General features: G+C 45.3%; 1 long non-coding RNA gene across 1 annotated transcript; it reads right to left on the reverse strand.

Moving 5' to 3' along the window:
* Positions 1-15,234: 15,234 nt before the first annotated feature.
* LOC109784589 (uncharacterized) lies at positions 15,235-30,646 on the reverse strand. The gene is made up of 3 exons (XR_002237904.4): positions 29,547-30,646; positions 15,871-16,717; positions 15,235-15,542 (listed from the first exon to the last, which is right to left on the reverse strand). It is a non-coding gene; the product is annotated as an uncharacterized lncRNA (long non-coding RNA).
* Between the last annotated feature and the right edge of the window lie 41,443 nt (positions 30,647-72,089).

A 72,089-nucleotide genomic window follows, 5' to 3' on the forward strand; every position in this document is an offset into this window, starting at 1 on the left:
GCTAATTAAATGAAGCAATCTTAGCAACAAAAAACTAAGCACCTATGCATTGGGGACTTGATTGCTAAGCCATTTAATGCCCTTAGCACCTCATCTAAGCACCCTTTCATTGGAAGGGGTCACTCCTTGGCAAATGCAATAAATACTACAAAGAAAGAGATAGAAAGAAGTAAAAAAAATTACACTTATAGCCAACCTTATAGCTAACCTTGTTGTAGTATGAGTGACTAAGTGATGACTATGTATGACATGCCAACATCAGATAGCCTAACGCACCGTGTTAAATCTCCAAGGGCGCGACCGCGTGAGCGAGGCGACGGTCGTGGTAGGCGCGACCATGATACGGGCTGCTGGCAGCCCTTGGATCTGAGATCGAACGGTCGCATGCTAAGTTGCTGAAAATTTGCAGAATAACCCTCCACGATAGGATATTCACCCATAGGTCTAGAATCACGCCATGCAACCGTTCGATCTCAGATCCAAGGGCTCTCAGAAGCCCGTATCATGGGAGAATGGAAAGCCACTACCCTGTCGTTCGCACGCTGGTAGTTCGCTCCTACTCGTCCCCGCACGTCCTTTAATATTAGGCAGTTCGCTCCTAGTCGTCCCGTCTTTTCACATTACGGCAGTTCCACTAATCCTAACCCTCCTCCCAAATCCATGGCATCCCAAATCTCCATGATCAGCGGTGAGTACAAGGTTAGAACCATCACCGGCGATGAGTTCGACGTCATCTACACCCGTTCTTCCGCGACGGTGAAAGGATGCCTTGCTCTCTTCAGACGCATGTTCGAAAACTCAAATGATGAGTGGGTTTCGTATTCTTCCTGGGTCTGGCTCGTGGGCCGACGTCGTCTTGTGTTGTAATCGGGGCACGAGTCTGGGCTAGATGTTGAGTACACCACAGTCCTGGGACGAGAGAAGGATCTAAAGGAGGAAGAGAGGAAGAAGCCCGCCGTGATCCATGTTTTTGTGCATGACTTATGCTTGGTTTACCACATATGCCATGCCGACGTTGAATGCCAGGATTTTAAGAACTTCCTCAAGAGCGACCTAGTCAAATTCATTCCTGTAGACTTTACGAACGATGAAAGAGTCCTGGGTCAGATAGGCCTCGTTGTAGGCAACCCCTTCGACCTCCAGAAGAATCAGCTGCTGCCCTCCAGTGGTCAGCCTTCAATGCTGACCGTAGCAGGAGCCATGGTTCATCCTTCGTACGGTAAACTGGAGAAACCTCCGTACACGTTTCATCGTCATGCATGGCAGTGGAATGTACTAGATATAGACCACATCCACTACGCTGCAATGGATGGCTACCTTTGTTTCAATATCTACAGGGGTTGGATGAAGAGCAAGAGCCAAGCGTGCGGTTCAAGCAAAGAAGTATCGACCAAGAGGAAGAGGGACAAGGACAAAGTCGAGGACGTGGACGAGGACTCCGTGTAAGGTGGCAGTGTCGTTGCTCATGGTGGTTCTAATGCAGTGTCTACCGGATTAGTTGCATAGTTTAATTTCAGGTGTGCTTAGTTTAATTTGAGGGGTGTGTTGTGCTGAGCCCCCAGCAGAACTATGTTATGTTTCTTCTCGTTACTTTAACTCTTCAGTACGTACATACTAGTATTTCTTTAATAGAATTTAGCACCCCATTTAAACACGTACTAGATTTTTTAATAGTACTATATGCATAATTTGGCGACGAGCGCTCTCTATATGTACCACCTTTTTTTTAATTTCAAGTTTTGCTCCATGGCACAATCCATCGATACTACTACTGTACAAAAGTACACATTTTTTAAAAGGCTAGAGGGCGGGGCGGTCTAGCTTGGTCGGTTTCACGAGAGGCGAGGGCCTTTGTGATTTGACGGCTCATTACTGCTAGAAGGCGGGGCCTTGTGATTTGACTGCTCGTATAAATGTGCTGACGACCTGAGGAGAAGCAAAGAACCGTGCGGTATACTAAAGTTTTCCACCGGAGTAGTACTACGACGGAGGAGCACGAAACACGGCAGCCCAGTGCCATATGGTGATAAAAAATGATCTAATTTGCTAGTCATCTCATTGTTAGCATTGTTCTATTCATGCCTCCCAGAGAACGTGACACGTGCGGCGAAACACCCGAAGCAAAAGATGAAACATAGGAGCAAAAGAAGAAGGAAGATTATCACCCCAAATGATCTAATTTGCCGCGGAGTTGTAACTGCTTCTTCATTGCCTCCACGACCTCCATCTCCTTGCGCGTCTCCTCCGCCATCTTCTTCATTCTGTCCATGACACAGGATTTCTCGACGCGAGCCTTCATCATCTGTTCCACGGCCGCATTACGTACCTTGACAGCAGCCGGGTGCTCGATGCAGAGCTTCGCCAACTCCTCCTTCTGTTCCATGACGAGGGCCTGCAGCATCTTCATCGAGTAACTACTATTCTCATGCAGCTTCTTCCAGCCGGCGTTCTTCTCCTTCAATAGGTCGAGCTCGTGGTAGAGCTTCGCCTTGTCCTCCTGAAGTTGCAGGATTTGGCCGGTCGCCTTCTTCTCCGAGGCAATGCTCTTCTTCAGTAGCATCACCAAGCCGACGGTCAACTCCCCCTGCTTATTGAGCTCAGCGGGCATGTCGTCGAGGCTCTCCTTCAGCAGCTCCACCAAGCCGTGGATGAACTCCTTCTGCTTATTGAGGTGCTTATTGAACTGATCGGGCATGCCTTCGAGGGATAACGACTCCAGCCCGCCGACTCGGCATGTTCGCCTCCATGGCTAGGGCACTCCTGGGAGCCATCGCCTGCCCGTGAGAGATCTTTTGAGGTCTCTGCGTGGCGGCGATCCCTCTCTTTTTTCCGCAGCCTTGGTTGTCGCTCCCTTGTTACGAGTAGTTCTCGACCTAGAGCTCTGCTCACCGGCCATGGCAAGGATGGACGAAGAAGAAGCACTTATGAGGAGGAAAGGTAGAGTAATTTTCGGTTAGGTAGTTCCCCTTTTTATAACCTAAGTACTAGCACTAGTACTAATACCTGCATAGTGGGAACACGTTCAGGTTTAGTACGTACTAGTAGGTGTGAGCAGGTTTGCACTTAATTGTAGCACTAGTACTTTCGAATGTGATGGGAACAAGGTAAAGATTAATTGATGGTTTTGGTTTCGAGGCCCGAAACGGCTCCCGATGAGTTTAGTGGAACATAAATTTCAAGTAGACTACACTGCTCAAATGCGTAAATATTATGTTACTGTCAAAAATTGGCACAAAATACGAAGGAGACCAATGGAAGTACTACTAGCAACACATGATTTAACTACTCGCATGCACGCAGTGGAGTAGTAATTTCTTTCTTCCGCCCTCACGTTCACTCAATTTGCATGCGCTGTATTAATTGACCATTAATGAAGTAAACGACTTTACACGCGTCAAATTATCACATGGGGTGGATCTTGGAACAAAATTGCGTCCGCCCGTGTACCCGTGTGTACGTGCGAGGGAATGAGTGCGTGCGTGGCGTGCGTGCACATCTTCGCTTCGTGCATGTACCGTCAGTACGGCTCAGGGAGGACGAGTACATTCTTCTGGAACCAGCAGCATGTCACTGTGATCAATACACAAGGAGGTCGCGACAACGCCTCCACATGTGCCACATGGCTTCATGAACTGTAAGAGAGACGTTGTGTAGTGTGCCATTGGAATTCTAATTTACGTGTTTTGCACATACTCGAAGTACTAGTAAGGTACACGTGCATTTCACACATCAGATTTTGCAACCAAATTATGAATAAATACCACACTATAGCATGTAAGCTCTGAGTCATATATGCCTAATGTAGACCTTTGTTTAATTCTTATAGTTCATCTCATTCAAAATCAATTAGTTTTTATAAAAAAGCTAGGGCCTCTTGGATTCGTAGGATTTCCAAAACGCGGGAATAGGAAAAACATGGGATTATAGTGGAATGTCGTCTTGAATCCTACAGGATTGTACGAGTGTTTGATTGTGCATACAAAAAACGCAGAATTCTTTCAAAGAGGTTTGAGTGGATGGGATGTTTCCTATGAAATCTAGTGCAAATGAATCATATGGAAAAATTCCTATGGTTTAAAATCCTACGAATCAAACAACCAAGATAGGAAAAATTCCGAAGGATTAGAATCCTCGAAAATTCCTTTGAGAATCCTTTGAATCAAAGAAGCCCTTAATCTATTTTATGATTCATGGAATTGTGCATTGTAAAGCATAAAGTAAAAACAAATAATGGCAATTCAACTAGAAAAAAAGTTTGGGCAGTTATGATACGGAAGATTCTAGAACAAAGGAGAACCACTGTTGTTTTGAGGTTTGTGCCATATGCTTAATTTCAACCATGGATTCTGCTAGATTGTACATGTGGCAAAATCTGGTGGGGGCTAGAAGAAGGTGCAAGGGGCCGAACGGCGGGAGACTATGAAGGAGTGCACAAGTGCGAGATCGATATTTAGAGAGAGGGGGCGAGAACGTGCGCTGTTGCGCGCAGTGGCAGAGCCATGAAAAATAAATGAGCTAGGGGGCCAAGCATTGCTAATCCTTTACGAGGAGGGCCAATTCATGAACTTAAACCATTTTTACCAGCAATTGTCTAATGATCACATTCATATTAGCCTCGATATATAGTGATGTTAGGGGGGCAGGGCCCTTGCTGCCCCCTGTCTTCGCCATTGTGCACACGTCTGAGAGATGAAGCGGAAGGCATGGATGATGAGAGGGGGACGTTGGATATATAATTAATGTGGGTGTATTAGCTATATATGTAGGGGTTGTTTGGTTCTAGGCCTAGGAGTGCCACACTTTGCCACACAATGTTGCCAAACTTGCCTAAGGTTAGTTCTTCAAAATGAGAGCCACAAGTTGCCAAGCCTAAGGGAATCTTGCCACACTTGTTGTGTGTATGTGATGTGGGACCATAGTGTGGCTTGCCTAAGATGTGGTTTGAACCAAACACACACCTAAGTTGGTCAAATTTGCCTACCCTTAGGTGTGGAAAGCTTTGTCAAACTTAGGCTCAAACCAAACAACCTTGTAATCCTATATAGAGAGGTATAGATTGATCGATGTGGACGTGGGAAAGAGGGTCAGACCTCACAAGATATATAGATTGATCGGTTTGTGTGGAAAACTATGAAAGACCTAGCTATACACACACACATAGAGGAACATCGATCATTGCGCATGCATGTGTGACAGATAAAGAATGCCCGATATGATGGAGAGGGGGATGTGTGTGTGTGTGCCTTCATGGGAGACCGACCTGAAGAAAAAGATTGCATGTGTGCGATGGATAATGCCGACTGGTAGTGTGTGTGCATGCATGCACGAGAGAAAGTTAGTGGTACAATTCCATGAATCTTAAAATAGATTAGCTTTCTTATAAAAACTAGATGATTTTGAATAAAATGAACTATAAGAATTAAACGAACATCTACATCATGCATATATGACTCGAAGCTTACATGCTATAATGTGGTATTTATTCATAATTTGGTTGCCAAATCTCATGCGTGCAATGCACGTGTACCTTACTAGTCTAAATGGTGTTTGTGTGTGTGTTGTGCGTGTTGAGGTGCGAATTGTCTTTTATTTTGGTACACGTTAAGCTTGTTCTCCCGAAATTTCAAGTCGCACCTTGTTATGCCGGAATTTTAAGCTACCGTCTCTGTCTATCGTGCTGCGAAACTCCCGCCTCTTCAACCCGCGCCTTGTTACCCTAAAATAATTAAGATATATCTTTGTCTTGTTGTACTCCGACAACTCCCTCCATTTCAACCCGCGCCTTGCTATTCCAAAATTACAACGCGCGTGAAAACTCCCACCTCCTGTGAAATTCCAACACGCGAAATGCCCGTGGTACCCCTGAACCGAAAGAACCGCCTCAAATCGGTGGGGGTACTTTCGTAACTTACCCCACATTTTAGACAAGCGCGTCCCTAAGCCATGGTTCCCCACTCCCATCCCATCCGCCCACCCATTCGTACACCGAGGCCGCGAAAACCGGTGAAGCCCCACACCCTCCTCCGTCCGCCACCCAGTCGGAGCCTCTTCCCCGACGACGTCGTCCACAGCAACACCTCGACGTCCCTCATCCACCATACCGCATGAGGATCCGTCGTCGATCTCGTCGTCCCGCCGGTTCAGCCACCCCGTCCTCCACCTCCAAGGAGCTGCCCCGATGTTCCCCTCGTCTTTCGCGCCACCTCCATTCCCACACCGCCGTCTTCACCTGCACCACCGGAAGAGCATCATCATCACCGTTTCCTCGGATGAAGCTGCGGCCTAATCGGCGCCACCAAAGAGGTTGTACATTAATCGCCGCATTTTCTTCTTGATTCGATCTCACGGTGCTGCCGGCGCTCGGTCCCGAGCCGACACGGCGTGGCTCCATCCACGGTGGCGTCGCCGGCCACTTCCTCCACGGCGTCGCTCCCTCGGCGGTGACGTCCACATCAGTAGGAGTTGCTGCTACTTTAGATCTCACTCGCGCTGCTGCTCTGCTCTTGCTCTCGGTCCCCTGCCTGGTCTGCTCTTGCTATTGCTCTTGCTCGCGCTGCTGCTCTCGCTCTTGCTCTTGCTTGCGATGCTGCTCTGATTTAGCTACACTTCAGTCGACTGAATCGACTTTTGGGCCAGTCAATTTTCAGGGGGGGGGGGGCTCGCCGCAGTTAAGGAAGAACCAGCCGCAGCGGGGAGGGGGGCTTGCCGGAGAGGTGCCCCACTGTCTATCTTAGGGTTCAGGGTGGGGGCGGTGGTCGCCGGCGGTGGTGGGGCGGTGGTGTGGGGATCGCCAGAGAAAAAGCTCGGCACGGTGGACCTAGAGGGATGGTCGGGGCGGCGGCGGACCGGCGATGGGGAGTATTTTCGGGGCGGGCGGGGCGGCGCACCGCCGGCCGCGGGCGGCGGGGGCGGATGTTTGGCCGGTGGTGGCTGGCGGCTCAGGGGGGTGGAGGTTGAAGATGAACTGCAGGCCCTTGATTTCGTATCCAACGGCTGCAAAATCAACTGACCAGAGATGAAAAAGTCAGTCGACTGATGTGTAGCCTCACCTCTAGTGCGTTCAGTTTCGACGGTAAAATTCAGTTTTGACAGCAAAATTCAGTTTCGACAGTTAAGTTCAGTTTTGACAGTTAAATTCAGTTTCGACAGTTAAGTTCAGAGATGAGCGGCTGATGTATTTTACATCTAGCACTTTGTGGTTATGTATTTTACGTCATCTATTGGAGATCCTATTAGAATTCCACTCAGGTTAACGTTGTCTCTCTTGTCCTGCTTCAGCCTCGGCGTCGTACAACTCACCGGAGCTGCTCCAACAACGAAACCCTCCATCACAGCGGAGCAGTACCTCGGGCTCCATCTCTAGACGCCTAAGATCTTCTTCCCCTCCTCCGACAGCCAAGTCAGCTGGAGCATCCTCACCGGCCAACCCAATCATGCTGAGATCGACATGGCTTCGCCAAAGAGGTTGTACACTTGTTGCATCTCTTTTTTACTCTACATGTTATATATATTGTCCACTGAGCACACGTAGTAATGTGAAATACGATTATTTTATCCTACTATATGACAAGCAGTGAGGTACCAGGCAACTTAGCTATCCGTGATGGACTCTCTTGAACGCCATCATTATTTGGTGCAAATGAATGGAGCAAAGGAAAATGTAGGATTTGTTCCTTTAGTGTCTCCTTGAAAGAAAAACCGTAGGAATTCTAATTTCCATTTTTCCTCCTTTTCATATTCCTATTCATGAAGCACAAGACTAAGAGATAGTAGCATAATAGCATTATAACCGTACATTTTCTTGTGGTTTGACTTAATCTCACCATGCTTGTTTGCATCATGTGATCTTCCAATTCTTGTGAATCAAACACCCAGATTGGCAGAAATCCTGTGTTTTTAAATTCTCTGTTTTGCACGTGCATTCCTATCATATTCCTGTCTATTTCATATCCCTGCATTGTTAGAATCCTCAAATTCAAATAAGCCCTTACACAATTACTTCTGTTATAGATATGTGTCAAAGAAAACCTTGTGTGGTTTGTCTTGCTCCTGCGGCGTTGTGTTCCACCCCAGCTCAGCTGCTCCAACAACGGAAGGGTTCACCGCAGCAGGGATCCGCTCTCTAGACTGTCTTTTGCCGCCTCAGATCTTCTTCCCCGCCGCCGGCAGCCACGACAACTGCATTACCATCATCAACTGAGCAGATGACCTTGAGGACTACACGGGTACGCAAGAGAGATCGCACTCTTCCATGTCTGCTTACGTTATGCATCGCTTAATATGATGACATGCTACATTATCGTCGTGTTCACCTATTAGACTCCGAGTCAGGTCCACACTAATGTTGAAACTTGAGTTTTTAAATGGTTGTGGGGTACATATTGGGGCAGCAATCGGTACTATCTGTCTACTATTTGGTTAATCTCGGGTGTCTACTATGAGTTTCATGTTGGGTGCAAACAAACATTAAAGGAGCCATTATATGTATTTCTTTACCTAATAATAAAGCACGGATTGAGTCCCTGGGTTCACCGTCACAATACGCTTCTTCTCGTAAGTTTACGCTTTCAGTTTGAATTTAGAACATATACGTGAGGTGATACTAAATTTTGTTGGCAGGCCCGTGTGTACAAAGTTATCCTTAGTCATCTCGCTGGGCCGGATAGGTAAAAAGCGATTTGTACGCTGCGTTGCAATCGGTGGTCGTGCGGCTTGGCCGGGCTGCATTCCAGTTGGGCCTTGCCCTGTCGCGGTCGTCTGCCTGGGCCTGGGGCCACGTCTACGCTAGCGTTTTCCGGTCCGAACACGGGTGCACGGGTCAAAAAACAAGGACGACGATAACTGCCACACGTGTGGCATCTAGGGGGGTTGTGCCGCACGCCCTGTGTGGCACGGAGACAACCCCGCCCGCACAACGGCGTCCGGGTGCACCCCGCCACAGCCTGCACGTTCGGTGTGCGGCGTGATCGTCCGCACGAGCACGTCCGGGCGAGCAACCACGCGCCCCGCACGACCCATCTCGGCCGTCGCCCCTCCCCGCCTGCGAGCCACACGCCCCTCGTGACAGTAACCATGCGTCCCGCCGCGATTGCCATGGTCCGGACCCTCTTCAGTTGCCATGTTGCTGAACTGCAGTTGCCATGTTGCTGAACTTCAGTTGCCATGTCTGACAACTACAGTTGCCATGGTAGCTCAACTGCACTTGCTATCTTAGGTCAAGTGCCGGATGCCATTTTTGGGCAACTGCAGCTGTTGCCATGTATGGTCTGGTCTACTACAGTTGCCATGTTTTGAAAACTTTAGGAGTTGCCACCTACTAATACTGGACAGTTGCCATGTAGCACTACAAAAACATGGGAAAAACATGTTTCAGGTAAAAGAGAGAGTTGCCATCTGCTTACAAGCACACTAGGCCAGTTGTCATGTATCCTGCAAAAACACATGGCAACTCATAGCTTTTGGTGTGTGAGAGAGGAGACGGGCATGTGGGCGACGGTGGTATCTTTAGGAGTTGCCACCTACTAACACTAGACAGTTGCCATGTAGCTCTACAAACAGACGTGGCAATAAATAATACGTTCGGGTAAAAGAGAGTTGCCATCTGCTTACAATCACAAATAGGGCAGTTTCCATGTACCCTTCAAAAACATGGCAAATGACAGCTTGGGTGTGGGAGAATGGGAGAATGGGCAATCGTGGGAGATAGGAAACAGAAGTGGTGCACGGTATGCGGGCGCGACGGCAGTTCCACCGCGCGCCCCAACTGTCAACCGTTGACCGCGGAGAGAAAACCGACGTGCGGGCGAACTCTCTCACACGCCCCACATACGAGTTGTCCTACGTGGCACACAAAATCAGCCTTTTCGTGCTAAAAATCGTGCAAAAAGCGCTGGACGGCGATCGCGGCGGGTGGACGAGTTGGCTAACGCGTTGGTGTTTCCGAAAACAATCATCCCAGAACCCGTCGATGTCGCTGCCGCCCAACACCGGCTGTCTCGCGCGACAGATCGAGGGACGACCAGACGAGGAGGAGCAACTACGCAGAGCAAGGGACGCGCTTTCGGCGGTTCAGCTTCAGCGCCGGCAAGGGCAACGTACGCGTACACGCAGGAGCCCTCGCTGTTCCTGTCCAGAGGCCACGGGATCGACCGGCTTTGGGGCTGCTGAGAAACGACGGTGGCGGCAACCTGGTGCTACCATGTACATAATCCATCTGATCCCGTTTGAAATCACCAAAGAGGTTGGCAACAAGATCAATTGATAGCCGCCACGCAGAGCCATCCAGTCGACTCGTCATGGTAGGTGTTTGTTCATGTGTCCTCCGTGATGGCGGTGGCTTCCGCCAACACCGGCGTGATGTTTCCTCTTGCGAGCTCCACGTCCAAGCTCTGGAAGGCCCTTCCTTCTTCTACTAGAGGAAGCAACGCTAAGTGCTGGCCTGAACGGGGGAACATGAGCTACCTCAACTCCGAGTCTGCCGTATGGAACGACGACGCTGTCGGCGCAGAGCTGGAGAGTGCGGTGTTTTGGTCCGAGTGCTGTGTATGCGCGGTCGCTGAGTGGGTACTGTAAGTTCAGATTGGCCCAGTCGCCGGAAAGTGTCCTCGAGTAAATTCTACGTCCGCCGCGTTGGGGCAAGCTTGTTCAACTTAATCTCAGTCTACGGCACTGGCCCTCGCCGTCGCGACGGCGGCCGACTAATCTCCGTGAATGGTGACGGTGGCCGACGCAACTCCCATGCCCGGCCTGGAGGCGGTTTCTAGCACAGAGCGCATGATGGCCGTCGGCTTGACTCCCTCCAATCAGAGGCGATGCCGACCGCACGGCTCCCTCCGGGGCGAGTGAGATGGCCTTTGACTTGGAGCGTCCTACCGCATGACACACTCTAGCCTGAGCCAGCCGGCAGCACAGAAATCAGGCAGACGCTGCCCACGAAGCGGAGCCACAACTAACTTACAAGACTTTACAACAAAGAAGGAGATAGCCAGTGCGTTTGGACCTCGGATAGGCGAGCGAGGCATGGGTTTCAAGATCGGCCTTCGGCATGCTATACGTGTCTTCAAGAGGAAGATAATGCGGGGCACATATTAGTCTAGTGCGTTTATGCTAGGGAGGTGTGGCATACCATGTTCGACGGTTTGGGTCTGCAGGCAACCATTCCGATTGCACATGATCATCTCTTGGAGTGGTGGTTGGCGCAGCGAGCCAGATGGAGTCGTGACGCCAAGAGGGGCTTCGATACGGTCGTGATTGCAGTTATCTGGGCGCTTTGGAAGCAGCGTAATGCGAGAGTTTTTAACAGGACCAACCAGCAGCGGAATGCTCCGGACTTGGCTACTTTCATCATTGGGGAGTTGAAGGAGTGAAAGGCGGCCAGCCTAGGAGGAGGACGTTTTTCTGGTTTTGTGAGTCAGTAGGCCTACATTAGCTAGGGGGTGTGTGAGGGTGTTTGTCTAGAGTGTTTGCTTGTATTCACCCCTAGGTCTCTTGTACATTGCTTTTCTGCTCTCTTCTATAAAATTAAGGCACGCTCTTGGCGTGCTCTCGAAAAAAAAAAGAGATAGCCAGATAGGCCACTCGCTTTCCACAAATCTCGCTTTCACGTGTTCGGCTTCACAATGGTCCTGGTTCGGTGACCACTGACCACTGGCTTTCACGTGTTCGGGTGCACATGCCTGTGTGACCTCTCCTTGCTGTTGTTTTCAGTGTTGACGGCACCCCCTTGACTGCGAAGTCGCCTAGAGCTTCGCTGCCTTCTAATTGCCAATACTCCATATTGGCAGAATATTACCGAATCTGCTATGCAATGTGATTTTTTTCTAACTAGCTAATTCATGTATGTGTTACTATTGCAAGGCTACAGTCGACAGAGTCATCTGGCTCTATGGCCCCGGTGGTAGGGCTAGAGGAGACTCCATGGCACATGGTTCCATCTGGCATAGATCCGTCCACCGGCGAGGATCTCGGGCTGGGCCAACGAGACAAGCTCTGAATTGGGGCCAGTCATCATGAAATTAAGGTGAGAACTCACATCCAGTTAGTTATTATTATGACCACTAAGTACGTGTTTGACCTAAATGGTGGCTTCATTTGCTTACTGTAGTTTTTAGTGTTTAGACTGTGCATGTGAGAGTACAATATGATAGTGTTAATTTTCTTTTAGTAAAAAAACTTATTTGTATTTTAGAGTTAAGAGGAACTAAGAAGTTTTGTGTGAAATGTGATGAACTTCGACGTCGTTTCGCAGGGTCACCATTTTGTGCATAGCATAATTTTAGCAAGCCAGGAAGTGAGCCTAGCATCATTGAACTATGGATGAGCCGATTTCACTTTCAAGGAAAGAAGGCAAAATTTATTCACTACCTGGTCCCTCTGTTTGCAAATATGTCTGTTGGAAAACTTTTCAGCAACCAGGAAAAGGCATATTTCAGTTTCCAATTGATTCCATAATAATCGAGTGGTGTCATGAATGAAATATTAGCAATCAAGTAACTACAAAAGTTGAACATATGTGCTGACAGACAACACTAGAGAGTGCTTGGAAAAATACGCTAGGAGTAGAAGGGATAAATTAGATGGACAACCAAAAGGTATTCTGATCAGTGCCTGCTAAAAATAGCTTGATTTAGTAAGTTGTCTGCGACGTTAGAAAGTACGAAATAATTAGACTCTCCTTTCAATATTTGTTCTTATCGTTAGACTGAGACTCTATTAAGAAAATCGCATAATTGAAGTCAACATATTTTTGTATACTTCATATTGCGTTGGCATGTGAATTGTAGTGTAACATCTCAATGCATGTCACCACAAGAAGTTTTTGTATGCTTCTTGTACGACAATATTATTTTTCTGTATGCTTCTATTCTAAATGACACTGCTTGCTCGACTATCTATTTTTCTATTTTGGATGCAGCATCTGCGTGCATATGCAACCGATATTTTTCTCTGGATAAAGTTTCAGAATGATAACACCGATAAACTGAGCTGCTACGAAGTAATACACTCTCTCGGGATACTCAGTTTAATTTCGCTTATGTTAATTTGTCTGGAAAATGTGAAGTCTTTATTTTTCCTTTTTTTGGCGGGTGGGAAAATGTGAAGTCAATATACCAAGTTGTATACAAGTCCATGTTATGTAGAAGGCATTCATGCTATGTATAAAGACTAGAGATATATGAGACAGCATGTTTGCAAGTGATAGTAAGATATTAAACTGCAATTTTACATGGACCTCACATATTTGAATTTTTGGTCAGCTCCTTAAGTTCTTCCTTGCTTTCCTTAATTTACGCGATGGCATGTTTTCCATTTTGATTGAATCCCCCCTCCTGTTCCACTATCTGATGCTTACCTTTTCAGTGCAAATGAGTTGATCAGAACATAGGCGCTTTTCCTGGCGACCGTTTACAAGAACAACTTCACATTTTTTTCTCTCCGCTTTCCATGAGTACTAAGAATATGTATTTACCAACTTATCATAATAAACAACTTTTCTTAGTTGCAAGAATAGCATGCAGTACTCCCATGTTTACATCTTTGTGCAACACAATTTATAAGGAGTTTGTTCATGTCGTCGAGTGTGTGGGTGAAACCAAGGGGGGCGGGGGGTCTTGAGCTATCGGGAAAGATGATGATTTCTTTATTCCTCCCGTTGCAACGCACGGGCATGTTTGCTAGTTTTAACTAAAGCTATTATCTGCCTGCTATCATTGGTTTTGGGTCTATCCACAGTTTGCTACCATCACTCTGGATTTGTGCATGCACTCCTTACATAATCTCACTATGTTTTATTCCTATGCATGCCAGTTATTTACACAATGGAACTGATCATGTAGAGCAAAAGAGACGAGCCTTGCGTGGCAATAAAATTTCATGCAGACGTCGCTCCATGGTGGGCACAAAGACAGACCCCCTCCACCCATTTCGGATCGTAATCAAGAGGAAGATAACTGTTCTGAGGGGGATTCAGAAGGAGAAGACTACTCCTATTTACCCCACGAGGTCTTTGCTCTAACTTGGCATGCTGATGTTGGTAATACTAGTAAACATGCCCGTGCGTTGCAACGGGAGAAAATATCACACACGCCTAGTCCACACCCCACATTCTTCGTTTCAACATGGTGTCTCGTTTGTGTTGGTCATTGTCACAGAACATCAATTCTTTTTTCAAGCTAGCGCGGCTACCCAACTAATCAAGCAACATGATGCATGAACGGAACATTTATTCATAGTAATTCTCTTTTCACCCAAGAAACAATTTAATGTTTCATTTGCAGAAGGAACAAACAAAGAATAGTAAGTAGAGATCTCACATGGTGCTTGGCCAGCATAAAATGGGAGATGCCATGAACATAGACCTTGATGATGCCCTCCACTCACTCGATTGATCGGCATCCACCACCGTCGTCGCCCTCCGCGATAGCCCCATGTGCCAGTTCCCTTTTGCTGCCATGGCTAGCGCTAGCGACGTCCTCCCCAATGGAACTTCGTCTCGCGGCTCGTCCACCGCTTCTTCACCTCCTCCCGGATGGCGTATTTATGGGAGGGGTTAGGGAAGGTTCGGAGTTGGTTCGACTCCGAGCGAGAGTCCTAATCATGAGGGAGAGCGTATGGAAGGATTCGTTTCCTAGTATACGACTTGGACACGGATATGAGCCCGGCGAACGCGATTATGTAATTCAGTGGAAGGGTAAATCTTCCTTTTGGCACATGAGAAGGTAGTACAGCAAAGGGGTCCATGCATTCCAACGGATACAAAATCAATAAATATGTGCTTAGTATTGTTTAAAAAACACTCAGAGCTACTTTGCAAGTAGTGAAATAAGTACCCGAAAGTACGCTTTCTATGCCATATTGAAGGACCAATCTTATAATTCACAAAAATAAACATTTTCTAATTATTAGCTCATACTGAAACACATAACAAAATCTGTTAATTTTCTACATAAAACAAATGGCAATGCTGCTTGCAAGTTGAGCATCACCATCATGTGTCGGGATGTCGCTGAGGGTGAGTATCATTATGACCGTCATAATATTTCTAGGTTCATATAGAGGCAATGATAAGAGCAGTAGTATGATTAGAGAGGGGAAAGGGAAGGCTTCCATGAAAATACTCCCTCCATAAACTAATATAAGAATGTTTAGGTCACTACTTTAGTGATCTAAATGCTCTTATATTAGTTTACAGAGGGAGTACAATGTAATGCATACTCACCAAGAATCAGAATTAAAATCACTTCATTAGATCATAGTATGATGAACCATTTATGCAGAGATACATACAGAGCAACACATAGATTGAAGTTAAATCTAGCAATATAGGAATGATCAAATCTCCACTCAAACCACAATTTGGTACATTTGGCACCGGAGGAAATCCCAGATTAAACAGTGTGGTAGATAGTTGATCACGTGAATGCTAACAGAAGTATACCAAGTAACAAAGATTGTTACAGCCAAAGCTCAATGCCTCCAACCAAAGTTTAACTCCTAACAGGGAATGTCTCCAAATCAAGCTAGCTGCAGCCAAGCCTTGGAACCTGAAAAAATGGAGAGAAAAACGAAATCAGGAAATGCAAGAGAAAGAACTTCACATAGGATAAAATTATCTCATTGCTCCAGACATATAAAGTACTGCTAAGAAATTTCCTTGTCAGTTATTTTGTAGATTTTTTTATAGAATTAGCCCACCGATGAGAGCCAACTGAAACTTTGTTGAAATATAATTTGATTTAATAAACTTTTTACAATAGTTCAAATTGAATGTGTATACCTACTTAAGCATGTACTGTGTCAAATATATATCTTCAGAACCAGAGAATCGACATGCATATCATCTGCTTTTCTTAAATAAAAATGCTTCGTTACCATTCATCATCTCCACCTTCTGAATCCAACTAATCCAAGCTTGCCACCGCCGTCAATGGCACATCCAGCTCATGAAAGGATAAATAACAACAAAACGTTTATGCACCACTTGTGAGTTTGTACATAACAATGGAGTAGAAAACTATGAAAATGCACCAGAAAAAAAACAATGAAAATGTTTCATTCATCTGCTTCCTACTGAACTGTTGTCTTCTGAAAAGCTATGCTAAGTGTGCTACCTCCGAGAAAAACCACCAAAAACATTTAAAATTAGTAAAGGATAATGCTACAATGTTTTAGATTGTTGGCACATAGGTTAGAGCTATCCTCGTGACAATCTATTGCCAGATAAATCAATTACATAAGTGCAGCAATTATATAACTTATGTTGCATCACCCACAAAAATTAGTATAGCAAAAAGGAATGGATTGGAAAACTTTGTCCACAATCATCTACTGGAAAAATAAATCAGAAGGACAATGTATGTCATACACACACACACACATGGGGATCTAGAAAAAGAAAAATCGGATCATCTGTAGGTGTTATACCTTTGCAGAAGGTAAAACCTTAGAGGTACACTAAGTAAAATTCAATGTGTGTAAACTGATCTGACAGGTGGACTTTAATTCAACAAACATGGCAATCACAAATTCCGAAAAGAAGACATGCTTGATTATATGATCTAAACAATAACCTTGTTATATTACCTGACGATATAGGGATGAATGAAACTTAAAGTCCATTAATTAAGAAGTAATAGGTCACATGTTGCAGAACAGGACCAGGCTTGAATTTCCAAACATTTATCAAATGATCAAAAAGTCCACTTTGAGACGCTATCATCTGCAGCAGGGCAGTATAATCAGAAGCGAAAATAATGCAACTAAGCAATCACGTTGGAAAAAAATGTAAAACTAATAAAACATAGTACTACAGAGAACTACCAATATCACTGATAAGTACTGAAGCGAAAGAAGCACCCCCTAGATTGAATGTAGCCAGATTAACAAAGTTGATAAGTAGACTTTCATCCTACACTGACCATTTACGGTATTTCTTAGAACAAAGTAAAATAAGCTGCCACGCTTATTCTAGAAGGCTAGAAGTTCTGACATTAATTGAAAACAAAGAGGCAGATCTGCACTGCTTATTATGATGGTGCGGAAGTGCAAGTTAATCAGATAAAATATATGTATCAAAACTGTTATAGCTGTATAAGACGAAATTGTATGACACTGCCATCAGTATTTACGCTGCCCAAATATTTACTCTGACCTCGAATGACAATCATGAACAAATCTAGAACAAATTGCAAGTTGCAACAATGTGAGCACGATCTATGTTACCGTAAAGGATAGAGAAGAAAAAATAAACAAAAATGGTATGACCTTTGTATAGTAAGGAAAAGTAACCATGAAGAGATTAATCTTAATAAGACACACAATGGGTATAAGACGAGAGTTTGCTCCGTAGATTTACCATTGATCCAAAAAGTTATTAATAGGCTTAAGACACACGCATCAGGCATAGCAGAGAATGAATGGCAGAACATGGCATCATCAAGAAAATAAAATTGCATAGAATAGAAAGACCACAATTTGAGCAGGACCCTGACTCTGGTAATTAAGAACATCAAATATATTATTCTCTCTCTTTACGCTATGTAACACCCCAAATTTTTGACCTTGTTTTATTAATTAAAATTTTGCCAGGAAATTAAATTTTCTATTTTTCTGGATTTATCTTTTGATTTCAGAACCCCTCTTCTCTTTAATATTGTGGGTTTTTACCTCAAGTGGAAACTTTCCAAAAGTATTATTGGACTTGTATGCTCTCTCAATAAAACAATTCTTTATCAGTGGATTTATTTGCATAATTGTTTTTCCTGAGCTTTATTCTTTTAAAATGATTTTTCATAAATTTGGAGCCTCTATTGCACTGCAACCATTTGATTAATGCATTTAAAAATTTCACCAAAATATAGGGATGTCATGTGATGTTTCCACATCACTTTTATGAAAAAACATCTTTTGGTCATTGGAGATTTTGAGCTCTACACCAAATTTTCAAATCCGGTCTAGTAGGTATTTTTGCACTACAACCTATTTAAATATTTCCCTAAAAATTCTTCCAAGTGTTTGGAGATGTCAGTAGATGCATATAATTCAACTTCATGCAAAAACCCAGTGATGTTCTTTGAATAATTTGAGTGAATCAACCTCATTTTCATTCTGGTCCAGCTTAGCGATTTGTACTGCAACACTAGATTATCTTGCTCTAGTAACCCTGAGATTTTTCCTACTTATAGACCACCCTGCAAAACCCTTAAGTCCAGGAGAGTGGACCCATTGGAGGGTTTTAAGTGCATGCAATAAGGCCTTTTTCTTTCTGTCCAAAACTGAAGGTTTGCAAAACTTGCACTAGCAAGTTTCTGGTTTTGCCCAAATGATCTTGCCATCATCACCTACATCTAGGGAGACACTGGTCTGGAGTTTTTGGCCACTCCAAGAGTTGCCTAGATGCACTTAGCATTCTGACGAACACCTTGAGTGCATGGACAGATTTGGCATGATTATTAGTTTACATTGTGAACTTGATCCCCTGACCTAACAACCATGTCCCTTGATCTCCTTACTAGCTCTAACCTAGTCCTGTTATTTGCCAGCCTCGCTCAAGCACTCTAGGCTGCCCTGGCATTATGTCGAGCACGTCTCGTGCGTGCTCTGGGCGGGCCCAGAGCGCGTGTTTTGCACGTGCGGGCGCCCGAGCCGCCGCGTCGCACGGCCGCCTCCCTGCGCCCACTCTGGCCTCTCCCCACTCGCAGCCAGCACGCCCGCCCCCTCCCTCGCCGCAGAGCCGCCCCTGGCACCCTACAGCGCCGCCGTCAGGTCGGCCACGGCGGCTAGCGGCCGGCTACAGTGGGCTCCTGCCATGGACGGCGCCGCCCGAGCCGCAGCAGCGCGCCAGCTGCCCCCTTGTACAGCCCGAGCCTATCCTCAAGCCCGTCTGCTAGTGCTCGTCGCCGCCACGTCGCCCTGGCCACTACAGAACGGCGATTCGCCGTCGTTCTTATCCACCACCGCGGAACCAGCCTCGTTGCGCTATAAAAGGAGGCCCCCGAGCTCCTCCGAGCACTCAGGCGACCCCAGGCCACCCCCATAGCACTCCCTCAGCCAGCAATCGGCGGTTGGTAGCCGTCTTCCTCGACTCCGGCCGGTTCGGCCGCCGCCACCTTCCGGTACCATTCGTCGCAACCAGACCCTCCCCCGTCCATCCAACACCACCACCCGTTTCCCCTCGAGCTTGCGGAGCCACCCAACACCTCAAACTCGCTCGAAAACCACCGCAGCCCAGAACCCCAAAACCACCCGAAGCCTCCTCCGCCGCGAAGCTCGCCGCCGGCGACTCCTTCCACCCCCGACGACTCAACGACCACCGGGAGGACCGCCCCGGTCTGGCAGGTCCATCCCTGCCCTCGGATACCCTCGAGGAGCCGTCGTTCGCCGGTGTCGATCGCCGGAGTCCCGCCTCTGCTCGGGCAAAGGAAGAGGAGGGAGAGACGACTGGTCAAACCTGACCGGTGGGCCCCGTGGACCCACTGTTAGTGACCCACGCGCCCATCCACACTGGATAAGTGAAAGCGTAAAGTCTCGAGTACGTATCCCCTACCCCGAAAGCGTATTCTGTACCGAAGCGTTTCCCTTTTTTTGTTTTATTTTAAAAACAGAATTTGACTAAACTTTGACTGGCTATAACTTTTTAAATATAATTCCAAATGACCTGATTCTTTTTCTGTTGTTTCTCAAATTCTGTCTAGTTTATTTTAGTATTTATTTGAAAATTTTCCAAACAACTTTTTTGTACTGTTTTAAAGCTATGTGTTAATTTAAATTTTCATAAAATAGGATTTTGAAGAAGAAGGCAACTTTCAAAAAGTACACTCCCTCTTGCATACTCTTGAAGGCAAGCATTCTGAACCCTGGCATGATATTTTTGGGGTGTTGTTTGATACAGTTACAACACCGCCTAGACGTGGAGCATTCGTTATTTTATGTGACAATACGATCATACGCGTGAGTGCATAATGAGATTCGTTGCTGTTAGAAATGGATATGCTGGTGATCGTAATCATCTTCATAAGCTTTTCATGCATACCGGAAGGAAGCCGGGAAAGTCTCTGTCTTGGGTAGACACGAGCTTGTCCCTAGTTCCTCGTCGAGACGAGTGTGTCCGGTATGGCATGATGAGGTATGATGAGTGGTGATTCTGTCTGTTAGTTGAAATATATTTGTTATGCTAATCATACAGGGAATACTTGAACCTCCTGAGTCGGCCGTGGATCGAGTCTTGTTCCAGTAACCCCCATACTTGTTTCGTACTACCACTTGTCCCTGCCGTAGGTAGGGTACGGTTCAGTAAGTTGTCAACCCCTTACAAAGCACACACCGTACAGAGAGGCCATGGTGGAAGATACCGGCTGCATCCGGTAGGCATGCCACCTGGTCCGGGGGCATGGGTGTTTCCGGTTGGGACCGAGAGGGGGGCACCCCTTAGAGCGCACGATATAAATTTGATCCCATGCTAAGTCGAGGTTGTAGCCTCCCCACTTAGAGTTTTGCTTGACAGGTGTCGTGGGTGATTCCAGACACCGGTAAGTTAAGCTGGTGTGTGCGGGTCAGGTGTGTTTTCAATTAAAAGACCGTAGGCGAAATTAGTCCCGATGGACTAAATAAACCCGTTACTCGTGGGGAAAGAGTACACCCTCTGCAGAGGTTAAATCTATTCGGATAGCCACGTCCATGGGTAAGGACTACAGTCTGAGATGGGTCTAATGTCGGTCTTAGTGTTGATCTTAGTGTCGGTCATAGTGTCGGTCTTCAGAGGAGAAATGGCTAAACCAGAACATTGATTATGACCTGTGACATATGAGTATTATGATTATTATTGTGGACTAACCATTTACATTATTTGAATTATTGAGTATCCCTGGGACGGTTCTACCTCCTGGATACTCACTGCGATTATTCTCTTATAAGCCCTTTATGTGGTGTCGCATAGACGCCCGACTGTGGCATGCTTGCTATTTTCTTTATATTATAAGCCCTTTATGTGGTGTCGCTCAGACGCTCGACTGTGGCATGCTTGTTATTTCTATTATTTATAAGCCCTTTATGTGGTGTCGCATAGACGCCCGACTGTGGCATGCTTGTTATTTCTATTATTTATAAGCCCTTTATGTGGTGTCGCATAGACGCCCGACTGTGGCATGCTTGTTATTTGTTTCATCTATAAGCCCTTTATGTGGTGTCGCTCAGACGCCCGACTGAGGCATCATTTATCTTTTATCCTTCCGAGGCGTCGCTTCAGACACTCGATCGGTGCATTCTATTTCTACTCCCGTATTGCATATTCATATTTTACCCGCATGCGTGCATCATGGATTTCGTTTATTTCGTGACAGACGTTATGATCATAGAATATTTCGGAGCATGATTATCCCTTGTTATATTATACCCGTGTTCATAATGTTTGCGAGTACATTCAAAAGTACTCACTGGCATGTCCCTGGCTATTGGCTTGGCCAGATTTCTCACATGGAGAGGAGCGTTGCGATGACAGCCACGGAACCTACGCAATGATGATAGCAGCCTCACGAAGATAGGAGTTATCCTGGTCAGCTGTTCCTGTGGGAAATGGAGTCCCATAGACGCAGATGAACCACAAACCGCTTCCGCCATCAACCACTAGAAACCAAGTGTTGTACTCATAGGCCACAATGGTCTTGTACTACATATTTTGTACTTTGCTTGGAATTTCTGTATCAAGTTGGTGCCTCATCAGCTAACAGTAATCCTGGGGCTGGTGAGCACAAGGGCCATTTTCTGGAAAATTAATATCCCGAAAAACCGGTCCTGACAAACTTGGTATGAGAGCCAAGCTGACCATTGGCTAATCCTATCTTAGCCAGATCAATAAACCTAGGTTAACCAACCCACCAGACCTTCACCTAACCCCGGCCAAGCTTCTCGCGTAAGATAGCCACACAGTGACCCCGACGCTTTTGGCAGTCGGTGCCCAACCTATCAGCCTAGCCTGTCGATCACGCGCCAGTGACTGACACCTAACATGTCTCATTCGCAAGCGTGTGAAGGAAGACTCCGTCTCCTTTTTCTATAAAAAGGGCGCGCTAGCCTCAACACAGCACATCACAGCCTCTTTTCCAAACCAAGCTGCGATGCCTGGACCCATTGTTCACAATGAGACCATAGCCACCAACCTTGGAGGTTTTGTGACCGTGCTCGCAAACCTCACCCGCCGTGCCTATGCATTAGAAGAGCCCCCAGAATATGTTGTGTACCAAGGACCCATGAGCGGTGAGAGCCGTCAATTCTGGGCCACTGTACACATCTATGGTAGGGTCTATCACCAAAACGCCCCTACAGGTTCACTGGAAGGACAACTTCCTTTGAGCCACATGCCATCCAACTGGCAGCTCGAGAAGCTATAGTTCAACTCCGGCACTTGTCGCCCAGAGTTAACTGTGGCTCGTTCTACTACTACCCTAGCCGTGACGGGTATGGTAGGCCGCCCCAGGTTGCCAACGGAGATCACGAGACGGATCCTGCACTATTGCATCTGGTGCGCTATGTAGGTGCACTAGAGGAACTGTTCGATCAAATCACCCTTGATCTAATCGCAGCTCGTGGAGAACTGGTTCGCCGAGCCCCGGCGAGAGGAGAAGAGGAGCCCGACGCCGACAACCCAGTCGTGTTGTTCGGACACCCGATCGAGTCCTTGAGGTCTGCCCCAGCCATCGACCAAAATGCTTTGGTGTCCCCAGAAGTGCTTCGTCGCCTTTTGGGAACATGCTCCAACGGGATTGTGGCCAACAACCCCCGCGATGGTCATCATCGCTACCCCGACCCTGCAGCCCCTCAATCTCATCCAGCTAATCCCGACGGTGAAACCCATGGAGAAGCCTCGACGTCCACTAGACAAGCCCGCTTAGATATTAACGAAGTAGACTAAGTCGCTCGAGTAGTAACGAGCCTTAGTATTTCTACGCCTTGTAATTGTGTGAGCCTGTATCACCATAATTAAATGCTGTTTGCTTGTGCGCCCCTATTTTGGAATAGTAGCCATGCATATGTACGTTAGCGTACAGTTACATTTTTAAATTCCGGGCGCAGCTACCAAAAACCACCCCGACGACACCCACAGTAATGCGTCACTTTGTGGGATATGTGTATCTGTGGCATTGACCCCGACCCCATAGAACAGAACCGACAAACTAGTTACTCTTCACCATGGTAAATAACCCAGCCCCAATGCTATATAAAAGGCCACCTCGTGACCTTGCCAAGTGCCCCTCACCTTGTGCGCAACACTCACAGCCATTTCTTTGCCATGCCGACCCCCAGTATTTATCTGAGAACTCCAGACGCAACCCCGGGTAGTTTTGTTAAATTATTGTGGGACTTTACCTGCAGTACCATGAGTGCCATCCATCCACCCCAGTACGAGTTGCTCAAATCGAGGATCACCCCATCCACCTTGAAATATTGGGCAGTGGTGCACATCCCCCCCCCCCCCCCGCAAACCCAAACCAAGACCCAATGGAAGTCTCCTTCATGGGGAAATCCATGCCGACTCCGCATATGGCCATAGAAGCTGCTGCGCACGAAGCGCTCGCTCGTCTTCGATTCGCGGTACCCTATGCCAGCGAACGAGGGTATTATTACTTTCCGAGTCGTGCAGCACCCGGAGAAGTAGCATCTTTTCCCGGTGGACGAATTGAGAGAGACCCATACTGGCCAACCTTGCCCAGTATATTATCGCTCAAGAGCGTTTGACTCAGCGGGTAATGGGTTATCTCCAGAGCCTCGCTGATTTAAATCCTCAGATCGCTTTTGGCAGACCACTGAGGCCTGACCAGGAGAGACGCATTCATCGGCTAGTCAACCCGCTTCCCCCGATAGAAGAGGAGTGTGCCCCAGTACCAGAGACGTTTTCTCAGGACCCTGTCCTTTTGCCGTTTTTATTGTAGACGTCACCGCTATGTTTATTATCCCAGTATTTATTTATGTGTTGTAACTTGTACGTGGTATCCAAAATTTGTGCGACGGATCAAATATTTGGTTTCAATTGTGTGAGCAGTTTTACTGCTGTTAATTTTGTTTTAACTAATTTTCACTCACGATAAAATTTGTAGTGAGATTTCTTTCCCTGAGTTGCTGGAGCATATGCCTCTTCACGACGTAGATTTTTATTCACGCAGCACCATAACGGCAGACTCACAACCACAACCACTCGACCTCGTGCGCTAATTACATATCCCCATACACATCTTGCACCTAACTGATCACACCCGAGGACACCACAGTCTCAGTAAGAGAGATTTGTGAGTAATCATTCGGGCGCAAGTTGCTCCAGCACACCTACAGCAGTTAGCACTCGATGCCGCACCTAATCCTCGTGATCACCGCCACCGCGAAGAGCTAACACTCGAGCGGCAGCATCACGACGATCATCAAGGATCATCGCGCACAGGAGCACGGAGAACCCCAGCAACGTCGCCAAACCTCCACACACCAGGACCATGTACCAGTCCGGCATCACCTCCGCCATTAGAGCCTCGTCTCGAGCTCCTGCAAACAGAAATGGAGGAGAATGAAGGAGAATAGGAAGCGAGGCGAGGTGTGAGGAAGAAGAAAGGAGCACCGCGGCCATTTTATAGCTCGAGATCGGTGTACGGTGGGCGAGGTCCACCAGTGCCGCTCGTCGCTCGATCGCCGGTGTTCAGAGGCGAATCCGCGAGCAGTGCCGATAGTGCACTTGCCCGCGAGGTGAGTGCACGCTGCACCGGCAGCTAGCACGCCGCGCACTACCGCTGTACGGCCTAGATGCCCTACGCGCTAGACGTCGCCGGTGGAGAAAGCGCGGGAAAGCACGCGAGAGAGAGGAAGAAGAGAGGGCCAGAGGTAGAAGAAGAGACTGACAGTGGGCCCCGGGTCCACCCGTCGGCCAGAGGGAGCACTGTGCCCTCGGGTACGGCCAGCGTATTTTAGAAATTTAGAATCTATTCTAAATTTACTGTATCCAACGTAGAAATATCTCGTTTCCCCAACCATGGGATTTTCCACGCAGCGCCAGTGTTCCACACTGTAGTTTTGCACCACTTATTGCCCCCTTACTGTAGATACCTTGTTATTGCATAAGTAGGATGATTTTTTTTTGTAAGAGCAATGTTTGTTCAAAACAGTTTTTAACAAATCTCGAGGACGAGATTTTTCTTAAGGGGGGTAGTGTTGTAACACCCCAAAATTTTGACCTTGTTTTATTAATTAAAATTTTGCCAGGAAATTAAATTTTCTATTTTTCTGGATTTATCTTTTGATTTCAGAACCCCTCTTCTCTTTAATATTGTGGGTTTTTACCTCAAGTGGAAACTTTCCAAAAGTATTATTGGACTTGTATGCTCTCCCAATAAAACAATTCTTTATCAGTGGATTTATTTGCATAATTGTTTTTCCTGAGCTTTATTCTTTTAAAATGATTTTTCATAAATTTGGAGCCTCTGTTGCACTGCAACCATTTGATTAATGCATTTAAAATTTTCACCAAGATTTGGGGATGTCATGTGATGTTTCCACATCACTTTTATGCAAAAACATCTTTTGGTCATTGGAGATTTTGAGCTCTACACCAAATTTTCAAATCTGGTCTAGTAGGTATTTTTGCACTACAACCTATTTAAATATTACCCTAAAAATTCTTCCAAGTGTTTGGAGATGTCAGTAGATGCATATAATTCAACTTCATGCAAAAACCCAGTGATGTTCTTTGAATAATTTGAGTGAATCAACCTCATTTTCATTCTGGTCCAGCTTAGCGATTTGTACTGCAACCCTAGATTATCTTGCTCTAGTAACCCTGAGCTTTTTCCTACTTATAGACCACCCTGCAAAACCCTTAAGTCCAGGAGAGTGGACCCATTGGAGGGTTTTAAGTGCATGCAATAAGGCCTTTTTCTTTCTGTCCAAAACTGAAGGTTTGCAAAACTTGCACTAGCAAGTTTCTGGTTTTGCCCAAATGATCTTGCCATCATCACCTACATCTAGGGAGACACTGGTCTGGAGTTTTTGGCCACCCCAAGAGTTGCCTAGATGCACTTAGCATTCTGACGAACACCTTGAGTGCATGGACAGATTTGGCATGATTATTAGTTTACATTGTGAACTTCATCCCCTGACCTAACCACCATGTCCCTTGATCTCCTTACTAGCTCTAACCTAGTCCTGTTATTTGCCAGCCTCGCTCAAGCACTCTAGGCTGCCCTGGCATTATGTCGAGCACGTCTCGTGCGTGCTCTGGGCGCGCCCAGAGCGCGCGTTTTGCACGTGCGGGCGCCCGAGCCGCCGCGTCACACGGCCGCCTCCATGCGCCCGCTCTGGCCTCTCCCCACTCGCAGCCAGCACGCCCGCCCCCTCCCTCGCCGCAGAGCCGCCCCTGGCGCCCTACAGCGCCGCCGTCAGGTCGGCCAGGGCGGCTAGCGGCCGGCTACAGTGGGCTCCTGCCATGGACGGAGCCGCCCGAGCCGCAGCAGCGCGCCAGCTGCCCCCTTGTACAGCCCGAGCCTATCTTCAAGCCCGTCTGCTAGTGCTCGTCGCCGCCACGTCGCCCTGGCCACTACAGAATGGCGATTCGCCATCGTTCTCATCCACCACCGCGGAACCAGCCTCGTTGCGCTATAAAAGGTGGCCCCCGAGCTCCTCCGAGCACTCAGGCGACCCCAGGCCACCCCCATAGCACTCCCTCAGCCAGCAATCGGCGGTTGGTAGCCGTCTTCCTCGACTCCGGCCGGTTCGGCCGCCGCTGCCTTCCGGTACCGTTCGTCGCAACCAGACCCTCCCCCGTCCATCCAACACCACCACCCGTTTCCCCTCGAGCTTGCGGAGCCACCCAACACCTCAAACTCGCTCGAAAACCACCGCAGCCCAGAACCCCAAAACCACCCGAAGCCTCCTCCGCCGCGGAGCTCGCCGCCGGCGACTCCTTCCACCCCCGACGACCCAACGACCACCGGGAGGACCGCCCCGGTCTGGCAAGCCCATCCCTGCCCTCGGATACCCTCGAGGAGCCATCGTTCGCCGGCGTCGATCGCCGGAGTCCCGCCTCTGCTCGGGCAAAGGAAGAGGAGGGAGAGACGACTGGTCAAACCTGACCAGTGGGCCCCGTGGACCCACTGTTAGTGACCCACGTGCCCATCCACACTGGATAAGTGAAAGCGTAAAGTCTCGAGTACGTATCCCCTACCCCGAAAGCGTATTCTGTACCGAAGCGTTTCCCCTTTTCTGTTTTATTTTAAAAACAGAATTTGACTAAACTTTGACTGGCTATAACTTTTTAAATATAAGTCCAAATGACCTGATTCTTTTTCTGTTGTTTCTCAAATTCTGTCTAGTTTATTTTAGTATTTATTTGAAAATTTTCCAAACAACTTTTTTGTACTGTTTTAAAGCTATGTGTTAATTTAAATTTTCATAAAATAGGATTTTGAAGAAGAAGGCAACTTTCAAAAAGTACGCTCCCTCTTGCATACTCTTGAAGGCAAGCATTCTGAACCCTAGCATGATATTTTTGGGGTGTTTTTTGATACGGTTACAACACCGCCTTGACGTGGAGCATTCGTTATTTTATGTGACAATACGATCATACGCGTGAGTGCATAATGAGATTCGTTGCTGTTAGAAATGGATATGCTGGTGATCGTAATCATCCTCGTAAGATTTTCATGCATACCGGAAGGAAGCCGGGAAAGTCTCTGTCTTGGGTAGACACGAGCTTGTCCCTAGTTCCTCGTCGAGACGAGTGTGTCCGGTATGGCATGATGAGGTATGATGAGTGGTGATTCCGTCTGTTAGTTGAAATATATTAGTTATGCTAATCATACAGGGAATACCTGAACCTCCTGAGTCGGCCGTAGATCGAGTCTTGTTCCAGTAACCCCCATACTTGTTTCGTCCTACCACTTGTCCCTGCCGCAGGTAGGGTACGGTTCAGTAAGTTGTCAACCCCTTACAAAGCACACACCGTACAGAGAGGCCATGGTGGAAGATACCGGCTGCATCCGGCAGGCATGCCACCTGGTCCGGGGGCATGGGTGTTTCCGGTTGGGACCGAGAGGGGGGCACCCCTTAGAGCGCGCGATATAAATTTGATCCCATGCTAAGTCGAGGTTGTAGCCTCCCCACTTAGAGTTTTGCTTGACAGGTGTCGTGGGTGATTCCAGACACCGGTAAGTTAAGCTGGTGTGTGCGGGTCAGGTGTGTTTTCAATTAAAAGACCGTAGGCGGAATTAGTCCCGATGGACTAAATAAATCCGTTACTCATGGGGAAAGAGTACACCCTCTGCAGATGTTAAATCTATTTGGATAGCCACGTCCATGGGTAAGGACTACAGTCTGAGATGGGTCTAATGTCGGTCTTAGTGTTGATCTTAGTGTCGGTCATAGTGTCGGTCTTCAGAGGAGAAACGGCTAAACCAGAACATTGATTATGACCTGTGACATATGAGTATTATGATTATTATTGTGGACTAACCATTTACATTATTTGAATTATTGAGTATCCCTGGGACGGTTCTACCTCCTGGATACTCACTGCGATTATTCTCTTATAAGCCCTTTATGTGGTGTCGCATAGACGCCCGACTGTGGCATGCTTGCTATTTTCTTTATATTATAAGCCCTTTATGTGGTGTCGCTCAGACGCTCGACTGTGGCATGCTTGTTATTTCTATTATTTATAAGCCCTTTATGTGGTGTCGCATAGAGGCCCGACTGTGGCATGCTTGTTATTTCTATTATTTATAAGCCCTTTATGTGGTGTCGCATAGACGCCCGACTGTGGCATGCTTGTTATTTCTTTCATCTATAAGCCCTTTATGTGGTGTCGCTCAGACGCCCGACTGAGGCATCATTTATCTTTTATCCTTCCGAGGTGTCGCTTCAGACACTCGATCAGTGCATTCTATTTCTACTCCCGTATTGCATATTCATATTTTACCCGCATGCGTGCATCATGGATTTCGTTTATTTCGTGACAGACGTTATGATCATAGAATATTTCGGAGCATGATTATCCCTTGTTATATTATACCCGTGTTCATAATGTTTGCGAGTACATTCAAAAGTACTCACTGGCATGTCCCTGGCTATTGGCTTGGCCAGATTTCTCACATGGAGAGGAGCGTTGCGATGACAGCCACGGAACCTACGCAATGATGATAGCAGCCTCACGAAGATAGGAGTTATCCTGGTCAGCTGTTCCTGTGGGAAATGGAGTCCCATAGACGCAGATGAACCACAAACCGCTTCCGCCATCAACCACTAGAAACCAAGTGTTGTACTCATAGGCCACAATGGTCTTGTACTACATATTTTGTACTTTGCTTGGAATTTCTGTATCAAGTTGGTGCCTCATCAGCTAACAGTAATCCTGGGGCTGGTGAGCACAAGGGCCATTTTCTGGAAAATTAATATCCCGAAAAACCGGTCCTGACACGCTAGATGAGAAATCAGCACATCATCTCATTGTTTTGAAATATATCAGGTATTGAACAATTTGTGGAATGCCAATCCCATCCACAGGTCTTGGGAGACACCCTCACCAGGTTGGCTGAGCCAGCTGCTCCAACATTCTGATGGAAACATGCCCTTGGCGCCGATGCACTGCCACAACTACAATCCTTATGACTGACACATTACATGACGATGATGCAGATCACACCCTCGGAGCAAGTATCCATCGACAGCAATGAACCAATGAGCAAAATCCTACAACCACAAACATTTTCCCGCACATCAACAAACAATTCAGTGAAAATAACACAAACTGATCGACAAATTGGCAGTCCATTCAGTTGAAATTAGCATGGTATACACAGTAAAGAAAGGTCAAAAATAAGAGTCGGGATTATCAGCCTTATAGAAAATTAAGATCATCGACTCATTAGTTATGCACCAACAGCCAATGCAACAAAAATGATGCTAGTGCATTGAGGAATTTTATGAAACACATACACATGGTTGATTGTGGAACTGTATATGTCCAAACTTCTCTGAATTCAGTTAAGCCACCTCCAGTGTAATCTTTGAAGCCAGCCATGAGAAGATGGCCAAGAGGAGGGCAACAATCATGGAGGCTGACGTGGGGGCGTGAGAAAGGGATGCGCCCCAGTGGTAGCACATCCGAATCTGATCTCGGCCGGATCTGACGACCCAGGGAAGATGTTTCATGGTGGGGAGGAGGGGCGCGGGCTGCTGCTCCGCCGTTGTGCACGGTGAGCCTGCATTTTCTTGGGTGTAGTGGAGCTAACCTTCGATGTACGGGAAGGAGGGAGACGGCATATCCTCCTCCTCCAGATGTCCGCTGGGTAGGGAAGCGGACGGGAACGCGGTGAGGAGGGGATCCCCTTCATTCTTGGAGCTGGGCTTCTGTGCTGACCGCCCCTCCTCTATGCATCGACGGCCGCGGCGAGAACGGCGGCCACCTTCTCGTCATCCGCCGTCGGGAAGGGCGCTACCCCTCACCCGAGCACGCACCATGGCGAGGCGTCCTCCATCGTCCCACGTGAGCACGGCGACCGCCTTCTCATCCTCTATCGTGGCCGTGGCCGTGGCCGTGGCCGTCTCCGCCGCCGACAGAGGCGCCGCCGTGCTGGAGGAACGGCAGGGATAGGACCAGTGGAGGGCGGAGAGGGCTGCCGGCAGCGCAGGACAGAAGAGTTTTTTTGCCAACTAAAGAAAGGATCGCGGGTCAAATACTAATAAGTGCGGGTGTTGTTTTGCAAAAAACGAAATGTTGTCCAGGTATCCACTTAAAAATGGATCGCGGGTTGAACAGTCAGAACAGCAGGGTTGTTTTTGCAAAAACACCGTGACAGTGAACCCGACAGACTCAATCCGTGCTTTATTATTAGAGGGAAAGATCATGCATATGGTGTCTTGCATTGCTTACTGTATACATCAAAAATATCATCTGCTTAGTTTAGACATGCTTTGTGTCAATGCCATATGTTTAGTTTCTTTATCGTATATGTGAATCATGCAATGCCATCTTGTTTAGCCAGGCATCATATATGTGAATTTTGCAATGTCATCCTGGTTAGCCAGTCATCTTATATGTGAATTATATCATGCCATCATTTTTTTATTACGTATTAAATTTTTCAACAATTTTAGTACATTCAATTATTCTTCCTATGCATCAGCCATTCGGCATGGTCATGGAAAAATCTGGAGTGGAAACAAGGTCTTCAGAGCAGACAATGCTATCTGACAAAACGCATGTCTTGCTGGTTACAGATAGCTCCTCAGAGGAGTATTCAGAGACAGATGACCAGTCCTATTCCCCCCCCAGGTGCATGCTCTAACTTGGCAGGGTTATGTTGCTCATATCGTGCGTATGGTATCTTGCATTGCTATGTCATTTGCTTAGTTTAGACATGCTTTGTGTGAATGCCACCTGTTTAGTGTCTAATTACCATATATGTGAATTATGCAATGCCATCTTGTTGCAAGACATTATATATGTGAATTATGCAATGTTATCTTGTTGCAAGGCATTATATATGTGAATTATGCAATGACATGCTATTTAGCCAAGCGCCATATATGTGAATTATATCATGTCGTCCTTTTTTTTGTATTTCTCATTGCTTTTGTCGACAATGTTTGTATATTCAACTGCTCTTCCTGTGCATCAGCCATTTGAATTGGAGATGGAGAAATCTGGAGTGAAAACAAGGTCTTCAGAGCAGACAATGCTACCTGCTAAAGCAGATATCTTGCTGGTTACAGATAGCTCTTCAGAGGAGGATTCAGAGGCAGATGACCAGTCCTATTATCCCCCTGAGGTGTATGCTCAAACTTGGCAGGGTTATATTACTCATATCATGCATATGTTGTATTGCAATGCTTAGTTTTTACATCATATACACAATATTGAATGCCATCTCCTTAGTTGACACATCATATATGTGATTGCCCTCTGCTCACTTCCTTAGTATATAAATCATATATTTGAATTATATCATGCCATGATGTTTAGATAGACAACATGTATCTGAATTATGGCATGCCAACCCATTTTCTAAAGACATAATATAGTTATATCATCTCATCCTGTTTACATAGTCGTCATATTTTAAATTATGCCATTCTGTCCATGAATTATATCATGCCATCATGTTTCCATCGACAGAATGTTTGTGATTTATGGCATGCCAATCACTTTAATAGACACATCGTATAGTTATATCATGTCATCCTGTTTACATAGTCATCATATTTTGAAGTATGTCATTCTATCCTGTTTAGCTAGCCATCATACATGTGAAATTGTGTCATGCTATCCTGTTTAATTAGCCATCATATATGTGAAATTATGTCCTGCTATTCTGTTTGGTTAGACAACATAAATGTGAATTATTTCATGCCCTGTTTTCTTCCCTACTATCCATTGCACCTGTCTATCTTACAATGTCTGTACATTCAATTACTTTTCTTGTTTATCAGCCATTTCAATTGGAGATGGTGATGGAAGTATCTGTGGGAGTAAAAATACGGCCTTCAGAAAAGATCGTGCTACCTGTCGATGCAGATAGAACCACGGTTGTACTTGCCCAAGAACCAACCCCACCACACATAACCCAGACTCACGCAGATTGTACCCCTACCCATTTGGACAGAGAACCAGCTACACCCCTTCTAACCCCAACCCCAGCAGATAGTAACCCAGTTCCCATTGACACAGCACCGTCTCCACCACAGAGCACCCAAACACGAGCAGTTAGTAAGGAAACTGCAGTGCCCAAAGCACGAGAACCACCACTCCGAACCCCAAGTCAACGCTTAAAGCAGAAGAAGAATTGTTCTCAGGTCAGGTTCCGTAGCTATGGTTCATACTACTTTGCTCTTGCATCACTATATTTACTCATACCAACTAATTTCAAGTTTGAAGGATGCAATTGAAACTCCAATGGCGCAACAGATATGTTTTAAACCTGTTTCTTTAACGTGTTTGCTGTTGTAACTTGCTCTATGTTGATTTCAGTTTCAATTGAATAAACAGTTATGTTTTCATGCCATGCACATTACAAGTGTTGTTATTGCTGTGTAGTTTCCCACACTTATATTCTGTCTATGTTGCTTTGTCTTAAATAGATATGATTCGAACTGTATCTATCTTGATTTGGCAACATAAACTAGAATGATATAGACCATACAGTGACCATACTACATAGATATATGTTTGTTTCATGATGTTATCCTGTCCACCTTACTACTGAACTGGTTTACCAAAATGAGTTTCATATACTACATTGTAAACCTGTGATGTGTTTGTTTGTTTCTCTTTTAGAACGCGGATAAAATATTGGAGAAGAGTACCCCGTTATGAAATGGTAAAGCAAGTAATGCAAATAAGGTTCAACATAGTGAGACATGCCTGTTGGTCTCCAAGAAAGCTGATAAAAACTATATTGAAGACACTGAGACAACCCCAAAGTCCTGTCTTGATGTAGTGTTCGAGTTACTGGCTACTACTGCTGGCACCAGCTCTTCGAACTCGTTGCCTGAATCAATTCGGCTTCTTGAGTCTCAACTTCAAGTTGAAAGACATCGATCAAATGTTATGCGACAGGAAGCCGAAGGACTGAGGAAGTCCCTGCAGAATTCAGATGCATACTTTCTGGTGCAACAGCAAGTGCTGGAGGATTTAAGCGCCAAACAAGAGAAAGTTAACAAGCTTGCTAAGCATCTTGCCCGGATTATGGGTACCCAGGATATTGTTTCCTGAGCTCTTCTGAAGTGGTTTCAGTTCTGGACTTGTTTTGTTGCGGCGTTTATATGCTGCTTTGTTCCCTATATTTGCACTGGTGGCGAACTTTGATGCCCAGTGGAGTAATATGTGTAATAGCCGTGATAGCCTAACGTAAGTTGCTTGCTTATTTATTTCCTTATTGTCTTGTTTATTTCTTTGCTTGTAGTCAGTGCAGTTCTTTTTCCGCGGTTTGCTAGTGGCCGCAATAACCTATTTTTTTAAACTAGGCCACAATAACCATGGGCTACATATTTACTGTAGTTACCATGGCCCTCCTACGGGCCGTAAAAACAATGGGCCTTCTACGGGTCGTAGAAACAATGGGCCTTATATGGGTCGTAGACACAATGGGCCTTCTACGGGCCGTATCATCAATGGGCCTTCTACGGGCCGTATGATCGGTTGGCCAAACATGGGTGTAGGATCGAAAGTATGTCTAGAGGGGGGTGATTAGACTACTTGACCAAATAAAAACTTAACCTTTTCCAAATTTTAGTTCTTGGCAGTTTAACAAGATAGCACAAGTCAAGCAATCTTAAGACAATTGAAGCAAGCATTCAAAGAGTATATAAGCAGCGGAAAGTAAAGCATGCAACTTGCAAGAATGTAAAGGGAAGGGGTTGGAGAGTGCAAACGCAATAGGAGACACGGATGTTTTTGGCGTGGTTCCGATAGGTGGTGCTATCGTACATCCATGTTGATGGAGACTTCAACCCACGAAGGGTAACGGTTGCGCGAGTCCACGGAGGGCTCCACCCATGAAGGGTCCACGAAGAAGCAACCTTGTCTATCCCACCATGGCCATCGCCCATGAAGGACTTGCCTCACTAGGGTAGATCTTCACGAAGTAGGCGATCTCCTTGCCCTTACAAACTCCTTGGTTCACTCCACAATCTTGTCGGAGGATCCCAAGTGACACCGAACCAATCTAGGAGACACCACTCTCCAAAAGGTCATAGATGGTCTGTTGATGATGAACTCCTTGCTCTTGTGCTCCAAATGATAGTCTCCCTAACACTCAACTCACTCTCATAGGATTGGATTTGGTAGAAAGATGATTTGAGTGGAAAGCAACTTGGGGAAGGCTAGAGATCAAGATTCATATGGTGGGATTGGAATATCTTGGTCTCAACACATGAGTAGGTGGCTCTCTCTCAGAAAATGAGTAGTGGAAGTGTAGGCATGTTTTGATGGCTTCCCTTACAAACTCCTTGGTTCACTCCACAATCTTGTCGGAGGATCCCAAGTGACACCGAACCAATCTAGGAGACACCACTCTCCAAAAGGTAATAGATGGTGTGTTGATGATGAACTCCTTGCTTTTGTGCTTCAAACGATAGTCTCCCTAACACTCAACTCACTCTCATAGGATTGGATTTGGTAGAAAGATGATTTGAGTGGAAAGCAACTTGGGGAAGGCTAGAGATCAAGATTCATATGGTTGGATTGGAATATCTTGGTCTCAACACATGAGTAGGTGGCTCTCTCTCAGAAAATGAGTAGTGGAAGTGTAGGCATGTTCTGATGCCTTCCCTCACGAATGAGGAGAGGGTGCAGGGGTATATATAGCCTCCACACAACATCTAACCGTTACACACAATATACCAAACTCGGTGGGACCGAATCATAAAACTCGGTCGGACCGATTCAGTACATATGTGACCGTTAGGCAATTTCGGTGGGACCGACATGTCATCTCGGTGGGACCGATATCATTAGGGTTAGGGCATAACGTAATCTCGGTTGGACCAATTACACAAACTCGGTTGAACCGACTTTGGTAATAAGTTAACCAGAGAGTTGGTCAGGCAAACTCAATGGGACCGATTCGCTCGTCTCGGTGGGACCGAAGCGTTACGAAAAGGAAATAGAGTGTTTGCATTGCAGACTCGGTGGGACCGATCGCTCATCTCGGTTAGACCGAAATGTTACGAAGGGAAACAGAGAGTTTGCAACCCCATCTCGGTGAGACCGAGATCCCTATCGGTGAGACCGAAGTGACTAGGGTTTCTGGCAGTGGCTATGTCAAATGAACTCGGTGGCGCCGGATGGATCAAATCGGTGGGGCTGAGTTTGACTTTTGGTTTGGGACATAAGTGGATATGAGAAAGTGGTTGAAGGCTTTTGGAGCATATCACTAAGCATTTTGAGCAAGCAAGCCATTAAGCTACACCTCATCCCCTTTTAATAGTATTGGCTTTCCTATAGACTCAATGTGATCTTAGATCACTAAAATAGAAAATGTAGAGTCTTGGACTTTAGTGCTTGAGCCAATCTTTTGTCCTTAGCATTTTGAGGGGTCCACATTCCAAATCCATGCCATGCCAATCATTGAACTTTCCTGAAATATTTATCTTGAGAAGGCATTAGTTCAGTGAGCTATATGTTTTTAATCATTACCAAAACCACCCAGGGATAGTTGCACTTCCAATCCCCCCCTTTTGGTAATTAATGACAACATATAGATCAAAGCTTCGACAAATGATAATAAGATTGAAATACATCGTCGCTTTGAGAAGTATGTGATAAGCAAGAGCTCCCCCTAAATTTGTGCATTATTTAAAATTTGCTTTGGACTACAAATGCACAATGTGTTAGGATCATGGGTCACTCTTCCATGTCACATACTCTTGGTGGAGCGCTCAAAATGATAGCAATGAAAACATGCACTCATCACCAAGCAAAGTGAAAGATCATAAATGGATATAAGGGATAATGTCATTCAAGCACACATTAAGGTAGCATATGATCAAACACATGATCATCCAAGTATCTCACAAAAGGCATAGTGTATCAAGCAAACACACAATAAAGTATCAAGAAAATAGAGCAAAGAGAGACAAAAACAAATCTCTCTCTCTCTCTCTCTCTCTCTCTCGAAGACTATGATCTATACATATTTCTCCCCCTTTGGCAACAAGTTACCAAAAAGTGAAAAATATGCATAGTACTATGCGTCTCTTAGGCTTGGTCTTCATGAGGTGGTGTAGAGATGACTCCTAGGATGAAAGCTTCTGTTGATGTAGCTGGAGCTGGTGGAGTGGCTGCTGGAGTTGGTGGCACTGAAGCTGTGGCTGCTGGTGCTGATGTAGTGGCTCTAGTATCTGGAACAGGCACTGCAGCAGACCTCTGACTCCTTGGCACTCTTGTGAAAGCATCTGTAGTAAACTTGCCTTTGTTCTCCTCCACTTCCTCCTGAAGTTGCTCAACCACTGACTGAATCTCAGTTACCTTGACATCAAGATCATAGAATTTCTGCTCAATGATCCTCTCCAAGCTCTCCTGATTTTGAGTCAGGGTGGCCAAGCCCTTCTCAATCCTCAAGGTGGATTGGATCAGATATCCAAGCTGATCTTGCTTACTCTTCAAGAACACCTGAGATGCCTCTTCAGCACTTGGCATCTTTGCAACTTTATCTGCCCTTGCCTTCTCTCTCTACTCATGTGCTTGCACTGAGGAAGGATCTTTCTCATCCATAACAACAATGTTATCCTCAAAATCTGGCCTGAGGGGTAAATGCTCCTTGTCCAACAGATAAGTGACTGTGCCCGTCTTGGAGTTGATGAGCACCTGAATTTGTGGAGCATACCCACAAGACCTCTTCTGATCTACAGCTGTCCTCTTGATTGTTTCCACAATCAGACTCATCACTTTGAACTTTTGAGGGACATCAAATATGTGCAGCAAGTTGATGGAGTGTCCTCTTATCATTCTGTGATCTCCAGACTTGGGAAAAAGTGTATGCCTCAGGATGGTATTGATAGTAGGCAGGCTTGACAGTAAGTGCTTCACTGAGCCAAACTTGTGAGTCTCCAGGTCTGCATCAGGAATCTCCTTGTACATGCTTGCCATTGAGTTATGGTCTTTCTTCTTCTTAGCATACATATCCAAGTCATCTTCATGAGCTTCTGGGGCATTGGTCAATCTGGCCCATTCATCAACAGTAGACCGGTACCTTGTACCTTCTGACATCCATACAATTCTGCCATCTGGATAAAAGTGAGCAGTGGAGTAAAATTGCATGATCAGCTCATCATTCCACTTTGTGAGCTTCTGGCCAACAAACTTGTCCACTTCACAAGCCTTGAAGCTGTCATAGACACCTGGGAAGTGATCTTCATTCTCTCTAATGTAGGTCCAGTCAACCCATCTCATGTCACATACTATGGGCTTCTTGCCAAGCAGAATAGTCTCATAGAAATCTTGTTGTTCCTTTGTGTGGAACCTGTAATCTACAGCAGTTCTCCTCCTTACAGCATATGGGTCATTCTTCCTCCACTCTCTCGGACCTGCATCCTTCCTGATCCTCATGTCCTCTGCTACAGGATGTGCATCATTGTGGTCTGGAATCTTTGGCTTTAGTTTCCTTAGCACTTGGGCTTCAGCTTCTTCTTCTTCAACCTCGGGCACTGGGGCCTTGTTCTTCTCCTCGGCAGGAATGTTCCTTGTACTCCTCTTGGGTGCAGTCTTCGTGGCTGGAGCAGCAGCTTTGGGAGCAGTTTTGGGCTTAGCAGCAGCCCCTGACTTAATAGCACCTCCCATGAGCTTCTGAGCCTTAGGTGCTGGAGCAGCATCCTCTTCCTCTTCATCATCTGATCTCACCATGGTAGACTTTCCAAGGACTTTGGTTGTTGTGGTTCTTGCCCTCTTCTTCTTCTTGTCCTCACCAGCTGCCTCTTCATCAGATTCAATTGTGAACTTCATGGTTTCTCTTGTGGCAACTTTCCTTGGCTTGGATGTAGGCACTCTCCTTGATGGTGCCTTTCTGTTCATGCCTGGCTTAGTTGATGCAGCAGTGCCAAACTCCTTCTTCACCACCTTATTCTTTGAAGTGGTCTCATCCTCAGCTGCAACATAGTCTTCATCCTCTAAATCTGAAGTTCTCTTCTTCCTTGTTCTAGTAGCTGCCTTGGGCAAGTTACTAGGTGTGCTCCTGCTGCCCTCATCATAGCTGCTGGAGGGACTAGTGCCCTCACTCAACTGCTCTTGCTGTTCAGACCCGTTCTAGTTGTCACTCTTGTCAAAAATCTTGCAGGCAAACTGTCAGCAGGCCCTGTGAATAGGTTGTAGATGAGGTAGAGTAGATGAGCATCACAAAGTACAGAGGTTTTGCAAAACAAATTGAGTCAAAAACTTAGTTTTAGTTCTCTACAGAAGTGATCTCGGAGCTACCCAATTTACAAACTCGGTGATACCAAAGCAACACTTGGAACCTAAACTAGTGAACTCGGTTGAACCGAGTCACAGTTCGGTGGCACCGAGATTGCTAGGGTTTCGCAGAATCTTGAACTCGGTCACACCGATTTGCAATTTTCGTTCGGACCGAAAAGTGCATGTGCAATGGCCTAAGCCGAATCGGTGAGACCGATTTCTACATTTTGGTCGGTCCGAGATGAGTTCTGCGGAGAGCTAACCCTAAAATTTTCAAATCAATCTAGACCTAAGGAAGTTTTTGCTGGATAGATCAATCTCATTCGTGGCAAGAAACATGGCATTGTCCTTGTGCTAGGAATCAGAGTTAAAATGATAGCATAAGGGGTCGAACACGTACCCTAGAACTGTGAGTGTTCGCTACGGCGGCGACGGCGGAGCAGAATCTGTCGACGGTGACAGAATCCAACGGCGGGAGGTCATTGGCGGCAAGAAGACGATCCGGAGACCCGAGGAGGCAGAGCAGGACACGTGTGGGCTGAGAGGATTTGAAGTAATTTCCAAAATCTCACCCGTGGGTATTTATATCCCGACCCTATCGGTGTGACCGAGTGGAACAACTCGGTGGCACCGAGATTGCAGAATTGCAAGTGGTTGCTACAACTCGGTGTGACCGAAGTGTTCAAATCGGTTGCACCGAGATGAAAACCTAGATCAACTTAGTGAACTCGGTTTGACCGAAATGGATGTCTCGGTCAGACCGAAATGCACAAAGAGGTTTTGGAAGTTTAAGTCTATGACAAATCGGGGACTCCAAGTGCTCCTCACACAGAGTGGTTCAAATCTGACTTGATCAAACTTTGTGATGTAGCATGAATAGAGTTTGAGACGAGAAAAGAATAGATAGCTAGAGAAGGTTCTTAGGCATTCTTGTCCATCCACTTGGCAAAAGAGAAAAAAACCAAACAATCAAAGTAAAAATTGGATGTCCTCGAATGAGTAAAATATGCAACCAACATGCTCACACAATGCATTGGCAAATGAAACATGTGTCAAAGCATGCACAACCAATTCTAGCATCTATCAAACAATTGGCGATGACTAGGTCATCTATATATGACTATATTGACTTAGGAGTCAAATGAGAACATTTGATCATAGGTCATACTCATCGTTTAGGAACAAGTGGGGTTACCACTTTTACATAAAGCATTGTTGTGTTCACACCATTAGAGTTGCTTTGGCTCAATTCTTTAGAGTAAAGCTCCCCCTAGATGTGAGATCCCCCCTAAGAGGGATGAACTAACCTTGGGTTTTGTCGATGATGACTTCATGTAGGTGTTGAAGATGTGGATGCTCAATGTTGATGTAGATCATTTGGAGCAATCCATTGGAGTGAGTTGCACTTTCAATACCTACACGGGTTAGTCCCACAAGGAACAAACAAGGATATCCATAGACATAGAGTGATGCATTCACAAGATGATCTCCATGAAAGCATTAGGTTACCTTGTCCCTTGTCTTACCAACAAGAGGGTTTGTGACTCCTTGAACTAGTGCAAGATGTGGAAGTAGATTGCACTTGTCCTTGCCAAAATGATATGAGTGAAGAATATTGGCGGAGTCACCCTCAAGAACTCTCTAGTCCTTCTTCTTTGGGATGCACATCATCTTGATGGGAATCCTTGGGGTTGTAGTGGAACTTGATGATATAGAACTTGATGTAGTCTTGGGGTATTGATCTTCTTCCCACTCAACTCCATTGGCATTGAACTTTCGTTCAAAACCAACACCTTGATTCTTCCGGTGCCTTCCTTGCTTGCGTACAATTTCCTCAAATTGCTTACTTCCGGCAAGGCTCTTGTAGACACCCTTCTCTATAATTCCCTTCAATAAGCTATTTTCTTGCTCAAGTGTAACTTGGCTAAGAGAATCATTAGTGGAATCAAGAGAACTACTAGAAGCAACAACATTGGATTTAACATGATTATTGTTACTACTAGAGGAAGAATCTTTCTTACTCCTCTTACTAGATTTTACTTGTGGCATGTAAGTAGATAAGAGTAAACGCTTGCCAATGTAAGAAGAGCTTTTCTTGCGAAGATCATCATTGATTGCCTTTAAAAACTCATGCTCTTTCTCAAGGTTGAGCTTTTCAAAGCGTAACTTCTCATGAGTCTTTAAAAGTTCTCGATGATCTTCCAAGGTAGTTTCATGAGCTAACTTAAGAGTGTTTAGTTCTTTAGTTAGACGCTCAATCTTCTCCTTATCATTGTCATTCGTTTTATCTTGATTGGCATGATTAATTGACGTTTCATCATAGTATTCATCACTAGAGTTGTCAACAAGTAAATCATCATCACCTAACAAGTCATCTTCATCACTATTGAAATCAACATACTCGGGGTGTGATACCTTTGGGCCTTTAGCCATGAAGCATCTTCCAATTCCTTCATTTGGTGAGTCAAATATGTCGTAGGAGTTGGTTGACACAAGTGCTAGACCAGCAACACCTTCATCTTGAGTATATTCGGAGTCGGAGTGATAGCTTCTCTTGGAGTGATGGTCGGAGTCGGAGCCGGATACCCATTCACCAACATGAGCTTGATGTCTTCGCTTTGTGTAGCTCTTTGATGATTTGTCCTTCCTTTCCGAATCCTTCCTTCTCCGGGAGGTTCTTCGTTCATAACGATCATCTCTACTCCTTCTCTCTCTTGGTGGTGATTCTTCTCTTCTACTTCTTCTTTTAGGTGAATCTTCTCTCCTTTTGTAAGGAGCCGTACACTCATTGGAGTAGTGTCCGAGTCTTCCACAATTGTAGCAATTACGTTCACGACTCGAAGATCTTTTGTCATTGTAGGACCTTGACTTGGAGCTTCTTTCCTTGCTTCTACTCTTGTAGAACTTTTTGAAGTTTTTCACCATTAAGCTCAATTCCTCATTTAAGGTTTGTTTCTCACTTGATGATGTAGGAGCATCACATGAGGCTTTGTAAGCACCACTTGAATTGTTGTGAAGCTCTTCCTTATCCTTGAGTGACATCTCATGAGCAACAATTCTTCCAATGACTTCTGTTGGCTTGAGATCTTTGTAATTGGGCATCATTTGAATCAATGTGCACACGATATCATATTTTCCATCCAAGGCTCTTAGGATCTTCTTGATGATGAATTTATCGGTCATCTCTTCACTTCCTAAGCCGGCAATTTCATTTGTGATGAGAGCAAGCCTAGAGTACATTTGAGCGACACCTTCACCATCCTTCATTTTGAACTTGTCAAGTTGACTTTGAAGCACATCCAATTTGGATTCCTTAACGGAGTCGGTACCTTCGTGCATATCAATCAAAGTATCCCAAATTTCCTTTGCATTCTCAAGGCGGCTGATTTTGTTGAATTCTTCGGGGCACAATCCATTGAAGAGGATATCACAAGCTTGAGCGTTGTATTGCAGCATCTTCAACTCTTCCGCGGTAGCTTCATGGTTCGGTTCTCTCCCATCGAAGAATTCACCTTGCAAGCCAATACACATAATAGCCCAAACGGCGGGGTTATGTCCAAGAATATGCATTTTCATCTTATGCTTCCAACTAGCAAAATTAGTACCATCAAAGTAAGGACCTCTACGGTGGTAATTTCCCTCGCTAGACGCCATACTCTCCTAGGTTGTGAAACCAAGGCTATGATCACCAAAAGCTATGGAAATCAAGGCAAATGGAGACCAAAGCTCTGATACCAATTGTAGGATCGAAAGTATGTCTAGAGGGGGGGTGATTAGACTACTTGACCAAATAAAAACTTAACCTTTTCCCAATTTTAGTTCTTGGCAGATTTTAACACGATAGCACAAGTCAAGCAATCTTAACACAATTCAAGCAAGCATGCAAAGAGTATATAAGCAGCGGAAAGTAAAGCATGCAACTTGCAAGAACGTAAAGGGAAGGGTTTGGAGAGTGCAAACGCAATAGGAGACACGGATGTTTTTGGCGTGGTTCCGATAGGTGGTGCTATCGTACATCCACGTTGATGGAGACTTCAACCCACGAAGGGTAACGGTTGCGCGAGTCCATGGAGGGCTCCACCCACGAATGGTCCATGAATAAGCAACCTTGTCTATCCCACCATGGTCGTCGCCCATGAAGGAATTGCCTCACTAGGGTAGATCTTCACAAAGTAGGCGATCTTCTTGCCCTTACAAACTCCTCGGTTCACTCCACAATCTTGTCGGAGGCTCCCAAGTGACACCAAACCAATCTAGGAGACACCACTCTCCAAAAGGTAATAGATGGTGTGTTGATGATGAACTCCTTGCTCTTGTGCTTCAAATGATAGTCTCCCCAACACTCAACTCACTCTCATAGGATTGGATTTGGTGCAAAGATGATTTGAGTGGAAAGCAACTTGGGGAAGGCTAGAGATCAAGATTCATATGGTTGGATTGGAATATCTTGGCCTCAACACATGAGCAGGTGGCTCTCTCTCAGAAAATGAGTAGTGCAAGTGTAGGCATGTTCTGATGGCTTCCCTCACGAATGAGGAGAGGGTGGAGGGGTATATATAGCCTCCACGCAAAATCTAACCGTTACACACAATATACCAAACTCGCTGGGACCGAATCATAAAACTTGGTCGGACCGATTCAGTACATATGTGACCGTTAGGCAATTTCGATGGGACCGACATGTCATCTCGGTGGAACCGATATCATTAGGGTTAGGGTATAACGTAATCTCGGTTGGACCGATTACACAAACTCGGTTGGACCGACTTTGGTAATAAGTTAACCAGAGAGTTGGTCAGGCAAACTTGGTGGGACTGATTCACTCGTCTCGGTGGGACCGAAGCGTTACGAAAAGGAAACAGAGTGTTTGCATTGCAGACTCGGTGGGACCAATCGCTCATCTCGGTTAGACCGAAACGTTACGAAGGAAAACAGAGAGTTTGCAACCCCATCTCGGTGAGACCGAAGTGACTAGGGTTTCTGGCAGTGGCTATGTCAAATGAACTCGGTGGCGCCGGATGGATCAAATCGGTGGGGCCGAGTTTGACTTTTGGTTTGGGACATATGTGGATATGAGAAAGTGGTTGAAGGCTTTTGGAGCATATCACTAAGCATTTTGAGCAAGAAAGCAATTAAGCAACACCTCATCCCCTTTTAATAGTATTGGCTTTCCTATAGACTCAATGTGATCTTAGATAAAATAGAAAATGTAGAGTCTTGGACTTTAGTGCTTGAGCCAATCTTTTGTCCTTAGCATTTTGAGGGGTCCACATTCCAAATCCATGTCATGCCAATCATTGAACTTTCCTGAAATATTTATCTTGAGAAGGCATTAGTTCAATGAGCTATATGTTGTTAATCATTACCAAAACCACCCAAGGATAGTTGCACTTTCAATGGGCCAATAACAGACCGCATTATGGTCGTAAACTGACTAGAGTTGGAATCGCCCGTTCATGGGCCGACCATAACGGGCCGTCATTAATCGACTATATTTGATGACGCTATTAAAACGGCCCAACGTATTAATGGGCCAGAAACGGGCCGACTGTAACCTCGTGTTGAATTTGGCCCACAAGCAGAAAATGACAGTAACGGGCCGTAAGTAAACGAATGCTGGAAATGAGCCCAAGAATAAATGGGCCCTGAGAAGGCCGAAAGATAACATGGGCTAGAAACGGCCCAACGGAATAAAGGGCTGTTAATGGGTATAAAGTGATAAACTATTCATTACGGGCCAGTTTCACCACGGGCCGTTAGTGGGTATAAAGTGATGCACTGTTCATTACGGGCCAGTTTCACCACGGGCCGTTAATGGGCCAAGAGTTACAAAGGGCCTCATATGGTCCAAAAGACGTCGTGGGCCATACATGGGCCAGAAGTTAAAACGGGTTGGAATCATATTGGACGGCCCAGATGACGCTAGGCCTAATTCGGATAGGTCGTAACGGGCCCTGGGTTAGCGGGCTATAAATGGGCTATATGCTAATAGGCCGTTAACAGGATTTCCATGGGCCGGCCCGTCACCATTTGACCAAGTCAAACAGGTCGGCCTTTTCGCAGGAATGGGCCTCTGTTGGGACGTGCCACGTGTCGACGTATCATAGGCGCCTTCTGTCCAATGAGTGGATGACATCTGTCCCAACACTGAGCCGACACGTGTTTCCTCCAGCCAATGATGATTTTACACGTGGAAAATCCCCATTGGTCGGGGCTGTTAACGGGTTATCGGATCCAAAACCGGACCCGATAGCTTAATGGCTTTCCGTTATGGTGGATGCCACGTGTCGGTCACCCTTGATGAAAGCACTTCTGTGACGCGCGATTTATCGTCATGGAAGTGGACACTTCCGTGATGATAATTTTGGTAATGTTATGGAACACTTCTATGACAGCACAAGAATGACTATCTTGATTCTGTCATAAAATCGTCATGGATGTACATGCATGACATAAAATGTGACCTACTGTGACAAACACGTATCATCACGAAAGTGTATTTTTTTTGTAGTGCTATGACTCTATCTGGGTTGTAGTTGATCGATTGACGAAAGTAGCTCATTTCATCCCAGTGAAGACCACTTCCTCGAGTGCTAAGTTGGCAAAGATATACATGACTAGGATTGTATGTCTGCACGGAGTTCCGAGGACCATTGTATCAGATAGAGGAACCCAGTTCACTTCAAAGTTTTGGAATCAGTTGCATGAAACTTTGGGTACCAGGCTAGAGTTCAGTACAGCCTTTCATCCACAGACAGATGGACAGACCGAGAGAGTCAATCAGATTCTGGAGGACATGTTGAGAGCTTGTGCGCTAGATTATGGATAGAGTTGGGATGACAACTTGCCGTATGCAGAGTTCTCTTATAACAACAGTTATCGTGGGATGAAGATGGCCATGTTGAGAGTTTGAAGATGGCCCCTTTTGAAGCTTTGTACGGAAGGAGGTGCAGGACACCGTTATCGTGGGATGAAGTTGGAGATCGACAGTTGTTCTGACCAGATTTAATCAAAGACTCTGAAGAGAAGGTTAAGTTGATTCGCGACAGACTCAAGGTAGCCCAGTCCAGGCAGAAGAGTTATGCGGATTCTAAACGCAAGGAGACAGTTTACAAAGTCGGAGACAGAGTATATCTTCGTATGTCCCCGCTTCGTGGAGTTAAGCGTTTTGGAGTCAAGGGAAAGCTAGCACCACATTTTGTGGGACCATAAAGAGTTTTGGAACGCATGGGAGAAGTTGCCTACAAGCTGGAATTACCAGAAGGATTGTCAGGAGTTCACGATGTGTTTCACGTTTCCCAGTTAAAGAAGTGCCACGTAGAGATGGCCGATATTCCTCTGAGAGATATAGTGCCATTAGAAGCAATTCAGTTAGACAGTGATTTGACCTATCAAGAGAAGCCAGTCATGATTCTCGAGTTTTCTAGCCGAGTTACTCGCAGCAAGGTTATCAAGTTTTGCAAAGTTCAGTGGAGCCACCATACCGAGGAGGAAGCCACCTGGGAGCGAGAAGAAGACCTTCATAGAGACCACCCAAACCTTTTTGCTGACCAACCTGAATCTCGAGGGCGAGATTCATCTTAAGGGGTGTAGGTTTGTAACATCCCAATTTTCAATTTGGATGTTATACATAGATCATCATATGCATATCATATTTTATTCTTGCATTTGGTCGAGATCCTAGAAATCTTAAGCAACTCAAGGACCCAAGGAGAGAGTTGGAGGTTTCACAAAAATCATATTTGAATTTAATTCAAATTTGAAGAAAGGATCAATTTGATTTTATTATTTTCTCTTCAATTATTTCCAATATTTAAAATAAATCAGAGAAGATAATATGACTTCTTCAAATTAAGAGAAATATTGGAGAAACAATTTAAAAATAAAATTATGATTTTTCTGGTATTTTATTTGCTATTTTATTCGAATTAGAAAAATATGCATTTTTGAAAATTTCATTCTTAGGCCAGAAAAATGTTCACTTTGTTTTAAATATTCTATTTAGATGGTGAAAATTGTTTTTGGCATTTTTAGAAATTTTTTATATTTCATTAGGAATTTTCTCTACGGGCGAAATTATAAAAAAAATCTTCGCCCGACTGGGCCAAAGGCCCAGCCGAGCCGGCCCGCGCCGCCGCACCGACTTCGTCGGAGCTCAGGGAGTCCGAGCCGGACTCCCGTCTCCCTGCCCCTCGCCCAAGCAGCCGCTGCCCCCTCCTCCCCCTTAAAAGCCGTGACCCGGGGCCCCTGGACCCCAAGCCGCGCCGCCGCGATCGCCTCCCGTCGGCGCCCGCCGAGCGCCACCGCTGCTCCGCCGCCCCGCGCCACCGCCCGCCGCCGTTGACCGATAAAACCGATCCCCGGTTTTTTTATTAACCGCGGTTCATTTTTTTGGTTTTATTATTTAGCGGACGTCCGTCCGTTCGTTCGTTTTAGCGAACGATATTCTCCGGATTAGTTCAGACAGTGAACGTTCGTTTGTTAGTCTTTTTCTTTTTAGTTTATTTTCGGCCAGGGACTTATCTGCGATTATTTTTATCGCGATTTAGCCCCTGGTCTTTAAACTAGTAAATACTCGTTTATCCAAATTAGATGAAACCAGCGCCATAATCTTCGTCTCGAACCCCTCTTTCCAGTTAACCAACTTGAACATGGTTTTGCTACTGTAAAATTTGACTTTAGGCCAGATTAGTAAACGATCTGGTTTCGTTCGTATTTTGAGTTCCGTTGTTCCGTTTGAGTTGAATCTTTTTGCGAATCGTAGCTAATCACATGTACCTACTGCTAAAATCTAATCCACATGATAATATTGCTGTTAGGTTTTGAATCTTGTTAGTTTAAGCCGTTTGCTTGTTTCGTGTTCGATTTGGGTCTTTTCTTGGTTTTTCTCGTGTTTCGATTGAGTGATTGCTTATGTATGCTATTGTTTGTCTACGCTAGATTACCTGGAGTGCGAAGCTTGTTACTACGAATCTGTAGAGTTTGCAGATCGTCAGCAAGGCAAGTTACACTTTGATCATACTCTTTTATACCCATTTTTTACTATGCATTAGTATTGCCCCTCAAATATTTGCATGAGTGGGATTGGGAACAAGTGGTTTTGGTTGTAGTGCTTGAGGTAGGAACCTAATACCTTTTGATCACCCCGAGAATATACGTTATGCTCATTATTGCTTAGCCATGCTCGTAGACGGGGATTGGATCGTGATTCACACATGGAAGTTTGAGAGTTATTTAATCATGGATAACATTAAGGTGGCAACTTTAATATACATCTGGGTGGATTGGTTGAGGCACCTGGGGAACCCAGTGTTGCCTACTTTTGGAAATCTCGGAGTACCCGTGTGATTATCCTATGGAATGCCACCCAGGCTCAAAGGGATCATAAGATTATTGATGCTAGAAAATTCCATGTGCAGCCACAAGCCATTATGGGCTCTGGCATAGTTGAGTAAGTTGCGTGAGCTCTTGAAGAGGTAGACTAGCAGATCTAGGGTTGTAGGTGGTACTGTCTACCCGGAGTAAAGAGTTAATGCTTTAGAAAGGCTATGTCTCGATCATCCGATCATGGACGCGGTCAAGTCTTGTGGGGAAAAGTGCGCAAACCTCTACAGAGTGTATAAACTAATCATGGTTAGCCGTGTCCCCGGTTATGGACATCTTGAGTATCTAATACTTGAATCTATTGATGTGATCTCATCATGTTACTATAATTAATATTGATGATGGGTTAATGATGATACTTCTAATTGGGATTTGAGTTGGGGTTACCTTCTCAAATAATGGGCAACATGGGAGTAGTTGAATAAATGTATTCCTTTATTGTAGAGAAAAAACTAGCTTTATGCAAAATCATGAAACCTACAGCCTCCACTAGCCAAATATTGCATGTAGATATAGATCTTGCATTATCATTGCTTAAAGTGTAACTATGCCAGCATATTCCATGTGCTGAATCGTTTCGGGCTGCAACGTCTTATGTTACTCAGACGACGAATAAGGTGCGATAGGTCGTTGTTTTGCACTCAGCTATGCCGTTGGAGTTGATGGACTCATTTACCTTCAAAGCTTCCACAGTTATCTCGTTTAGATGGCCTTCAGCATACTCATTATGAGGACTCGATGTAATAAGTGTGTGATTGAAACTCTGTTAGAATTCCTCGAGTATTGTGCATGTGAGCATTACCGATCCAGGGATGACACTGATGCACAGAGACTTGACGGTTTGAGGTCTGGTCGCTACATCACTTCACGACCATCAGTTATGAACATCTTCCATGCTAAGCACGCTAGTGGTGGTTCCCAAGCGATAAAAGTAAAGGTTTTGACTCCATTGGGAGTTTTGGTTTGATTATTTAAGAGATGAACTCTTTTTCATGTTTGTAGTTTGGGACTGGGCATCCCTATTACCGCCCATTTTCTCGTGCGATGGCGAGTGAATAAACACTCGACCTGAGAATAACCCACTTAGCATGGAAGATATCGACGATCTCATGTCATTCCATGAACGATCTAGGCACACAAAAAGGATAATTTTTAGAAGTTTTTAGAGGTGGCACATGCAAATTTACTTAGGACAGCAGGGTAATACCGCATATAGGTAGGTATGGTAGACTCATCTGGAATAACTTTGGGTTCAAGGTTTTTGATGTACAAGCAGAGGTCCCACTTAGTATAAGCGAAGGCTAGCAATTAGAGTGAGAAGCGGCCAGCTAGAGAGCAACAACGATCATAACCATGCATTATGCATCAGTAACATTGGACACTAGCATGAGTAGGATATGAACACCATGAACATAAATATCATAGAGGCTATGTTTGTTTTGATTCAACTACATGCATGAACATGTGCCAAGTCAAGCCACTCAAACATTCAGATGAGCATACCATATCATCATACTACATCACAATCATTTTAACGCTATGTTGATATCCAAGATAAATTATTATCCACTCCTAGCTACTTATGCATGGCATGAGAAACTATAATCTCTAATTTTCATTGCAAACATGTTTAATCATAACGGGCTGAAGCATGGATACTAGGTTAAACATATTTACACAAACAGAACAAGCCGAGTTCATACCAGTTTCTCTTTGCCCCGGCCAGTTCATCGAATATCGTCATTATTGCCTTTCACTTGCACGACCGAATGATGTGAAAATCATAATAGTGCAAGAGTGTCGTGGACTAAGCTGGAATCTGCAAACATTTTATTCAACAGGAGAAGACAAAGTAAAATGTTCTCTTATTAGTTCAACAGTTATTCATATGAGAGCCACTCAACATTTTCATCGTGGTCTTCTCCTTGGTAGTACTCAAATAAAAAGAAAAGAAATTCAGAGAAACATACTGAAATATTTTTGGAGTTTTTGGTTTTCTTGAACAAGCAAATAAAAGGGAAAAGCAAAAATGAGAAAAACTATTTACACGGGAAAGCTCCCAACAAGCAAAAGAAGAACAAGGAAGTCTTTTTGGATTTTCTTTTTAGTGCTACTACTAAGCATGCATAGGAAGTAAATTACTACAACTAATTTTTTTGGTTTTTCTAAAGTTTTTCAAACACACAAGAAGAAAGCAAGAAAATAAATCTAAGCATGGATGATACAATGAAAAAGTGTGAACACCGACAAATGGAATGATATGTGTGAACATGAATGTAATGTCGGTGAGAACACGTACTCCCCCAAGCTTAGGCTTTTGGCCTAACTTGGTAGTCGATCAGTAGCCTGGATGGTAGTAGGGATCCTGAGGAGCAGGCATCCACTCATCCCACTGTTGAGGCTCCTCCTCAGCCTCTGCAGCAGCCTGAGCATTCTGGTAGGCAATGATCCTATATCCGCCCCTTGCAATAGGATCAAACAAAGCAGGTGCAGGCAATGGAATAACATCACGAGTTTTAACGATAAAGACCAGGTTATAAGGAATGGCGATGTTAGGACGGTCATGAGCAAGAAAGTGATGGTGTTCCATGGCTGCATGGTCTAGGTAAACCTTGGTCAGAGGGTAATCATGAGGGCGTATATCAACATTGAATTGAGCCGCCAAGCGAGTAGCAAAAAATCCAACCATGTATTTTACCATGTTGTCGTGGATTTGTCACGGCAGATGTCCTTAGTGTCAGGACTTAGTCGTGAGGCCAACACATCTATGTGGTAGCTTGAGAGGGGTTGAGTGGGACGAGAGACGCGAGGTTTTACCCAGGTTCGGCCCCTCACAGTAAAGGTCAAAGCCTACATCCTACTTCATTGATATTGATGATGATGATCACGATTACAAGGGTGCTCTATTCGAGAGCTCTTGACTTGTCTATCTATCTCAACTTGTAAAACTTGTCCCTCTTGGGGTGCCTTACCCCTCCTTATATAAGTTGAAGGGGCGGCTTACATGACTAGTCCTAGTAGGATTATGATTACTCTTTTAAAAGTGGAGTCCTAGTCTTGCTTCCTTTGTGAGGGAATATTCCTTATGCTTTCCTCTTAAGTCGGCCCACCATAACATGAGCCGGCCTTCTGGGCCTTGAGTCTTCTGGGCCACCGGGTCTTGTCGCTCCTCTAACTAGCCTGTCGGGTGACCAATGAGTCACCTGGCTCGGTCGGGTTATCAGTGAGTAGAGCGATCCGGGCGGGTCACTTAGTGAGTCACCAAGTCAGGGTGGGTCACCAGTGAGTCGCCAAGTCGGGCCGGGTCATAAATCCGGCTGGGTCATACCGCGGGGTATATCCCCGACATTAGCCCCCAGTTTAGTTTGGATTTATCCATGTTAATTTGATCCTGCAAAATAAACACAAGAACAAAATAGACAGGTTGTGCTCCGAGTTAAAAAAATTCTCAACCGGTACCTGATCATCCTTAAGTCCTTGCCATTCTCTTCTCCTGGAAAATCCGGGTCAATAGACCAGCTTCATAATCAATTTGCTCACATTGGTTTCTCACAGAAATATTGTGAAGAATAATTCATTTGATTCAGCTCCTAATGCTTAAAAAATATTGGTCTTGAATTACTCATCTGATTTTCAGCCGGCTTGAAGATGTAGATCTTGCCAGTTTATGATTACCAAAATCACCGGGTTATAAACAGATGATGCCGAGTCATAATTGTTGCAGACACCGGGTCAATCTGGTTTGCTCTGAACTGAGAATTTGAAGATTCTTCTCCCTTATATCCATATTACCTGTAGCCCCCAAGTCTTGAGTAGAGCAAAGTGATGACTTAAGACTTGCTACAATATAAATATTACCACCTTGAAGAAATCCATGTTGTTTATCTTAGTCACTAGTAAAAACTGAATATTCCACATATGTAGCCCCCAAGTGCCGGGTTGTCATGCCTGCAGCAACCTGGGACTTGTAATTGTCTTGTGCTCATAAAAACGTCAACCAGTGTAGCCCCCAAGGGCCAGGTCATTATGCAATAATGAGCAGGGGCTTTGTAGATATAATCATGTTGACTTGAACAGCAACGTGTAACCTCCAAGGGCCGGCTCAGTAAGATAATACTGAGCTGGGACTTTTGTATATAATTCATTGATAATAACATCATATGATGTAATCTCCACCATGGGGCTTGAACCCATGTCCACAAGGTTAAGAGCTTTGTACTCTACCAACTAAGTAGTGGACCTTCCAATATAATGGACTAAGGCTTGTGTACCTTGAATTTTTTACAGGAGCAATTGGTAGCCCCCAAGGGCCGGCTCATTACAATGTGATGAGTCGGGTCTTCAATAAGGCAAGTAAAAATGACCTTGCATTAGCCCCCAAGTGTCATGGTGCATGCTTGCAGCGGCATGGGACTTCCATAGTTGATATAATCATGATTTGAATAATGTAGCCCCCAAGTGCCGGGGCATAAGCCTGCAGCGACTCGAGACTATTCCTTCCATTGCAGAATAAATCATATTCATTGATAAAATAATAGCCATTGCACTGAAGCGACTTTGAAAACCTCAATCATAATACTGGTTATTGATAACCATAATAAAAATCCAGCCATGTTGGCTATTCAAGATTTGAATAATATAATCTGGAGTTAAATACCCGGCGACTCTTGGCCGATGGCGACTTAATGTGCATTCATTGTAAACCGGAATTTTTGTTACCCGTCGGCACATAACCTGTGATACTTATGAACATTGCCGGCTTATGATACCTGTGCAGTAAGGGTGATAACCCAAAACTGAGAAGCCAATACTTCCATGTATTTAATATCATCATATACTGGCAACTTATCGTCCAAAGCCAGGCCGGGTTAACAGAAACCATGGGTATGCTTCAAATATGAGCTGTGAGAATTAAGGCTACATGGCCTGAATCACTTTAAACCATAAGGCGAGATAGTACAAGAAGAACCAGAAAAAAGTTCAAAAAAATCAAGCCAAATGAGGAAAAACGAGGCTATGCTTTGAATACGAGCAGGAAGCCGGATCAAAAGGGTTAATAGCTATGCTTCGAATACGAGCAGGAAGACCCCAAGTGGTTTGTGGCCTTGGGCCGATCAAGAGGGTAACGACAGCTATGATTCAAATACGATCAGGAAGCCCCCTAGTGACCATAAGTTTTGGCATTGCGCCGATCAAGAGGGTACCAAAAGCTATGTTCTCTTTGGTGAATACACCTATGTTTGAACAGGAAGCCCCCAAGTGACCATAAGTTTTGGCATTGCGCTGATCAAGAGGGTACCGACAGCTATGTTCTCTTTGGTGAATACACCTATGTTTGAACAGGAAGCCCCCAAGTGACCATAAGTTTTGGCATTGCGCTAATCAAGAGGGTACCGACAGCTATGTTCTCTTTGGTGAATACACCTATGTTTGAACAGGAAGCCCCAAAATGACCATTGAAAGTGATAAGCCAATAAGGCAGGATACCCATGTTTGAACTGCGCACTGCAACAAGTTCTCTTTGGCAACCTTTTAATTTTTTCTGAGAACTTGAACTTGCGAGAGAGATGACTTCTTTTTGAACCAGAATTTTAAGCAGGATATTGAGAGCTTCAAAGCTTTGTGAGAAAAAAATTTCCCTTAAGCCGGATTTTAAACCGGATATTTGAGAGCTTCAGTGAGAGACAGATTTTCCTTGAGCCGGATTTTAAACCGGATATATAGTTGAACAGCGGAACACTGGAATATGTTGAAGCTGGAGGCAAGGTGGCGATCTGATGATCTTCGCAACACTCACTGTATATCCTTGGCGTTGATAACGCGATGTGAATCCATGGAAGCTGGAGATTGGACTGTGGCGGGTTGTAAATGACCCAGTATGATTTGCGTCAATAATTCCGCCAGTGGTTCATCCCAGCTGATTGTTGAAGATAAACCACAGTGGCGGCGACTTGTGCGACGTATCCATTGACTCATCCAGTGCGGACAGGAGAGTCGACCGCATGTTGATGCAGACCGGACTGTGAGGACGGCGGCTTGCACGCGTCCATTGAGCAGCATGATGCGGACGAACTCTAGTGCAGAATCATACTGGCACGCTCCGTAACCGTGATATAATACCACCTTTTGTAATGGATAATTATCCTGCATGTCAAAATAAACCAAAGTAATTGTTCTTTTGACAAAAACAATATGTGCCAATACAAAAATAGACGTAGATGGATATCACCTGTTACTTGTGAATGAGAGAAGACCTCGTCCTGTCTCCATAAACAATGAGCCCTTGTCCTGTTTTACCCGGACAAAATATGACCCATGTGTACGTCCGCCTGAACGTCTCTTGGATGCAATACAACAAGCTTATATCTAGCAGCTCGAGTCCAAAAGAGCAGGCTGATCCAGATCGGGCAAGAACTCCATAATGCAAGCACTTACTCCGGCTTGGCGACGGCAGAAACGAGGCCGGTGAAACACGGGCGGCTCAAGTAAGGGTGAGGCCAGTGACATGCGGGTGGCTCGTGGCCGGCGGCTGTCACCATGGCGTGGGGCGGCTCAGGGCCTCGCCGATGAGTCAACAGAGCAGCTCTAAGGCGGGGCAGGTCACCCGTGGCGGACCACATCGATGGACAAGATGCAGGGAGACCATGCGGCCGGAACAACGACTCGCAACTTCAAGCGGTTCACTGGTAGGCGGCGGCTCTGATCTGAGGAGGTTCATGGCGAGGCAGCTGCTTGCCAAGGCGGAAGCGTCTCGGCGAGGCACGGTGTACGTGACGCAGCTCGAAGCAGTGGAGGCGGGTCGTCCGGTGTGGCGGCGACTTGTGGCCGTAGGAGTAAAGCAGCGACATGAGGCCAAGGCGGGGCAGCTCACGGTAAGTGTGGGTGAGCGAACTTCGGCGGCAGCAGAGTTGAGGCCGCTCGGGGCGTTCAATGACCCGGAGCAGAGGCGAGACCACTCGCGCCGGGGCGGCTCACGGCGGCCTCGGTGGTGCCGCGATAGATGAAGAGAGACGGCCGGCACAGTGGAGAGCCAGCATGATGCAGCGTGAGGCGGCACAGATGCATGGAGACCGGAGCGGACCGGCGGCTCAAGGTAGAAGGCCACGATGGCGAAGACCGGCAACTCAAACGATGAGGGCGTCTCGCTGCATCTTGGCGACTTGAAGGTAAGGCCCCAAGGCGGAAGCAAGGTCAGCTTTTTCAGGGGCAGCTCAAACTCTGGCAGAAAAACGGGGTGTGGCCGTGGTGTTGGTCAACGGCTCGAGGCTGACTTAACGCGAGGGAGTTTGGCGACTCGTAGGCGGCTTGCGCGATGGAGACAACGACTTGCAGGCGGATGAACGGAACAGCGACTCGAGGAGGAGTGAGGCCGAGGTGGGCCGTAGCTACGTCCCAGCGCGTCGGTAATGGCGGCTCAGTATCACAGGTCTACGGAAGATCCCGAGTGTAGCGGCGGCTCAATGGTGCAGTAACTGAAGTAGAGACCGTGATTGCCCTTGTTGGCTTGGCGATTTACGCGGTGACTCGGGCACGAGTGATCCGACAGGGCACAACGGTGAGGCGGAGGCGACTCAGGACCAGGCGGCTCAGGGCGCGAGGCATGGAACGGCGGCTTGAGGAGTCCCAGCGCACGGAGACCCGGCGCGGTGGAGGACACCTAACACACTGCAACGACGCAACGGCCATTCGGACAGGAGATGGAACGAGGCCCGATGGCGACTTGGACTGGAGGTGATACGAGGCCTGACGGCGAGGCGTGACCCGTGGTGGCAAAAACGAGGCACGGGGTCCAGGGAGTCAACCCGGCAAGGCAGAACCGGCGAGTGAGCAAGGCGGACCGGATGAGGCAAGGCCATCACTACAAGAAATATGTCAACTTGTGACCTTGACTATTGGTCACTGAAAGGTCATTGTTTTTCATTTGCGACCTTTTTGTGACCAAAAACAGAAGGTCAAAAGCTGGCAGTCGTAAACTAAAATTAACGACCTTCTCTGTGAGAAGGTCGTAGACGTTTACGACCAAAACAGAAGGTCGTTGAACCCATGACCTTTTGTTTTGGCCACTGTCTATCTGCCCAGGCCACGTCATATCCGACATGGCAATCTGACGTGGCAAAATTTTGACCAATTGAAAAGGTCGTTGATAAGATTCGGCCCAGTCCAATTAGGTGTCTATATGGGCCGGGCCCAACAATTCAGCCTTTTTATATATTTTTTCCTATTAATTTTAGTCAACCACATGGGCCAGGCCCAACATTTCATCCTTTTTAGTTCCAGGGCCGTGATCCTTTTTTAGACCATTTCTTTTTTGGGTCGCATCTATTTCTCAATTGGGCTTCAACCTTTTTACAGTCCATTTCCTTAATTTTTAGTTTTTTCCCTGTGAATATTATTTGGAAAATGCCCTTTTTAGATGCCAAATACTATTAGGTCCCACTTGTCAGGTTCTAATTAAAGACAAACCAAGTTTCAATTTCCACACAATTATTTCAGTGAGAACAACAAAGAAATGAAAATTGTCAAACTACATGCCAATTTTGGCTAATGTCACAATCTTTACATAATTCATTTCACCATTACATGTGATACTATCACAACATATAACTACTACTACAAATATACTCCAGACTTCGTCACTTTCAAGCCGGAGCTCCTTCAATGAGAGGAGACACCAATTCTGGATATGTTCGTACAGGCTGAACAAAGGCATCTAACAATAAACCAAAAGAGTTAGAAAAAAAAATAAAAAAAATATAGAAAGCAGCTAGGGACTAAATCATGAAGCATCTCTACATGTAACATGTAACAGCAATAACCACAAGAACCAGCTCACAGAAACAACACAAAAGACAAGAACGCACAGTTGTTGCATGAATTCCAAAACTCCCAGAATGGTTCTAGAAGTTGAACGCAGAAAATGATTCAATCTTAGATGGTTCATTGAGCACGGCACAAACAAATTAAGATAACAAGATATACGTTCTACACTAATTTTACACAAATCATTATCAATTTCAATTTACAATAGACTCAAAACAAAACACCATAGCTTTTGCATCACATAGGGAATCAACACAATAATATATGTGGCTCATCGACCAAGTAACAAAAGAAAATAATGGGATAGACCGTAGACTTATCTAGTCGGAGAAGATAGCGTTGATGCAGTTGCAGCACGGCTACCTCAAGACTGTGAATGTGGTGCCATGGTCGGGGTTGATGCGCTCCAGCAAGGTAAGCAACATGGCCTCATCAGGACTGTGAGAACAACCGAGCAAGGTGTGGGTCAGCAAGCATGAAGGGAGTGTCATCAATGCTGGAGCATTAAACTAGCAATGAACAGTTCTACTTTTATATCAAACCAATGATCATGTTCAACCAGCAACAAATGTATGGAACACCACAATGTATAATAATATAAACAGGCCATATAATGCCAAGTTACAAAAACTGCATGACAAATATGATTTGCCTCTGGTGTTTGCCAAACAACAACAACAACAACAACAACAACAACAACAACACTAGTACAAAGGTGTTGTAGTGTACATGTGAACAGAATATTCTACAAAACTAGTCAATTTGATGGAACCACAACTAGTAGATACGACAATAGCAGTAGTAAAGATTGTGTTAATAAGTATGCAAGGAAACAAAACATGGGACAAATATTGATAGCAACAAAACATGTCCAGGAAGGTCATCCAATGGTTTCAGCCACATCCTAATAAACATGCAGCATTCTAATACTAATTCTCTCATTGGGTTGCAATTTCAACATACATAACAGGAACTTCATGACCAACACCAGCAACACCAATACATATGTGATCATCAACCACATAAGCACAAGCATGCAAACACACATCTCCTCCAAACCTAAAACTAGAAATAGTAGCAGCCATTCATTTTTTACAAATGAAAATGGTCAAATTCTTGGGAGGATCCTTCATTTGGTGAACAAGGAGGCTATGCTCACAAACACTATTAACTAGTTTACTAAACAACGAGCGAATTGCAAAAACAGAGGAGCGGTAACTTGACAAAAAATGCTTATTGGGTGTGAGCGACCTTGTGCGGGGTTGACAACGTCGCCGTCAAGGTCCAGGTCGTTATCCTCCTCGTCCATGGAAGGACGGCACCTGCTGCATCCAAACCAAACAAATAAATAAGCAAGGATTAACAAACAGAGCAAGCAAGAATTTAACTTATAATGCTACGTATTGCCCTGCTACATATACATATCAATTTTGTCATGATGGGGGGTTCAGAATGTACACAACATATTTATGTCAAATGGTTGATTATTTAGAGAGGTTAAACTAAGTGCAGGTCACCCAAAACTGTATTTCTTGCAATCCAAACAATACAAACAACATGAAGATGGTTCCATAGATACAAATCCATGTGGTAGCAGCAAAATTGACCAATTTGGAGCTCATCTTCTCTCTCTCTCTCTCTCTCTCTCTGTTTGGTACTAACTAAATAAATAAATAAACTGGACTTGTTCATACAAATCCTTCTTGAATTCCTTGACACAACCAGGATTTGCATCAACTATTCCTCAACTTAGCAGCAGTAGCGAGCAGGGGAAGATGAGAGGGAGATGGAGATGCTACCTATCGTGGTGGGTCAGCATGGACGTGCTTGAGCTCGGGGCAGGACCTCTTGGTCACCCTAGGAGCAGAGGAGCAAACCCCTCCTGCCCCTCCTGCTCGAGCAGAGCACAGCACAAGAATCCACCTCCTGCATCTGAGGTTGGTTCTCCAAAACCCACCTCCTGCAGCAAGATCTATGGGTGTCCTGCAGCACAGCAGAACACGAAGAATAGAGCAACATACACTGCGGTCAGTGTTCATCCATGGCTGCAAGATCGGATCGAATCGAAGAGAGAAGGGAAAGGGAAGGGCTACCTTGAGGATCAAATCTAATCAGCACCGCCGCCTTGAGCTGCTACTGCTGCTGAGCGTCATCGTCCTCCCCTGCATGGCTGCATCTGCTGTGGTCGCTGCTGCTGCTTGTCCTTGGGCTGAATGGAAGAAGATGTTGTTGCCGCTGCTTGTCCTTGTGCTAGGACCCTGAGGAATACTTGGCGTTAGGGACTGCTTGTCCTCCTCTCCTTTCCTCGTCCGTGGAGGTCGCCTACAGCCCCAGATCAAATAAATTGAGCAAAGGGGGAAATGCTGGAATCAGAGATTGAATGAAGGAAGGGGTTTGGATCCAGGAAACAGAGAGCTCACCATACCATGGCCATCGATAGAGGTTACAGGAGGGAGGCCGTTGCTGCCGCACACGAGGCCACAACCAGCCCAACAACATCACCACCATCGGAGCCCTCACCACTGTCCAAGCTTTATTAAGCTCCCTGCAAACTTGAAAGCACAAGTGCTCCCTGGGTGATTTTGGTAATTAATGTCAACATATCTCTTGTTGAACTAACACTTTTACCTAGTATGTTTCAGATAAGTTCAACTATGAAGTGGCATGGACTAGACGATGTGGAACCCCTTCAAGATGCCAAGGACAAAAGGATTGGCTCAAGCTCCAAGAACAAGACTCTACATTTTCTATTTTAGTGATCCAAGATCACATTGAGTCTATAGGAAAAGCCAATACTATCAAGAGGGGATGAGGTGTTGCTTAATGGCTTGCTTGCTCAAAGTGCTTAGTGATATGCTCCAAAGCCCTCAACTACCTTCTCACATCCACATATGACCCAAACCAAAATTCTAACTCGGCCCTACCGATTATTTCTATCCGGCGCCACCGAGTTCAGATGTCATAGCCACTGCCACAAACCGTAGGCAAATCGCTCTCACCGATAGGGATCTCGGTCTCACCGAGATGGGATTGTAATCTCTCTGTTTCCCTTCGTAACGTTTCGGTCAAACCGAGATGAGCGATCGGTCCCACCGAGATTGCAATGCAAACTCTCTGTTTCCCTTTCATAACGTTTCGATCTCACCGAGATGAGCGAATCGGTCCCACCGAGTTTGCCTGACCAACTCTCTGGTTAGCTTATTACCAAAATCGGTCCCACCAAGTTTGTGTAATCGATCTCACCGAGATTACGTTATGCCCTAACCCTAATCATATCGGTCCTACCGAGTTGTCATATCGGTCCCACCGAAAATCCTAACGGTCACATAATTTGTTGAATCGGTCCGACCGAGTTTCTCAATTCGGTCCCACCGAGATTGGTAAAATGTGTGTAACGGCTAGATTTTGTGTGGAGGCTATATATATACCCCTCCACCCGCTCTTCATTCGTGGAGAGAGCCATCAGAACGTGCCTACACTTCCAACATACATTTTCTGAGAGAGAACCACCTACACTTGTGTTGAGACCAAGATATTCCATTCCTACCATATGAATCTTGATCTCTAGCCTTCCCCAAGTTGCTTTCCACTCAAATCTTCTTTCCACCAAATCCATATCCTGTGAGAGAGAGTTGAGTGTTGGGGAGACTATCATTTGAAGCACAAGAGCAAGGAGTTCATCATCAACACACCATTTGTTACTTCTTGGAGAGTGGTGTCTCCTAGATTGGGTAGGTGTCACTTGGGAGCCTCCGACAAGATTGTGGAGTTGAACCAAGGAGATTGTAAGGGCAAGGAGATCGCCTACTTCGTGAAGATCTACCCTAGTGAGGCAAGTCCTTCGTGGGCGACGGCCATGGTGGGATAGACAAGGTTGCTTCTTCGTGGACCCTTCGTGGGTGGAGCCCTCCGTGGACTCGCGCAGCTGTTACCCTTCGTGGGTTGAAGTCTCCATCAACATGGATGTACGATAGCACCACCTATCGGAACCACGGCTCAAAAATCTCCGTGTCTCCAAATTGCGTTTGCTCACTCCAATCCCTTCCCTTTACATTCTTGCAAGTTGCATGCTTTACTTTTCGCTGCTCATATACTCTTTGCATGCTTGCTTGATATGTATTGTGATTGTTAAACTTATGCCTAAACTCCACTTAAACTTAAAGAAGTTAAAAACTGCACCTTTTCTCACTTAGTGTCTAATCACCCCCCTCTAGACACCTCTTCTCGATCCTTTCAATTGGTATCAGAGCTTTGGTCTCCATTGCTTTGGTTTAAACACCATTGGAGGAAGATGGATGAGTCTACTTTGGGGAGTATTAAACATAGAGTGCCTATACTTGATGGAGAGTATTTTCATGAGTGGAAAAATGAGATGCTTGTGATTTTCAATGAATATCATTTGAACAAGTACATTGCTAGCCCTTGTGCACCTCATGTTGATCCTATGCATCCTACCCTTGATGAGTCAATCAACATGATTCGCAATCTTAGAACTGTTAATCTTATTACTAGAGGTTTTCCTAGAAACTTGATTGGATGTTTGCCTACTCTTGAGTGTGCCTACACAATATGGAAATTTCTTGAGGAACTTTTTCCAAATTATTCCTTGAAAAATCTAGATGAAATTCTCCATAAGTCTATTTCCTTGAGTAAGATGAATTCCAATAATCCTATGTTTGGTGATTGTTTATTTGAGCTTACAAACCTTATGCATGCCAAAGGAGATGTTGGAATTATTAGTGATATTATTTCCGAAGCTATTAAAATTCATAAAGAAGATCATTGTCAAACTCACTCTAACGAATCACCCTCTCTAGGAATTGATCCACCACATGACGATGTTGAACATGGATATTATGATGAGGATGATGATAGTGACTTTGATCTTGATGATGCAATGAGACATTTTAGTCTTATGGCAAACCTTCGGGGATATATGGCAGGAGGAAAGGAATGGGTTCTTGATAGTGGATGTACCGATCACATGACCGGAGATAAAGATATGTTTCGTGAGCTTGCTGAAAATGACGGCCCTCAAAAGTATGTCACTTTCGGTGAAAACTCAAAGGGTAAGGTGGTTGGCCTCGGTAAGGTTTCCATCTCACATGATAGCTCCATACAAAATGTCATGCTCGTTGAATCTCTTGGGTACAATTTACTTTTGGTATCTAGACTTGCTGATTTCGGTTTCAATGTCCTATTTACTGAAGTAAATTGCCAAGTGTTTCACAGAGATAATCATAAAATGGTCTTTACCGGTATACGTAGAGGTGATCTTTACATTGTTGATTTCACTAAAAAGGCTCAACCTAGAACTTGCTTTATTGCTAAATCCTCTAAAGGCTGGCTGTGGCATAGACGATTAGGTCATGTTGGCATGCGAAACCTTGACAAGCTTATTAAAGGAAATCGTATCCTTAGCGTTAACAATGTCATATTTGATAAGGATAGACTTTGCAGCGCCTGTCAAGCAGGTAAATAGGTTGGAGGAAGGCATCCCGTGAAGAACATCATGACCACAAGGAGGCCACTCGAGCTACTTCATATGGATCTTTTTGGTCCCAACGCCTACAAAAGTCTCGATGGAACTTCTTTTGGTCTAGTTATAGTTGATGATTTTTTCAAGATTTATGTGGGTGTTCTTTCTCGATGATAAATCGCAGGTCCAAAAGATCTTCAAAAACTTCGCTAGGAAGGCCCAAAATCAATTTGAAGTAAAGATCAAGAAGGTTCACAGCGACAATGGAACGGAGTTCAAGAACGCAAATGTGGACACCTTTCTTGACGAAGAAGGGATTTCACATGAGTTTTCGGCTATGTACACACCTAAACAAAATGGAGTTGTTGAGAGGAAGAACCGGACACTCATCGAAATGGCGAGAACGATGCTTGATGAGTACAAGACACCAAAGCACTTTTGGGCGGAAGCGGTTGAGATAGCTTGTCACGCAACGAATCGCTTGTATCTTAACAAGCTACTCGGCAAGACGGCATACGAGCTCCTCACCGGTAACAAACCCCAAGTTGGATACTTTCGAGTATTCGGCTCAAAGTGCTACATTCTTGATAAGCAACGTCGTTCTAAATTTGCTCCTAAGTCTCATGAAGGTTTCCTACTTGGTTATGGCTCAAACTCTCACACTTACCGTGTCTACAACAATTTCACCTGAAAGGTTGAAGAGATGGTAGATGTGAAGTTTGATGAATCTAACGGCTCGCAAGTAGAGCAATTGCCAATTGATGTAGGAGACAAAGACCCTTCGGAAGCAATCCAAGACTTGTCTATTGGAAAGATTCGTCCAACGGAGGTGAAGGAGAGTACCTCGTCCGTCCAAGTGGAAGCTTCTACCTCACGACAAGGTGAACCAAGAGTTGATACAGAAGCATCCACAAGTGGGACACACCAAGATGAAGAAAACGAGGAAGTGCACCAAGATGAACGCCAACAACCTCCTTCTCCACCACGACAAGAGAATGACAACGTCGACAATGAAGAAGGCCAAGAAGAAGAACAAGATGAAGAAGATGTTCAACCAAGATCCAAGCAAAAGCTTTCACGAGTTCGAGCAAGAATTGCTAAAGACCATCCCGTCGAGCAAATCTACAATGATATCCAAACCGGGAGAATCACTCGCTCTAAAACTCGTTTAGCTAACTTTTGTGAACACTATTCATTCATCTCTAGCATTGAACCTATGAAGGTTGAAGAAGCTTTAGAAGATCCGGATTGGATAAACGCCATGCATGAAGAGCTACACAACTTTGAGAGAAATCAAGTGTGGACATTGGTCGAGAAGCCCGACAACAACCACAACATCATTGGTACCAAATGGGTGTTTCGCAACAAGCAAGATGAATATGGACAAGTGGTTCGCAACAAAGCACGTCTTGTCGCCCAAGGCTACACTCAAGTCGAAGGTATGGACTATGGTGAGACATACGACCCCGTTGCTAGACTTGAGTCCATTCGTATCTTAGTTGCCTATGCTAATCACCATGATATCACCTTGTACCAAATGGAGATTAAAAGTGCTTTTCTAAATGGTGAAATAGAGGAGGAAGTTTATGTTGATCAACCTCCCGGCTTTGTTAATCCTAAGAAACCTAATCATGTTTACAAACTACACAAAGCCCTTTATGGTCTTAAACAAGCTCCTAGAGCGTGGTATAAATGCTTGACCAAGTTCCTTATTGAAAAAGGCTTTGAAATTGGAAAAATTGATTCTACTGTTTTTACTAAAAGGGTTAATGGAGAACTATTTGTGTGCCAAATCTATGTTGATGATATTTTATTTGGTTCAACTAACCCTCACTTTAGTGAAAAGTTTGGAAAGCTAATGTCGGAGAAGTTTGAGATGTCGATGATGAGTGAACTCAAATTCTTTCTCGGTTTGCAAATCAAGCAAACTAAGGAAGGTACCTTTGTCTCTCAAACAAAGTACACCAAGGACTTATTCAAGAAGTTCAATATGCAAGAATGCAAAGGTATGACTACACCCATGCCTACTAATGGACATCTTGATTTGACCAAAGATGGTGAACCGGTTGATCAAAAGGTTTATCGCTCTATGATTGGTTCATTGTTATATCTATGTGCTTCACGTCCCGATATTATGCTAAGTGTGTGCATGTGTGCACGATATCAAGCCGCTCCTAGAGAATGTCATCTTAAGGCCGTGAAAAGGATAGTGAGATACTTAATCCATACACCAAATTTTGGCATTTGGTATCCAAAGAGGGCCTCTTTCAATCTTGTTGGCTACTCCGACTCGGATTATGCCGGTGACAAGGTTGATAGAAAGTCCACTTCGGGTACTTGTCAATTTCTTGGTAGATCTCTTGTGTCTTGGTCTTCCAAGAAACAAAACTCGGTATCCTTATCCACCGCCGAAGCGGAGTACATTGCCGCTGGTTCATGTTGTGCTCAATTACTTTGGATGACCCAAACTCTTAAAGATTATGGGATATATGTGAAACATGTTCCATTGCTTTGTGAAAATGAAAATGCTATAAAGATTGCTCACAATCCCGTGCAACACTCTCGAACTAAGCATATTGAAGTTCGTCATCATTTCATTCGAGATCATGTTGCCAAAGGGGACATTAATCTTAAGCATGTTCGCACCGAAAAGCAATTAGCGGATATATTCACTAAACCACTTGATGAGAAAGTGTTTTGTAGATTAAGAGGTGAATTGAACATCATTGATGCTTCAAACTTGGAGTAGGAACTCCATTTGATACATGCAGGACATGAGCCTATGACTAATCCTTGATATTTCTTTTATGATGATAATCTTATGTCTTGGATATATTTACACCTTGCATGTTATCTAACCCATGTAGGTACTTGGATGAATCTAAATCTATGAGATTGCAACTCACTCACATCTTGAGCAATCTCTACATTACCAAGTTTCTACACAATGGTGGTTGAAGACAAGGAAGCACGAAATCACTCAAACATATCCTTTGACAAATTTATTATTGAAATTCATGATTGTCATTTTGGATACACAAGTGCTCTTCCTTGCAAAAACTAACCCATGTAGGTAGATGAACTCAAATTCCAAGTGGTGCTCCCAACTCTTGATGAGCTACATCAACCTTGAGCAACCCACATAAGTTCAACTACATGATCGATCAACACCACCACCCAAGGTATGTTATTCCATCTTAGAGAAGCTTTACTCCGAGTCATGAGTCAAAGCAACTCAACAAGATGTGAATACATCAAGATGCTTAAACAAAAAATGGTAACCCCATTTTGAGCTTAAACGATGAGTATGACCCATGATCAAGTGATCTCACTTGACTCCTAAGTCAATATACTCTAACATAGGTGACTTTGTCACCGACAAATCCTAGATGAAGTTCTCTCGTGTCTTCTTTTTGTGCTCTTGCATTTTGTCTCATGCATATTTAAAAAAACTTCATCTAGATTTCTTTAATATTTTCTTCTCTTTTATTTTCTGTTCTGCATTCCCTGCATCCAATTCATTGCAAATTTTTCAGCTAATTCCTTGCAAATCCTTGTGAGATCATCCTTGTCTAGTGAGCTGAGGTGACAAGTGTTTTCTCTATGATGAACTCGGTCACACCGGTCTGTTGCCTTCGGTCCAACCGAAACTCATCGCTGCAACCGAAGCATACAACTCGGTGCCACCGATTTCACTACAGGAAAAACATCTTGCCACTTGTTCCTGCTTTCTTTCTGATCCAGCTCCACTCAATGAATCTTGTCCTCTACCAGCATCACATTCAACTTACTGCTTTGTTCTGTGACTCAAGGACCGAACCCTCTTGCAACAAATATCCAAAAGGACCCTTCTTGGAAATTGATAACAAAGGGGGAGAGGGAGATCACATCAAAGCTTAATCACATCTATAGGGGTAGAGAATACTCAAGGGGGAGAGAGTAATTATCAAGGACCCCAGATGCTTGATGTTCAAGAGGAGAGAAGTCAACCAAAATTCTAACTCGGCCCTACTGATTATTTCTATCCGGCGCCACCGAGTTTAGATGTCATAGCCACTGCCACAAACCCTAGGCAAATCGGTCTCACCGATAGGGATCTCGGTCTCACCGAGATGGGATTGTAATCTCTCTATTTCCCTTCGTAACGTTTCGGTCAAACCGAGATGAGTGATCGGTCCCACCGAGATTGCAATGCAAACTCTCTGTTTCCCTTTCATAATGTTTCGGTCTCATCGAGATGAGCGAATCGGTCCCATCGAGTTTGCCTGACCAACTCTCTGGTTAGCTTATTACCAAAATCGGTCCCACCGAGTTTGTGTAATCGGTCTCACCGAGATTATGTTATGCCCTAACCCTAATCATATCGGTCCTACCGAGTTGTAATATCGGTCCCACCAAAAATCCTAACAGTCACATAATTTGCTGAATCAGTCCGACCGAGTTTCTCAATTCGGTCCCACCGAGATTGGTAAGTTGTGTGTAACGGCTAGATTTTGTGTGGAGGCTATATATACCCCTCCACCCACTCTTCATTCGTGGAGAGAGCCATCAGAACGTGCCTACACTTCCAACATACATTTTCTGAGAGAGAACCACCTACACTTGTGTTGAGACCAAGATATTCCATTCCTACCATATGAATCTTGATCTCTAGCCTTCCCCAAGTTGCTTTCCACTCAAATCTTCTTTCCACCAAATCCATATCCTGTGAGAGAGAGTTGAGTGTTGGGGAGACTATCATTTGAAGCACAAGAGCAAGGAGTTCATCATCAACACACCATTTGTTACTTCTTGGAGAGTGGTGTCTCCTAGATTGGCTAGGTGTCACTTGGGAGCCTCCGACAAGATTGTGGAGTTGAACCAAGTTGTTTGTAAGGGCAAGGAGATCGCCTACTTCGTGAAGATCTACCCTAGTGAGGCAAGTCCTTCATGGGCGACGGCATGGTGGGATAGACAAGGTTGCATCTTCGTGGACCCTTCGTGGGTGGAGCCCTCCGTGGACTCGCGCAGCCGTTACCCTTCGTGGGTTGAAGTCTCCATGAACGTGGATGTACGATGGCACCACCTATCGGAACCACGGCTCAAAAATCTCCGTGTCTCCAAATTGCGTTTGCACACTCCAATCCCTTCCCTTTACATTCTTGCAAGTTGCATGATTTACTTTCCGCTGCTCATATACTCTTTAAATGTTTGCTTGATATGTATTGTGATTGTTAAACTTGTGCCTAAACTCCACTTAAACTTAAAGAAGTTAAAAACTGCACCTTTTCTCACTTAGTGTCTAATCACCCCCCCCCCCTCTAGACACCTCTTCTTGATCCTTTCAAAACTGCATTTCACGTTCAAGAATCAATAAATGGAGTTTCAAAGTGAATATCCTAGGGCATAGAAGCCGAGGAGTTATTGAAGAAATTATGTAAATAACACAAACAAAAGAAGAAGATTTCCTATCTGTGTGTGATGTACATAGCTTATTTCTTTAGCCAATAGAATTTATATAAAAGATCTTTTTGCAATACAATTATCTTATGTACATACGAATGACACCCAAGTAATTTGAGATGGAAACAAGTACAGCTAGCAATCTTACATGTATAGTGGCACCAGCAAAAGAGCAAGACACGGAAGAATTTTAGCTTTACATAATGTTTACAAGAACAGGACCCTGATACAGGATTTAGCTTGTCCTACAATCAACACTATTAACAAGGTACTGAAAGTAGCTATGTGCATCAGCCTCACCAAGTCTTATCATGAATTGGTTGCTTTTACAAACTGTACTATATTTCTGGACAGCAAACCAAATAGACGGTTGCTCTCAAACCGTACATCCAAACGGAGCAAATAAGTACTCTACGGAAACCTTAGAACATGCTTTACAACTCATATGTAGAGGCCAACTTGAAATTATGAGCATAACGAACTCGTTTTTCAGTTAGAAGCTCGCTGCCCAAAACTGTCAGGTAGTGCAGTTTTTTAACTGAACCAAAATCAGTTTACAGAACAGCCAGAGAAATCCAATTCTACAGGAGACATGATCATATTCCTAATCCCATCAGGATTGTACAGGGAAATTCTAAGCAGCATGTTGAAATCCTACAGGGACTAGGTTGCTCCAGTGCTATTGAAATAACTAAAATTAACACAAGGAGTAGAGACAACAGATCGGGTGTTGGCCGATGGCCTGCAGCAGCTGATGAGTGACAACAAAGAACACATTTGATCTGACAACCCCTCACACCATTATTAGTAGCAGAACACATGCGCAACCACACATCCCATAAGTTGACTATTTGTGACAGGAGTAAGATTCCTCGTGCAGCAGTCATCTGAGTTTGCTACAGCAAGCAACAGGAGCGCGAGGCCAGCGAGCTCACTCACTGCACGGAGGAGAGGGAGGAGTCTACAACGGAGATGTGGCCGGCGCTGGAGATGTCCCACTGGCCGGGCCACGAGTCCTTGCAGTCGGTGCGGCGCTGCACTCCGATGCACCTCCGGCCTATGGGGAAGACGACTGGAGTTAGGCTCACGGGAGCGGCGATCCGGCAGAGGTGAGGGGAGGGGGGCTGGGATCGGGAGCAGAGGGTGGACCTGGGCACGGTGACCGTGTAGCCGTCTGTGACAGCCTGATTTTTTGCCCTTTCTTTTTCTTTTGTTTTTCTGAGGTTTTTGCTTGAGTTTTCTTTTTTTCCATGGCTATGTGGTCTGGAAACTGAAGAAGATGAACTCTTCTTTGCTTCCAGAGTGGCTTGTCATACCCAAATCCTTCCCTAGACCCTGTCATTTTTATCCTAGCGCGAATCCCAATATTATTTTTATTGGGAATATTCCTTTTCTATTAAAGGAATAACCCTTTGAAACCCTAGGTTGTGAAGCAACCTATATTTCTGTCACTCTTAAAATTCCCAAATAATTCTCATAAATTGTTTGGGTCATATATTGATCAAATATGGCAAAACTTTTCATTGCCATGTTCAAAAATAATCCTCCAATAATTCATTTCCTATTCTGCCCTAAATGGCACATTGTGAAGCAAGTGCCATTTTCCTTTTCCCAATTGACCTCAAACTCCTTGGACATCTTTTCATGTTCATATCATTGCCACATGCCAAAATGCAACCTCATTTGCCAAGTAATTATTTAATTATGATTTTCCAAAGTTTCTGTCCAGAAAGAAGCTTTGTGAAGGAGGTACAAGCTAGCATATCAAAATGAGTTTCCATTTTGCATGATCCTTCATATCATCATATAATATCCCTCCACCAAAGTAGAGCTCATTTAATGCCTCCATGTGAGCACAACTTCAATTCTTAGTTTCTGGTCAAAATTTCAGTTTGTGAAGCAAGTATATTTTATCTTGCTCCATTATGGCAGTAAAGTTTCTGGTCAAGTTGTGGCTCAATCCCTTTGACCATATGCCCTGTGGAATTTTTCCAAGTTTCTGGTCAGAATAAATCTTTCTGAAGCAAGTGCTATTTTGGTTCATCCAAATGGCATGAAACTCCTTGTGCATCTTAATATCTTCAAATCATTGGGCCATAACCATTTTCAGCTCAATTGATGCAACTATGTGAGTGCATCATCCAAATTCTCATTTCTGACCAGTGGGTCACTTTCTATAGCAACCACCCTCTAAACTCCTCCTCTTAAGCTGATTTCTTGGGATCGTAGTCACCTTAGTGTTTTATCATCACCAGACAAACCATTTACTGAGTTACCTAGCTGGTGTCCCCAGTGCACAGCACAAACACTTGGCTGCTGGTTTACTTTGAAGCTAAGTGCAAATCACTTCTTTGCCCTTGGAACGATTTATTTCCTCAATTATACTAAGGTCACTTAGGTCAATCCACTGGACATGATCGTCATGGCCAAAACGAGCTATTTGCACCAGTGCGCGTGGTGATCACGCTTGCGTCATGCAGATTGCGCGCTCTGGCTTCTTCCCGCCCCTGTTCTCGTCGGCTCCCTCCTCGTATCGACCTCCATTCATGTCCTGGAGCTCCCCCGTGATGCCCTGCGTGTCCCTGCGTTGATGGCTTGTCGTGTTTCGTCATAAATGCGTCGCAAAGGCCATGCTCGTGCCGCGCCCAGCCTCTGTCCACCATTAGAGCTTGTCGTGAGCTTGCCCGTGAAGCTCCAGAGCCTTCCCCGCGCCTATATAAGAGACCCCCGACCTCCTCCGCAACTCATCCATCCCTTCCCCGCCTCATTTGCCCTCGGGAATCGCCGCATCTCGCCGTTGTTTGCCGTCACCCTCCATGGCCGCCTTGGCCTCGGCTTGGGTCCGGCCACCACAGGCCTCCCCACGCCTCTCCTCTACGTCCACCAACTTCCCCACATCCCACTCAGCCGCCCCACCCCCTTGCCCCCTCGCCGGAGCGGCCGCATCGCCGAAGAACCCCGTCACCCGAAGCTCTCTGCCTCTCCCATGGCGCCGCCTCTCCCCTCCGTCACGTGCCTCCTCGGCGGACGCCCTTCCTCTGGATGGGTGCGGCTGGCCTCTGCGGTCCCGCCGGTCGCTGCGCCACGGCCGGGGATCCCCGGAGCCAGCCGGCCCCTTGGTCTCTTCCCTCCCCTGCCGCTGCTCTGCTTCGCACGAGGCACAGGCGCGGGAGGAAGGAGACGAGCGCCCGTGTCCCCTCGCCCTGCGCCTGGGACCCACGCGCCAGTGGCCCAAGGCCCAGATCCACGTGGGTTAGTGGAGGCGTATTTCTCAGTTTACGCCTCTGCCTTATCCACTCAGGGGCCTGTTTGCTGAACATTTCACATATAGGTCCCTGATCTTCATCACCTTATATCTCCGCAACCGTAACTCCAAATGAGGTGATTCCAAAGCCTACTTCTTCGTCTCGTCGAGCCCTTTATGTGGTTGTCACTTTGATTATGTTTTGGCATTCTTAAAATGACCATTTTGCCCTTGCACGTAAACAGCCTCTCCGATAGAGAACTGTTTCCGGCAAATCTTTCCGCGGCTTCACCGCACTTCTCCCCGGTGCCTTCTTCATCCCCAGGCAAGCCACAATACCCACTTGTATGATAGTCATGCAGTAGCCATGGTTTTCAACTTGAATCTTTATTAAATGTTTGCTTGTTGAAAAGATGGTTATCATTGTTCCGGTGATGTTTAGATTTGCATGTTCACTTTTGTGCTATGTTGTCTTGTACTCTGTTATCATGTTCTACCTGCTAGTATTTCCTTTCATATGTTTATGCTTGCTAGTAGTACATGTTGATGTTGGTGATGGTCTTCGGTGCATGACTGCCGTCTGTCCCGAGTACCGTTGTTATGCATGTTCCATTGCATCCAGTTGGTTAACTACTTGCATGATGGCATTGTTGATATGTTCTTGCATGATATTTATTGTTGATGCTAGTGGTCATGCTATGTTTTAGAGAAGTATGTTGGTGATGCATGTCATGGCATTATGACGCCGGTTACTTTCACTTTAAGTTGAACCTGATAATAACTCAACTTGAATATGTTGTTGACCGGGT

The sequence above is a fragment of the Aegilops tauschii genome, chromosome 2 (assembly GCF_002575655.3).
Source record: "Aegilops tauschii subsp. strangulata cultivar AL8/78 chromosome 2, Aet v6.0, whole genome shotgun sequence".
Taxonomy (NCBI): Eukaryota; Viridiplantae; Streptophyta; class Magnoliopsida; order Poales; family Poaceae; genus Aegilops; species Aegilops tauschii.